The sequence below is a fragment of the Pleurodeles waltl genome, chromosome 5 (genome assembly GCF_031143425.1).
Source record: "Pleurodeles waltl isolate 20211129_DDA chromosome 5, aPleWal1.hap1.20221129, whole genome shotgun sequence".
Lineage (NCBI taxonomy): Eukaryota > Metazoa > Chordata > Amphibia > Caudata > Salamandridae > Pleurodeles > Pleurodeles waltl.
In genome coordinates this window covers 1,184,675,869-1,184,747,957 of record NC_090444.1, presented here as the reverse complement: position 1 = coordinate 1,184,747,957, position 72,089 = coordinate 1,184,675,869, and positions in this window count along the sequence as shown.

Below are 72,089 nucleotides of genomic sequence, written 5' to 3'. Positions count from 1 at the left end.
TCAGAATTGCACTAATCCGACATAATCATAAACGTGTGCTACGATTTGTTTGTTTGAAATGTTTTAGCTTAGCATTACTTTAGCAGAGGCTTTGGCCTAGTTGCCTGGTCTCACGGTTTAGATGCTCGTATTTTTCCACTGTGCTAATAAACGTGTATTTTAGCTTGAAGCTGTACTTTTCCACAGAAACTGTTCACATGCTTATCTTAAAGTTGGTGCCAGCCTGGCATATTTTCTCTTAAATTCAAGGTTGACTTGCAGGTGCGGACAATGGAGGCTCTGAGAGTAAGCTAATTGGACAACAATGTTGCCATTTGCGTACCCATCTCCAAGGATAATGTATGCTTAAGTAAAAGCTTGAGAACTGTCGTGTTTGATTGGTCAATTTGGAGCTAACCTATGAACCCACCAATGGAGACCCTACACGACTTGAACTGTTGTCTATAAAACCCAGGTGCACGAGAGGAAAGCTCTCTCTCCATTTTGGATACCCGCCATTTTGACTTCGTAGCTATTATGGCCCACTTTGCTGCGACGCCATTTTGAGAGACTTTGATTCTTTCTCTAATCGAGAGAAAGAGACTTTAATGATTCTTGCCCTAGAGACTGTAACTTTGATTTGATCCCTTTGCATGAAGCATTAGTCTTACCTTGCCGCCGTGAGGCAATTGCCCCGTCCACCCCTGCCCCTTTGTCCCGTCCCATGCTGGTCAAGAAACGGTACCCATGCTGACCGAAGAACGGTACCTGTGAGACGAAGACTTCATTGTATGCTGATCGTAATTGGTAAATATGAAAGGAAACTGTAAAATTGCATTGTGTTTCTTTTAGATAACCAACTGCTGATTTTGGTAAGAGCCCTAGCTAAGAGTTTTCTAAATTAATGTTGCTAAATTGTTTTTGCATGAAGTCCCACATGCCGATGATAATTTGAGGTTAGACGAGGATTCCATATGTTGCACGATGCAATTGAGATCTTGTTATGCTGACTAAATGTACGCAATTAGTTCATTACAGATTATCGTATTAGTGCTTTGCATTGCCATTATCGAATGCCTTGTGATTCAAATGCTTCATAGATTACACTTGTTTCGACGTTATGGACAGCTATTAATGTTCATATATGTTTATCATTTGGTATTGAGAAACATTTACATTGTGCTAGCTTTGTTAATATAGGGAAATAAATTCACTAACTTTGCAATAAACTGGTGTGGTTATTCCTGACTGAAAGGTCAGGGTCCGCCGAAATGTACTCTGGATTAATTGTTAAGTGTTATGTTGTTCAAGGTGTTGCTTATGTTCGTTATTGATTATTGATTTTTGATGAGATTGATCGATTAAGGGTACAGAGAGTTCCCACTAAGTCAAAAGATTCATTGGCCTAAAGAGCGACCAAACGTAGGTAAATTTGTTACCACGTTCCGCTCTATCACTGTACATCAGGGACGTGTGACATACCATGCCTACACATTCCAGACACAGCATGCACTCACACTCCTTTACTCAGGGGAACATTACACTTTTCTACTCCTTGCATACTGCACCTGTTGGATTTGGTACCTATTTCATACTTGCACGCTCGTATATACAATAAGCATTACCTGCAGGATACCACCAGCAGGACACCGCCAGTGATGCAGGATCACTGTAATGTGAGTACTGGTCCGCAAGCAACAAGTCCACGTTATTGACTAGCACTGCCTGAACTCGTGGTGAACTATTGCTATTTGATTGGGAAATTGCTATGTCTATAATATAATCATGGCGAGTGGAAACATTTGATTTGTCAACAAGGTGTTTTCTGCATAATTATGGATTGACTGCACATGTGCCACATCTCAATATATGCTCCCTTCATTACTGACACATATTTGGAGGCCCTAAACGCTGTCTCTTTACGTTTTGCAAAACCTGAGCTGATTTTAGAAAATCAACAACTCTTTTTCTAATTTCTTGATACAGAGGCATTTTGTCTTCCAAAGTACTAATCCTGTTTTTTTTTTATATTGTGAGCCCTTGTGTCCATACCACCAACCTTCTAATAAATAATCAGGAGCCTGACGTGGATATCTTAAAATGAAGATTTTAATCACTTCATCCAAGATGCATAACATGCCTTGTCTAATGGAGTTGTAGTTAGACGTGGAGTATCATTTTTACGTCTAGTCCAGAGACAGCTTTAGTTGTCATGCACACTCATGTAGTCAAAACGTTAATTGAAAACACATACATATATACCTAGTTAGAGGCACTTTGGTTCAACACTTATTATCTATTGGTCTATCCAACCGTCGCTATCTTTTTGCTTCTGCCCAGCCCAGCACACTGCATGGGCATTGGGTCAACTCACTTCAACCTCATGGCTCTTTTACACTGATAGAGATACTGCATTTTACCTAGTCAAATATGTACATCCGCCTAAAGAGAAGTTCACGTCAATGCCAGGACTGGTGAGCCAATTCCTTTTCCTTTTCATTCTTTAGTTTTTTTCTCCTCTGGTCATCCTTTAAACTATGCCTTTGGGTTTCCATAATTCAAATCTAATAGTTAATAATTGCAAGCACCTGGCTGACATAATTTTTTTGCGTGGCATTTGCTTTAACGAAAAAGTTAAAATGTACCTTCACACCAACTTGTTCAAGACAGACCTTCTGGCTTTGTACACAAGAAACATGTAAACGCCTGTGTCCATCCGAATGGACACTGACAAAAAGGTTAAATCTCACTCTGAATGTTCTGGATGAGTGGGTGATGGGTGATGTTTAAAAAGAGTTATCAAAGCTTTCTTTTTCGCTCTGTTCTCATTTATGACTAATTATAACATAAGTCATGAGCTGTAAAAGTAAGACATACAATAGCCTCCTGTTTGTTCCATTTGTGAATGTCAGTTGCTTGCCATTTTCTTAAAAACATATTCCATTAAATAATTTGGAATGCCAAAAGGCATTCATTACAATACATGGCAACATATTTTTCTTGTTATAAAAGAATTTCCTGTATACACTTCCCTGAAAGATCAAGATGGCAGGGACTATTCTATTGTACATGTGGCCCTAAAATGCTATGCCAGCAACCCCCATGCCCAAAGTGCCCCCTTCCTCAAAGTAATAGCAACACCAGCCCCCCATGAGCTACCCAACATGTCTGTCAATGATCCCTGAGATCTGACCTGCTTCAACAAGATCCACTTGGTATCATAGACAAAAGATGTTCAAGCAGGCCTTAAAGACATGCTGCAGATGGGCAGTGGTTTGGATTGAGATATCTACCGGCCAGCCTCTACACCACAAACCTTCAGACCACTAGTGATAATCAGAGCCTATGCGAGTGATGGTGGGGGAAGTCAGCCTTTGTTTTTCACTGCTGCCAAATCCTGGGTCTCTCTTCCAGTTCGTCTCTGCAGATTGAATCTTGCTTCCCTAAATTTCTCAAGAGACTTAAAATTTGGTGTTTACACATGCTGGTTAAAAGGGATATCAAGTAAACGATCTCAAAAAAGAGCTGAAAACCCCCGCAGACATTATCAAACAAAACAATATTTTAGAATGCTTATTGTTGGTGATTTTTAGTGATGTACGACTGGTAAAAGGGAATAGTATTTTAGTGGCAGTGGATGGCCTCTTTCACACTGGTACAGCAGTAGATGATATCTGCTTTGCCGGCCTCCATATATACAAATCCACAGACACGTGGGTGACAGTCATTCTCAATTTACAAGGTAATTATACCTTTACACACCAGGTCAACATGATACCATAATAAGTCCCTTATTAAACGATCTCACACCACCTGGTCTTTCCCTGTCAGTCCAAACCCTACTCCAAATTAGCAGTTTAAAACTATCAGTGACGGATCATATCTAGACCTCAGGAATGGTCACATTGTTACTTCACCAAACTGGAATTGGATAGATTTGTGTGATTTTTCACGGCCAGACAAGCTCGTAGGAACAGAGTGACAACACACTAATGTAGATTTAGGTCAATGGGATACGGACACTTGCCACACCTCAGTTATTATTGCAATCAGGGTTTCATGTTGTTTCAAATTTATATATATACAAAGAGACCTTTGGCTTAGTTCTCAGCAAAAAACAGAAATGTACTTATGTAGGCCTACTTGAGTACATTCCTGAGAAAATAATTCTCAGTTCATGTTTCCTTATGGAAATCCATGTCTACCACAGATTCCCAGGTGTGCTAAGCTGCATTATAATTTTCCTGCAAATATATTTGTACATTTCCAAAGAACAGACATGGAATGCAAAGATAAGTTCACACTATGGGCCTGATTTTGACCCTGGCGGACGGCGGAGGCCGCCCGCCAAGGTACCGCCGCTGAATGACCGCACCGCGGTCAAAAGACCGCGGCGGCCATTTAGACATTTCCTCTGGGCCGGCGGGCGCTCTCCAAAAGAGCGCCCGCCGGCCCAGAGGAAATGCCCCTGCAACGAGGACGCCGGCTCAGAATTGAGCCGGCGTAGTTGCAGGGGTGCGACGGGTGCAGTTTGCACCCGTCGCGTATTTCAGTGTCTGCTTAGCAGACACTGAAATACTTTGCGGGGCCCTCTTACGGGGGCCCCTGCCGTGCCCATGCCATTGGCATGGGCACGGCAGGGGCCCCCAGGGGCCCCACGGCACCCCCTACCGCCATCCTGTTCCTGGCGGGCGAACCGCCAGGAACAGGATGGCGGTAGGGGGTGTCAGAATCCCCCATGGCGGCGCAGCAAGCTGCGCTGCCATGGGGGATTCTTAGGGCAGCGGTAAACCGGCGGGAGACAGCCGGTTTGCCTCTTCTGACCGCGGCTGAACCGCCGCGGTCAGAATGCCCTGCAGGGCACCGCCGGCTTGTCGGCGGTGCTCCCGCCGACCCTGGCCCCGGCGGTCTTGTACCGCCGGGGTCAGAATCACCCCCTATGTATTTTTGATTGACTGGGACAATATTTTCCTTTATGGAGGGCTCATTTCTCTATAACCCCAACCAAATTTCAGAATATTTCCCCTCCCCTTTCCGACCACAAAAAAAAAACACTTCTGCCATTGTCAGAAGCAAATCTTAAAGAACCTGAGTATGGAATCCTTGCATGCAGCACTTGTGTTTTTGCAGACCTGCCCTGAAGTGTATATCCTCTTTCAGAACTCAATGAGTTAGACTTCCATCTTACACCTGAGAACCCTCCTCACTCATCTGCTGAGTCCCTCAAGAATTGTTGCTCAGCCCAACACTCTTCAACATCTACATGACGCCCCTCGCAGACATCATCAGAGCCCACAGTATCAACATATATCCCAAGCCGATGACACAAAGCTCAACCTCTCCCATACCCACTCAACCAGCACCACCCGAGAAAACTTAGCCAACTACATGAACAACATCGCTGCTTGGATGAAAAACAACTGCCTCCAGCTCAGTACAGACAAAACTGAAGTCCTTATCTTAGGCAACAACCACTCCCCATGGGGCGCCTCTTGGTGGCCGTCAAACTTGGCCCCCTACCGGCCCCTGCAGACCATGCCCAAAAACTTTGGATCATCCTGGACACCAACCTCTCCATGAGCAGACAGATCAACACCTTCACCTCATCATACTTCCACATCCTGCGAATGCTACACAAGATTTTCAAGTGGATCCCACTTACCTGTCAGTCACCCATGCTCCTATCCATAGTTCCTTCTAACATGGGCGCTTGCACGTGCACACAGACACAACCTTTCTCCTGCACTCACATATACTCCCAAAGCTCCCATGTCACCAAGAGAACGTTCATGAGCCGCATACTTAATTATAACACATGCGCGCTCCAAAAAAATGAACCAGTCACTTTCTTGAGGAAGTTAGCACTTTTTGAAGGCTGGCTGGTTCTGCCACAGGCACATGGTCTTAACTGCAGGCCTCTGCATTTAGTCTGTATTTAATCTGATGGCTCTGGGTGAGGCGTTGTGATCTTGTAATTTGAGGGATCCAGAACAGTAAGCTTAGTGGCCGCTAAGGATTATAAATAGCTAACCCAAATTGCATTGTGCACGTACAACTTTCCCTCCTCTCACAGTAAGACTAAGCGGGTAGAGAGGCAGCACGCCCCCATGAAAGGTTTGAGAAAAATGCTGCCAAGCTGTGCGTTTTCAACATCCTGTGAATCTGGACAAATCAGTTATACAAAATGAAGATGTCTTTGTGTAGTATAACAGGTCCTCACTTTTTTTTTTTTAATCTGTTTATTGAGATTATCAAATATTATACAGTGAGCACAACATTCTGTCGGATTTGTGTGGCAGGTTACATCACCTGAGGAATGTATTTCCATTTTTTATCGCGATATATTGTCTTAACCAACATCCTATATTTAAATGATAAACATAACTTATCAGAACCCCGTAAGAAAAAAAAAGAGAGAGGAGAGATAGAGAAGAAGGCATGAAGAAATAGAGAAGATGGGGGGCGCTCGGTGGGATAGCCGAAGACTGCGTGACAGGCGGCCAGGGGAGGAAGGAGGCGCAAGGGGAAACAGGAGCAAGGCCGGCAGGCCGTGGGGCTCCATCGTCAAGTGGGGGGTAACGAGAGAGGGGAAAGAAGTGCCCCAATATCGGCATCTCGATGACCCATACCAGCTCTAAATTTTTGCGTTTGTTACCTGTGATGTATGTGACATGTTGTTCTGGGTGGTCAACCGTCTCCAGTGTATACCGAGTGCGTCGGTCTAGACAGATATTGTGCCAACAGTCTAAGGAGGACGTGTGACGTCTTTTTCCTTCAACTGATCTACAAAGGAGTCCCATGTGTCCGCTCCCTTGACTACCACCTCGATATCGCGTAACGTGTGCAGTACTTGTGCTTCTGCATTGGCCCAATGCAACAGATCTTTTGTCCATCGGTTTATGTCTGGGGCGCTAGGTGACTTCCATTGTGTTGCGATGAGTTGCTTAAGTATAACGAACGCTAGGTCTGCGCATCTGTGTCATTGTTTGTCTTTACTACGCTTGTGGCGTATCCCTAATATGCAGGATTCGGGAGTGGGGGTCAAGGGCAGTCCCGACCATGCTGCAGTCTGTTTTGTGATATCATGCCACACGCGGAGTATCGGTGGGCAGTTCCAGGTCATGTGATAGAAATCTGCTTCTATGCTGCCGCACCTCGGCATTCAGAGTTGGCCTATGGGAACATGCGTTTTATGCGAATATGAGTTAAGTATGTCTGGTGTAGATAATTGAGTTGGGTGTATCTGAAGCGGGCGTTGCGTGATACCTCCTGTGTAGTTGTGAGAGCCATGGACCATGCTTGTGCTGTGAGGGGTGTATGTAGGACCATTTCCCATCTGGTCTTAGCTTGCGATTGTGCTACTTCTGGGCAGGCCTGCAATGCATTATATATCCAGGAGATGCTTGCGTGTGTACCGGCACCTATCAGCAATTCGTGTAGAGTAGGTGATGTACGCGGTTCTGTGCTGCCGTTCCCCCAAGTATTGCGTATTAGACTTTGTAGCGCCCCGTGCATAATAAATCCGCCCTGCCCTATGGTGTATGTTTCCACTAGCGATGCGTAGGAGATAAAGCGGCCCTCTGCGAACAAGTCACCGACTAGTTGTATACCTTTTGTGGTCCATAAATAAGGCCCGGTCTGCCCTGTAGTTTGTCTATTCCTGGTACAGCGAGCAATGGGATCTTGGGTGAATATGGTGGCGTGTGGCCCCCCATTAACACGTAGCGGCACCAGATACGGTCAGCCACTGTTATTAGAACATTACTATGGTGTGACGGTGCCTCGCGTTCGATGAGCCATCCCAGCACGTCTGAGCGAACCAGGTGTGTTCTCACTATGCGGCTCTCTGGGCTTAGGGGATCCTGTAACCAGTATAGGATCCAATGCAATTGTGCTGCTGCATAATAGAGTTCGAATTGTGGTGCGCCCATCCTGCCCTTCTCCACTGGGAGAAAAATCTTAGCCAGGGCCACTCGTCTGCGTCCACTACCCCATATCAGTTCGTCAGTAGTCTGGTCAGCTGTGTGGAGAAGGTTTTTGGTAGCATGAGTGGTAGTGCAGCGAAGTAGTATAGTAGCCGAGGGAGTATAATCATTTTAGCTAAGGCTACTCACCCATGGGTGAGAGAGGTAGCGAGCACCAAAAGGGTATTGAGCCTTTTATTGATCTAATAGCCCGGTCTAGGTTCCCTTCTAGGTTCCCCTCCCTTAAATCTGATGCGCTGTGGTAAATGTGTACTCCCAAGTATTTAAAGGTAGTGTAGTTCCACTGTAAGTCGTGCCCGGTGAGTATGTTGTCACGTGGGTCTTGGAGCGGCTGCATGGGGAATATGCATGATTTAGCCCAGTTGACACGTAGGCCGGATAGGCCTCCATAAAGGTTCAGCAGGTGTAGTAGATTCGGTAGGGATTCGGAATAGTTGCGTAGGTATATTAATGCATTGTCTGCATATAGGGAGACAAAGCAATTTTCCTCGCCATCTGTGATACCCCTCCTTATTGCTTCGTTGCGCAGTCTAGCTGCCAGGGGTTCGATTGCTAATGCAAACAAGAGTGGTGACAGGGGGCAGCCCTGACGTGTACCTCTGCCTATCTCGAATTCCTCTGAGATGATAGCACCAGTCTTGACTCGTGCTTTGGGGCTAGTATATAGTATGGATATCCAGCGCATAAACACTGTACCGAATCCCATTGTCTGCATAGTGGCCATCAGGAAGGGCCATCTCAGCGTGTCGAAAGCTTTCTCGACATCTAGTGAGACCGCCACGTGTGAGTGATCCGTTTCAGGGGTCCCAGCCATTAGACGCAACAGATCCTGATGTTAATAAAGGTATTACGTCCGGGTATAAAACTGGATTGGTCCGGGGGTATCAAGGTGGGCATCAGCGGTAGAAGGCGGTTCGCCAGTACCTTCCCTAATAACTTGCAGTCTAGTGACAAGGGTCGGTAGGAATGGACGTCCAAGGGGTCGCGGACCTTCTTGTGGAGGACCACGATTGTCGCTTCTCGCTGTGAATCCGAGAGGCGTCCTTTTTCATACGCCTCCTGCAGCATTGTTAGATATGGCGTGAGTGTCTGTGACGAGAAAGTCTGGTAATATTCACTTGGTAGCCCATCTACCCCCGGGGCTTTATTGTGGGCCAGCTGCTTCAATGCTTACAGTATCTCCTCCTTTTCTATGGGTTTGTCTAGGTCCACTAGCTGTTCTGCTTGCAGGCGTATTAGCGGGGTGTCCCGGAAGAATTCCACCAATTGTGTCGGGTGTTGGGGTTTCAGCCTTATATAGCGTGCTGTAATATTGCCTAAAGGCATCATTAATGTCTGATTGCGTGTTTACTATCGCACCTGTATCTAGCCGAATGGCATTTATGGGGGTATGCCGCTGCGTCCCTTTTACTAGCCAAGCCAGCATTCTGCTGAAACGGTCTCCCTCAGCATGTAGGCGCGCCGCACAGTGCCGGTAGTCGAATTCTCGCAGACGGGTTTCAATTTCGCCCCATTAGTCTTTAAGATTGATCATGTCATTGCTGGTGTCACTGCTCGAAACCGCTTTACATTCCATATTCCGTAATTTCCCCTCGATGTCGTGTAGTTCTAGGATTAATGTGCGCCGAACCCCTCCCGCCATCGACATGCACATGCCTCTTATTACAACCTTATGTCCGTCCCATTCAATAGCACGTGATGTAGCCGTCTGAGTATTTGTTGCAAAGTAGGACTCTATGGTATCTGCTAGCTTTTCACAGAAGGGGGGGTTCCCGCAGTAGGGTTGTAAGCGCCATGTACGAATGCGTGTGAGCTGTCTACCCCACCTCAGTGTAGCGATTATGGGACAATGTTCCGATAGGGTTTTAGCCATGTAGGAGGCGCTGTGTATTGAATGTGTTATCATGGCCGAGCATAACAGTAAGTCTATCCGTGTATGGAGTTGGTGTACCGGTGAATAGAAGGAGTATTCTTTATCGATGGGGTGTAAACATCTCCAAACATCGTGTAATCTCCACTCTAATATCCAGGCCCCCAGCGTCCGAGATAAACTCCTACTCTGGGTGCTTTCTATTGGGGGATGTGATCTGCCTAATGAAATGTCCGCAACGCTGTTGAAGTCCCCCCCAGATAATGTATGATAGGTATGGACGGATCATGCAAGATCTGCATGGATGTAGCCCGAAAGAACTCCCCCTGCCCCGTGTTCGGTGCAAATATTCCGGCTATGGCTAGCTGCCTGCCTTACAGCTCTCTGACTAGGCAGACATACCTGCCGTTGATATCTATGTGTACGCTTTGGACCGCATATGGGACACCAGAGGCAGTCCAGATTAGTACCCCCTTGGCATACGTTGAAGTTTTAGTGCTGTGTATTGTGCCCGACCAACTTTTGCCGATTTCGCCTAGTTCGTGTGCGGTTGCATGAGTCTCTTGGAGTATGGCGATGTGTATTTTGTGGCGTTTGAGGTAGGCGTGTACTCTGTGTCTTTTAGTGGTGTTGGCTAAGTCTCTTACATTCCAGGTTACTATATTATATGACAACGGTATGTTTTGAGGTTGTACTGTAGTGTGGCCCACATCTCTGGAATAGTCCCGTCTCGCCCGAGCCCCCCCGCCCACCCCCACACCCTCCACCCCAGGAGCGTGAAAGAATATAAAACATACTGAGAGAAAAAAAAGGAAAAAGAATATTACAACTTACAATAATTAAGCTAACTGTGAACTGCCAGGCACACCTGGTGCAAATAGGAACATTGGTCCCAACGAAATCCATTTGGTAACCCATCTGGGTTAGGGGGCACGGTTGATGTGTAGTCCAAGGCAGCTTTAGCCCATTTGAATATAACTATCTCCCTTTCAAGTTCCTGTGTTGCGCCGTCCGGAGCCCTTTCGTGCATGGCGTGGCAAACTATGTGATAGTGTATCCTCTGCTTGTGTTCTGTGGGGGCCTGTGACCATGTGTGAACTACGAGATCTATTCAGTCACCACTATAAACTGGCCAGGCAGGTCGAGGGCATCACTAGCTATTGTTTTGCGTTGCTAGGGACGAGTGAGATTGTGTAGCCGCAGCGAATGTGTACTGTTTTAGAGGTGGTGTGAACACTGGGCCGGAGATTAGAGGCGATGCAGAAGGGCCATGCTGGCTACTCACTGAGTCCGAGTCCGTGATGCTAGTTTCTTGGTTGTGCTGTGGACGTATGCTCGAGAACCTGTTTACCTCCTTTAGGGATTGGGCTTGCTCAACTGCTGCCTGTGACTTAGTTGGACGTGACTCAGCCCTACTCTTCAATCTTTTCTTCCTTCGTGACTGCTGGTTTAACCATTCCTTTTGTTCCGGGGTCTCCTTGGTGGGGTCTGCCAGGCCCTTAGCATGGATCCAGGTCCATGCATCCTCCGAAGTCGGGAAGATATGGGATCTATCACCGTCCACCACGCGTAGCCTGGCCGGAAACATGAGGGAGTGTGAGAAGTTTTTGTCCCGCAGTATCTGTTTAGCTGTGAAGAAGGTGGCACGCTTGCGCTGGACCTCGGCTGTGTAGTCCGGATAGGCTGTAATTTTTGCATTCTCAATGTCTATTGGACCTGATGTACGGAAGCCCTTCAGGACTTGGTCTCTGTCCCGGTAATTTTAGAATCTTGCTATTGAGGGGCGCGGGGGACCTCCCCCGGAATCCGATGAGCTTGCTCCCCCGATAGTAGAGGTGAGACCCCTTGCATTAGTATGATATCTTTCAGCCAGTGCTCCAGGAATGATTCTGCGTTAGGGAGCTCGATCCGCTCCGGGAACCCCAGGAATCTAACATTATTTTGGCGCGAGCAACCTTCTGCCTCGTCCTCCCGCCTTTGCAGCCGCAGTATTTCAGACTCCTGGTGTTGGATTCGGACTTTCATGTCCTCGATATCGGGTTGAGCCGGTTCGAGGGTTGATTCAGCAGCAGTGACTCTGTCTACTAGTTTACGGTGTTCCATGCGAAGGATATTAACCGCCACCACTGCGTCTATCTTTCCCTCTAGAGATGTTCTAGTGTCGAGTACCGCCTGCAGCACTTTATCGATTTGTATGGAGTGAGTGGCCAATGTCTCTGTTACTTTGCGCAAAGCGACGGAGTGTGAGTCTGTGTCCACTTCCAGTGATGGGGTCACGGGTCTAGCTTCGAGTTGACCCCTCGGGGTTTCGGCTTTACCATAATTGCGCACGATTTAGTCTCGTTGTGCATTAATTATGGGTTTGGGTGGACGACCTGTGCTGCTTCATGCACACCATACACCTTCAGCTTTAAGGTACCGAACAAGCGGCCTGGGCCGACTCGGGCATCCCAAGTCGTGTCCTCTCTAGTTACACAAGTTCATACGTGTGATGTCTTTTGTGAGGGCAACTGCGGAGAATCTTCCAAGGGGTCCCGCTCAGGGCAATTGGTTATGAGATGCGAGGCGTATGGTCGCATGAGGGCAGGACTCCACTGGCGCTGTGGATGGAGGCAGGCTGGCGCGGCACACTCTATCTGTGTCCCCAAGGATGTAGTTATTGAGGCGGTTTCATCGGGGTCCCCAGGCCGGATGGCTGTGAGTCGGGTCCACGCGTAAAGGCTCGCGTCTCTGAATCCCATGTGCGGCGGTGAGAGCTGTGCTGCACGGGCCCCTTGTTTGAAGGGAGAAGCGCTGCAGTGCCTCCTGTCGCACCCGGGTGGGCCTGCGCGGGGGGCAGGTCCAAGCGCTGTTGGTGTCTGCTCCCATCCCTTGTTAGTTTATTTGTCGCAGGGGACGCCCACTATGCAGCATCCCCGCAGCTCCAGGCCTCAATACCTTCACTAGGCCCAGCGGCCCGCTCCTGTGTCCTCTCGAGGGCCGGTGCCACCGGACTGCTGCTACGGGTGACCGCTTGCGCCGCCCGCTCTTCGCAGGCTCCTCCGATGCACGATTTCTGCGGCCGCCAGTTCCGACCGCCGGGCTGCACAGGGTCTCGTCGGCTCTGCGCCGTGGTCTCCGCTCCGCCACCAGCCCAGGCCGGGACCAGGCCGCGCCGATGGCGGTGCGCACAACAGTTGGGCCGGCTCACCGGAGCGCACAGAGACTATGGCGCTCCAGACGCGCTATAACCCGTGTTAATGTGTCCTAGGAGCAGATATTTTACAGGATATTTGTGGGCCGTGAGCGGAGCTCTCAGTTAAACGTCCGCACCCGCCGCCATCTTGGCCACGCCCCAAACAGGTCCTCACTTAAAACACTCCAATGCAGTGAGACGCGTGAAAAAAAGGCAAATAATCATTCACTAGCACCAGCAGTATTTGTGGGTACATTGCAGGAATTAATATATTATGTAGAACATTTATTTATTGTAGTGAAACAAGCCTGCCTTTCATACACAGTATGAATAGCTGTTCCCATTATGTGATTGACTGTTTTTCAGTTCATTTTTAAAAACACTCACTATGAATAAATATTTTGATACATCCGCATGTTTAAGAATTAAACTCTTTTAAATTTTGAGGACAAGCTTATCATATTTTAACACAATATTTGTTGAATGATTGACATTATAAATATATTTAAGGCTCGTGCAATGGCTCTAAGAGCCAGAGCCAACTCTTGGTTGGCTCTCCCTGTGAATTTCTTGGCTCACCAATCTCTTTTCACAAAGTGATCCTTCTACTAAATTAGTATATTCTGGGGCCAATACATGGAAAAAAGCACAAAGCAGCATTACAGATCACAGCAGCTGCAGATGTGATAAAAGCATTTTTTAAGCATGTATGAAAATTGGAAGCTGGGCAGAATCACAAATAAGTGTGTGACCCCTTCCAAGTCAGACCCTTTAAGTATGGTGCTGATAGAACTTGGAAAGGTAAAGTAATGAATGGCTTTGCTAGATTGTTATCCTGTAGGTGCTGATCTTAGAACATCATTTACTTTTTTTACGGATTCACCAGGAAACCAACACAGAGACCTCATTGATGTGTGTCTTTCAGTGGTGAAATTAGAAACAATTTACACTGTGAAGACATAAATTGGTGCACCAGGTGGGACATCAGAAAGGGGTGAAGTCAAAAGGCATTGAGTCATGAAAATCAGTCTGGCTGCCAACTTATTTGCTTTTTATTTTTTAAACTCTACTGCAAATATATTGGCAACAAGGACAAACGTGACAGTTAATCTGTAGAGCCTAATTGGTCACAAAGGCTGGATTTTAAAGCTTCTTCTGGGGTTAGGGCACCTTTTGATATTTGTGTGTGCAGCAAATCTCAGAGCATAATATTAATGATAATATAACTCCAGTGGTTAACGCAGTTGCTGGAGGGATCAGAGTTTTGTCTAGTTACAGTTTTGACTCATAATGTTGCATAGATGGTTAGTGCATCTCCTGCAAATCACTTTGTACAACCTGCAGATCACAGATTTTTACATTATATAGATAAGTAAGGTGTGCTTTTGCTTTTGACACAAATCCTTTCCTTCCTTGCAGTTCATAAGTTGCAATTCTGATATATCATGGTGAGCTATGAATTAGCCTCAACAAGCTGCATGCAAATGGCAAGTCATGGTGTAGAACCTTACTATTTTCAGTCTCAATTTTTCATATACGGTTTCTAAAAAGGGTTACTTTCTGTAGTAATGATGTCTCATAACTACAGACAACCTCCAGCACTGTGTGTTAAACCTTGACTTTGTTTCTCACAGCTACGCATTCTCAACAAATAATGTCTATCTTCTTATAGTACATACATATAGCTTATACACAATGGGTGAACAAAGTCAAAAACATGCCTCAAATGTGTCTCTCAAGTACTTGACTTGTAAAGTGATAAATTGTGTTCCTTTGTTTCCCCTCCATTGCATTGGAATCTAGGTATTCGGTTCCAGGTGGCTCCGAGCCAGATCATTCTTGAACAAAAGGAGGGCAGATGGCCTTTCAAATGAGGCTTTTGTTTTGGGCCTAGCTAGAATTGTAAATAAGAAAGCCTCTTCATCTTTTGCATATTCCATCTTGGAACAGAAAGACCACCTGCGGGTGTTGCTCAATGTGTCTCATTGTCAGCAAATTATGATGGGAAAAAATTCAGCATATTTCACTGGGTCCAGCCCAGGTCCTAGTTCCCGCTTAATGATGGTTGCCTCATTCTTCTGACTGCTTGTGTCAATCCTACTGTTCAGTAAAATCTTATAATGGTACACCATTCTGAGTCCTGCTCTTTTTAAAACATGAAGCATAGGTGCCACAAGAGTAAACAATTTATGTTATGAGGGTTTATCCACATTGCAAAACTGTCTCAAGACCCTATTGAACACCTGTTTTCGCTCTTGTTGTAAGCAAGAGTTTGAAGTGGTATTTGCCACAGACAGATTTGTGAGCGCAGCGCTCGCAAGCATGATCAGTGCCTTGGTGCACATAGCCTTGACTGCAGCACAAAGAGATCTTGCAGTGCCGCACACAGAGGAAGAAAAAAATTGGAGGGAATGTTTCTCTTATCACAAGTAGATATGACTATGGAAATGCCCCCTACTGTGGAATCCCAGTCCATATTCTATGCCGACTCCAAAATGCTGCCACCAGACTCATCCTGAACATCCCGTGAAATAACCACATCTCTCTATTCCTCAACAGGCTCATTTGGCTCTCAGTCCAGGAAAGATGTAAATTCAAGCCACTCACCCACACCTTCAAAGCTCTCTACAACAACGGTCCAGAGTACCTTAACCACTACCTCAACTTCTACCAACCCACCAGACAGAGGCATAACAGATGCCCTCACAGGTCCTATGGCGTGGGGGGGCAGGCTTACCCATTCTGGAGGGAGCTCCCTCAGCCTCTCCTGATGTGAGTGTCAGGCCCCTTCAGCATAACTTGCAGGGAGGCCCCCTCACATTTTGTTACATCGCTGCCACCAGACACCTTTGATTTGCATCCCAGAAAAGAGCACACCTCTCTTGCATCAAGAAGACAAGAAGCGGAGGTGACTCCTTCTCATACCTTGCAGCCACGACCTGGAATGACCTTTCACAACACCTCAGAACCTCCCCCTCCCTCATGGACTTCCAAAGGAACCTCAAGACATGGTTCTTTCAGACAAAACAGGCATGATCTCCTCCTCCTACTTCAGGCTTGTTCTACTCAGCTCCCAGATATCCTCACGGATGATTAGCTCTGCTTTAAAAAACCACAAAATATAACATAACACATTTCCATATGCAAACGTTCTTATGCATTTAAGTACGCCTTCTCTGTCGCACATTTTCACAGCTACCATTGACAAGAGTAATTATCTGATATTCTCAGCGACCTCTTGTGAATTGGGCATTAATTAACACCACATTTGTCATTGAGAAATAGCACTGTCACTACCTGAATTCCTGGAATTTCTTTCTGTGACTGATAGTGTAGCTCGTGCAGGTTTCAGTTGAGTAGAAAAAATCTTATCTACATTTTTGAGAGTATAAATTGTAAAACAATTGTGCAAAAATGTCAAACCCCATTTTAATTGAAGTGCTTTGATGTTTCTTTGGGTGTACCCAGATATGTAATTTTATTTCAATATTTTCAGTTATAGTTCTATGGTTCTTTTTTATGTGCAGATGAGAGATAAACTAAGGCAGGTATTGCAGAACTTAGCAGAAATTCTCACGTTCACTCTACCTGCTTTAACTTACTCTAGATCCCAATATCTATGCAAACCTACATGTCTGGAGTACCCACATCCATGACACATATGGAGTCATAATGAAACAGGTATGTAGAATTTGAAACTGTGCCAATTTGCTGTTTCCTACTCTCTACATTCTCTGCATCGTACTAGTTAATTGGGAAGAATTGAGTTGTAATCAATGAAGGAGGGATATTGGTAGATTATAAAATGTAGGTTTCTTAGCTTAGTTGTAAGTTATGGATAAGGCCCCACCAGGAGCAGCATCCTACTGTTCAGCCCTTCTCACTCCAACTGTCCACTCATCAAAGCACAAACACTCTCAACATTCCAACCATACATTTACCTCACTCACTGGCTAAGCAGCAGGGAACAGTAAGTAGATGTGGATTTCATAAGATAGAAAGAGGCCACCACAAATTGCATCTAAAAACAACAACACCCTGGGCACTCCAGCCAATTCTAACGCTGCTTTCATGCAGCATTAGGATTGGCTGCAAGGCAGGCTGGGAGCCTGCTGAGGGGACAAAGGAGTGGTGTGACGTGGTAGGTAAGATTTTAAAAACTATTTTTATTTGTTTTATGTGCTGCCCTGCCCCTTTTCACCTCCGCGAGCCGCGACTGCATAGAAAGAAGAAGTATAGAGGAGAAATAACAATATTTTCCCTCGCTATGCCTCTCCTGGGAGGTATACCTTTTTGGTGAACTCCTAGATTTACCAGGTTTGGTAAATCTGGGAATGCATCAAAAACCAAGGGAGTTGTGTGGGGACACCCACCGCAATGGCCATGGAACGTGCTGGATTTGTGCTGCATTGTATTACTCCAGATTTTTTAAGCCTTTCAAAGCCATGAAAAGTGGTTTTGCGTTGCTTCAAAACTCTGATTTAGAGGTTTGCGTCACACATGTAATACGTTGTGTGGTGCAAGCATGATGCAAAGCTCTAAAAAAATATGCGCCTATGTGCAGTTGCCTAAAGTTATGGTCAGAAGCCTGCTGCCAGTGGTATCAAAGGTCGTGTGTGCCAAATACCAAGGCTGTGTAGTCTTGATTCCAAAAGAAAAACAACGGGTACCCCAAATGAAATGATGAGGAGCAGGACAGGGACAAGCAAATTTTAGAAAAACAAAACGCACCTCCTATATCGGTTCCAACAGAAATCCCAAAAATGATTACGTTGACAATGAGCCAGATAATTAATATCTCAATATACATATAATATAGAAATAATGTCTCTTTATTATAATAACTCACAAATATCTGACATATATAATATATATGGATGAGCGCTCTCAGGACAACCTAGGAAACTCTCTCTCAATCAACATTCATACCCAGATATAGCTCATACAAACATACATAAAAAATAAATAACATAGGCAATAGCTGAAACAATATGTGTGTCAACATTTATTCAGATTCTTATGAATGTTCTGTTCAATGTATCATTATTGCAGGAAATCTATAGTTTATAATTCAATTTCCTAAGCGGGTCAAGATGCACCTCTAATTCAAACAGTTCTTCAAAAGATTTTTATATCATTTCTTCCTTGAATTATCTCCTGATATATTGGTTGTAGACATCTGGTACTTCAAGTTCATTGTCAAGACATTTCTAGACTCTTCGCAATCGCCTAATGTGCCGACGTAGGTTTCGGTGTAATGTGGCCAGAAAGGTCACACACCTTCCTCAGGGCACAATTATACAGTCCAAAGCCAATTAAAATATGTAGAAAAAGAGGTTCCGTCCAACAAGTCAGACTCTAAACTGATAATTAGAAAGAAGATAAAAAGCTCAGTCAAACATTGCAAATGTGTCCATACATCACACACCCAGTGATGAAATACAGCATACCAACATAGTGTGAAAACCCACAAAACTCTCAATGGATGAATAAGGAAAACACACCTAAGTGGTCCAAATAAGAACCCCCTAATTAAAAATAATAAACACCTGGAAAAACTACCACCAATGTTGTTAATACACAGAAAGCTAAACATATGTGTATTGATATATTAATTCTCTGGCTCAATATCAACTTAATAATTTTTTGGATATCTTTTGGAACCGATATAGGAGGTGGGTTTTGTTTTTCAAATAGTCTTGATTCCACTTCATACTCTTTTATTCATCACAGACACTACTTCGTTTTTTTATTCACACCTTTTAGTTTCTCTTTCACCTCTGCGTTCTCCCTTTGTCACTGTTTTTTTTCCAGTTTTATACAGTGCAAACTTGGCCTAAGGTCATGAGAGCGCTTTACATGAGCACCAGTTACATTACACATGGTCACAATCATTTTTTATAGACACAGGACGGTTACGTGATCTGCCCAGAATGTTGAGCCCATACCAGGATTCAAACGTAGTTTCAAAGTCGGCAGTTATGGTTTTTCCATCTTTCTCTTCCTCCTTCTTTCCCTATTTTGAGGTTTTCTCTCTCGCTTTTCAAAGTCTCTTGAGGAAAAATAAATGCTAGTAGCACAAAATGAGTGTGGTGTGCATACCCTGCAAATAAAAATTCAAATTAACCCTGCCTAAATGGAGAAAATATGCCTCATTAACGACAGATGACATACTCCTAACCCACTGATATGCTGTTGTGTAAAAGAAACAGAGCTGAAATGGCAACAATTGAAGTATTATATGCTTTTTGGACAGTTCGTTTGAAAAACCTCCGGCCATCTTTAATTTAAATGTAGTTTAGACATTTAGAGAACAGACAGTTCATCCGCGTCCAGGAACTGATTTGCACAGTGCACTCGGAAGCTGCACATTCATTTTATTCTGAGTGGAGGAATGAGGCGCAGAGGTGTTTTAAGGCCTGGGCAAAGTGGGCTCTGGCCTAGGGCCCCAGCCTTTGATGGGGCCCCTGACAGAGCAACCTCTGTTCTGCAGTCTTGCCCTGATGCACTTTAATAATTCTTATACAGATTGTTTGAAATACCGTTATTCCTTTAATTTATTTTTAATGTGGGTGATGTTTGAGAATCTATTAGAGAATTAATTATAACTATGTTCTACTTTTAATGTTTTTATTGGCTCATGTTCAGTTCAGGAAAATGATTACAAAATATATCTGTTAAATGGAAAAAGAAGACCGATAAAGACGTTTGCCCTGCAAAGGATCAAAAAATCTCATCTGTAACCCAGTATAAGAATAAATAATGACAGTGCCCATCAGAAATTTCAAAATTATTTTTATCAGAAGGGAGAAAGACCTTGAGTGGTAGAAAAGATACAGGGGTTCTGAAAATTCAGAATTCAGCTTCCAGCAGCAGTGGCCTGTCCTTAAAGGTGGAGGGGACACCCCCACCTTTTTCGTGACATAAAGAGTGTCTGTCAGGCTCAGGATAGGTCAGCCAGCCAGTCAGATGGTCTTTTTGTTCAGGTCAGCCAGCCAGGTGTTATACATCTGCTAAATAAACAGGCCCCTGGCTGGCTGAGATGAAGTTTGTGGGCCTGAAGATGTCACATTTCAGGACTTGACCTCCTCAGACTGGCAAAATGCTTGGAGGACCTCCCGCTCATGACAAGGGGGAGCAACATTGATAGCTCAAAACTGAGTGGTTCACTTTTAAGGTCTGAAGTGCCTAGGCCCGAGTGTCTATCACTCACACCTTGTTGGAGAATAGGGTGAGGTCAGCAGCTCTCACTGACCTTATCCCACTCAGTGACAAGGTAGGGACTGCCGCCTCCTCTCCAGAGAGGAGGTGGCACTCCCAACCCTCCTGGAATCTCTAAGCCTTTCTTTCAGAGACGGTGCAGAAGGTAAGTATTCTGTTTTTATTTTGATGTTTGGTGCGTGTGTGTATGTTTTAACGTATGTGTATATGCTAATGTGTGATGTGAATGGGTGTGCATGTGTGCGTGAATGCATGTGTGTGAGTGTGCATGTGTATGTGTGTGTCACCCACATATGCACTAATTAACGGCTGCCAATGGCTTCTAGTACAACTGCATCCAGTTTGCTGGCCCTATGTACTATCAATGAACAAGCCATCTGCACTCCTAATTCCTCTGTAGAAAATGTTAATTATGCTGTTGGAAATGATTCATGGTTTAGCCCTAACAAGTCAGCTACTGCTAATTCTAATTCAGATGATCTATCAACAATTAGGTCCAATTTTTTAATCTTCTTTTTTTAAAGTCCTATAAGCTGCTTCCTGAAGGCACAGAGTCGTCGCTTTCTGTACTGGGAACTGTGTTTCTTCTCCAGAGTTCACTTCAAAGCATTCTTGAAGTGATAATCCAACTGTCCTTGGTGAAGACCCTATGCATAGAAAAAGGGAATTATCCTAAAATGTGTATTAATGAATACTACTTTAAATTAAGCTGCTTCTCAATTAGCTAATAGCAAGGAAAGGAACAAGCAGAAAAGCTCAAATCTGAGTACCAAAGGAAAACTGGAGGCAACACCCTAGCGAACTCAATCACACATATTTGTCTAGTAGAAACTCCAGGGATTCCAATGTCAAATAGGAAAACTTAAGGATGGCACCAAAGTCGAGCACAAAAGCCAAAGGAAAAAAGTCAAAAGAGGTGAAAATCACTAGTCTGGCTGTTGAAAATTGTAAGGACACTTATGCATTGTTCCTCAATTGAGTATCAGGTTGACTGTGAACCTGAGTTAACTAATGGAGGGCAATTACTTAGTCGAGCCATATTATTATTAGTTACCTATTAACTTCTAAGACAGATGGCCTATTGACTCCTCTATGTTACTTTTTTTCGAAGCTGTGAAGGACAAACTACCCAGTCAATAATAGGAAATCTTGTTAGAATTTTTGTTACTGGTAATTTAAACCAAAACACACAAGATGACTAGGTGTGATAGTTACTTATCAAAATACTGCAAGAAATCACCCCAATTCATTAAATGTCAAATTGAAGTAGCCTACAATCGCATCAAGAACTGTCTTGACTGTATGGGTGAAAAATTGAGAAAACTGCATAATAGACCACCAGTAAATTGGCAGCTAGACCAGAACATTTTACACATTGGTCTACACATTCCAACAGCAACCAATTCAATATACACTGTAAACAACCCATTAACGCAGTATTAAAACATTGTTTGACATGAAGAAAGTAAATATGGAAACTAGTTCCCTGGTATACTAAAAATGTGATTGTTAAAAATAACATTTTAAAAGAAATGGATTGGAATATCCGAAACTCCTTTTCTCATTGTGTTCCTTATCTGCGGGTGCTCACAATGGCTCTAAAGACCACCACTGTGTGAAGTTACTGTGCTGGTTAAATCGAGTATTTTTATTACTCCTGAACAGATTAAGACCTGGGGACCTCGAGGAATAAAGAAATGCAGGGGATGGGCTGATTTGAAGAAGAAATGTTAAGATTATAAGAAGAATAAACATTACACAGGAGGTAAAAACGATTGTATTCTCATTCGATGTGAAAAGGAGACTCTGCAAGAGACCACATGCCAAAGCACAGCTGCTGAGAAAGCACCCTGTTTACTCTGACTTCTCCATTATCCAAATCGCCAGGGTTTCCACAGACCTGAACTGTAGTTTTGACTGCAGATGTCTTCAGCACAAAAGTCACAGCAAATGACAGAATTCTGTTTTGTTTTACTCTTCACTCGTATTTTTTTTAATTTCCTATCCTATATGATTGTTTATTTTCTGCCTAGTATAGCATCAGGTTTTCATATGTCTTTTCTGAAGCGTACTAACTGTATTTTTTGTGACATTTTGCCTGCTTTTTCTTTTGTCCTCCTCAGCCTTTCATGAATCTTATTTTATCTGTTGCACGAAAGGCTCAGGCAGCCAGGAATGTTAATAAACTTTAACTTGAACTTATGAGAGGAGAATAACAATATCAAAAGTTCAATAATGTGCTTAGACGCAAGCATCTTTATTCACTGAAATATCCTTTCCACTTAATCAGGATAGCATGGAGGATTGCTTTACACCAACACACAATTGTTTCAGTTTACATAGATCACAATCTAGTTCCAGGCCGATTTACAGAGCTTTTTACTGCCATAAAACAAATGACAGCAATGCAAAAATCCTAAAACATAAATCACATAAGAAAACAGAAGTGCAATTAATATATGCATTAAGAACACATAATATTTTGTCTGAAAATGTTACACACGTAAACAACACATATTTAGGGTATTAACAATGTTTACCCTTATTTATGAATCTATCTTACAAAATCGCGAGAAGGCTCTGCTCAACGTAGGGTTAAGAGAGCACCAGTTAGCACATTATTTGGAACATGTGCTCCGAAAGTATTGCTATACAAGCGAAAAACATTTTCAAAGAAGACATGTTTTTCAAAATTGCACAATTTCTCTGTTAATATTGTTTATCTTAGGTATTATATATTTCGCAAAGAAAAGCTTTGGCAAATCGTTTCGAGTCCCTATTCTATGTGAATACCGGAGAAATGGATGCCAGCGTAGGTCGTGAAGTCTTTATGGCCAAGTCCCATAGATGTGTTTGTGAACTGACAACAAATCATAAACTATGCACATGCATACACATAAACCACATACTATGGGGCCAATTAACAAAAGCATTTTTGAGGACGGGCAGTAGTACTACATGAGTAATCTTTTGCGTAGTCGTGCATGCTTTTGTGAATCGGCAATGAAGTGTCTAACTCCCATTGAGTAAAGTGGCAAGCACTTTCATATTGGACTAACGGTATTTAAATATTCCCTGAAAATTCCCATTGTTTCTCTTATTGTATACGTTTGGCAGTATGCACAGGGAAGGTAAGATTACACTTGAGTGCTACAGGTGTACTACTTCAAATACTCCAAGATGCCTTTGTGAATAGGCGCTTTGTATAGTGTACATAGTATTACCATTAGGGTTGGGTGGTGAACTCAGCTCCGCTTACGGAGTTTGAAGAGTTTTTCCCACTCCATGCTCTGCTTAGAGCACGGAGTTCCGAAAAACTCAGCGTAGCGGAGCAGAGTTTTTTTCCTCATTTGCGCTTGCCAGCGTTAAGTTGGTGAGCGCGAGTGAGGAAAATCTTACTCAGACAACCTCTCGGTGAGATTTCTCAATGCGGGCTGTTGCGGATATTCGCTACCACTCTAGTTGAGAAACATTCCTCTCACGTTGAGGAAGCTGCCGCTAGAGTAGAAAATCTACTCGAGCGGCAGAAAAAAAGCAGCACTCGCATGCACTGTGCGTGGTGTTATATGGGCTAATTTTATAACACAGGACACACATCCAGAGCTAAAAATCCATGCGAATGGCGTGACCTCAACTCACTCTACCACTCGCAGAACTCCAGGTAGCGTTTCATAGTTTATTTGCCACCTACAACTCCGCGAACTTCGCCCAGGCCTAATTACCATACCTTCTTTAGTTGCCTCCATAGCTGTCCTATATGTGGTTACCTCTGTATTTATTTTACTCAGTCTGAGAGAGGTGAACGAGTCCACAATGTTATCTGAATTTTCTGGAACTCATAATGTTAACTTATTGTTTGTAGGCACTGCGTGCAAAACTATAAATAGTGGGGGTCTCAAGAACTCATGGACTGTCAAACCAACACAATCATGGATTTCTCTGACAATGGGAAACACAATAAACTGCTATACTGCAGTTGTGTAAAGAAATGTGAAAACTGTGCAGATCCCTCAATGCAGTTTGGTTGTGCAACAAAACAATGTAGTGATTGTGCTAGCTCTGCCAAATTGAAATGATGCATAGTTTGGGAAGCCATTTGAAGAGACCAAAGGGCTAAATGTTTTTGTATAATCTCATTGCAGAAATAAGAAACATCCTTCACAAGTGGCGTAAACACATCTTTGGTACGGCAAGAGCATTTACTCAAAAACCCTTAAACAAAACAACATAACGGCATAGGTGTGTTTCATTAAATGATAAAAATGTTACATATTACCATATTAATTCACTTAAAACAATATGCCAAGAATTTGTAGATTTCTACTGGTGTGTTGGCAAGAGAATAAATACATACTAAAGTGTAGTGCGGAGGGTTTAAAACTTTGAAAGCATATTTTGGCAATTTAAACAAGCTTGAGGAGTTTGTTAAATTGTTTTGAAATAATTTTCAGGATTTTGAAAGAGACAGCTTATTTGAAAGATTCTAAATTCTGCTGGGTGCCCTGTCCACTTCACTAAATACACCATTACAGTCTGATTTACCAATTCTTTGTTTTTCCTTGCTACCACTCACTCTTTGTCTGGGCCCTCAATGGGTATCTTTATCTGAGAGTGGCTGCAAGAAATTTAATAAACTGCAAACAATAATTACAAAATACAAACTTATTTAGTAGGTTAGTTTTCTAAAGTCAACAGAGAGTTTTAATAGTGTTTAAGTATTTACATTAATGAATTAATATCATTATAGTAACCAAGCATAAAGCTACAGAAACATGCATGAAGGGTGTCCTGAATCTGTCTCTACTCTATTCCTCTCTGTCTAACAGAATATGATAAGTTGGAATAACACTGTCTTGTAGCCTGGGAAAATTAGAAAAGAGCATTCAGTCTTTTAACTTAACTACAGTTCTCACATGTATCTATCTCATGTGCTTACAGTTATCACTCTATTCTGAAACAATTTATCGACTCAGCCTCAATACATTATCTGCAGCGGAATTAATAACTCTGTTGTATCTAATTAACTCTGAAGCTAGGTGGCTCTCACTAGGTTTTCTACACTCAAACCTGCTCTCTTTAGCTAATGTAGTCAGTTTACTGTTGTTTCTCTAAAATATCATCTCTATCTTTCTATAGGTAATGTTCTCTAATCACATGTAGCTCTCAGCACCAACAGCAACAGAAGAAGTAGTGGCCCAAAGCAAAGGTCACTGTGGTCGTCCCTTACGCTCTATCTTCTCATAATCTTTATGGCGCTTTCCCTAGGACACCTTTTATAATTATATTGATTGATACATTGATTAACAAAGTTACACATTCCTTGAGATGTTGCAGAATTAAAAATGCTTCTTTTGACAAGCAGCAGGGATTTGATACGTGTACATTCATTCTCATGCCTTCCTTCACTTCTGTGAGAACAATTTTACATTCATAATTGTAAAACCTGCTTAATTCCCATTATTCATATAATGCTAATGTTTCATTCACTCAAGCAGTTGTTATTTTCTAAATACACATCGGCTCATACTGAAGCAGTTTAGTAGGTGGGTAAGGATGTAAGTAATACTGGTTCTATATATTTAAGACAAGTTTGTAGCATCTTTCAAGTCAAGAAGAGGTTATAGAAGTAATATTTAATAGAAATATGTTCCAGCCTAGCAAGAGCTTCAAATCATTCAACATAGGTTATATAAAGTTCAGAGCATGCTTTTAAATGTAACATGTTTACATGCAAGCACGCACATCCATTCACAACACTCCTCAACATTCAAACATACACTCACGCACCACACATTCAATAAAAAAAACACGCACACACACTTACCTTCAGCTCAGAGGTCCTAGGAGGGTTGGGACTGCTGTCTTCCCTCTCTGGCTGACCTCAGGTCAGCCAATAAAGGAAGGCAGCAGTCCCAACTTCGTCACAGAGTGGGATGGGGTCAGTGAGACTTCTGGCCCCTCCCCACTCTGTGATGAGGTGTCACTGATTGACACTCACCCTGGGCGCTTCAGGGCTTAAACCTGAAGTACCCAGGCCAAAGTCAATCGGTGATGCTTCCCCTCTTAACCGAGGGGAAGGGCCTCGAGGCACCTTTGCTGAGCTGAAAAGGTCACGCCCATAGGAGCTGTGACCTCTTCAACCCAGCAAAGTTCAGCTCAGGCAGCCAGGAGTTTCCGCAAATCGCGCATGTCTTCTCCTGGCTGCCTGATTTGAACATGAAGAGTGTCTGCAGGCTGACCTTTCCTCAGCCTGACAGACACTCTTCATCTTCATGAGGGGCAAAAGGTGGGGGGGGCGTGGCCTGCCACCGTAAAGTACGGGCAGCGGCGGCCTTTGCCTAAATAAGCCAGCACAGCTAATGAACACTGTCGGAAGTGCAATCGCCCTACACAACTCGCTCCTGGAAACCACTTATCATTCACATTATATCCGTCCTCGTTTATTTTTACACTGCAGTGCATCAAAACTATTGTTTGATGCCGACTGCCACTTTATAAAGCACTCAACAAATGAATAAATAAATAAAAATCCTTAGCAGAACAAGCCTTGCATTCAAAACAGCAAGTATGCAGTTCTTGAAGGAGAAGTGCTGCAGAATAATCCAAACTGCAGGGTGTTAAATTAAAGCAACAGTATTTTGATATTTAAAACCAAAAACACACTAAAAGACATTTGAACCAACTACTGTCTTCAAATCCAGGACCTTAGTAACCCTAAACACTTACTCCGCTATGAGTGTTAACAATACTTGTGTGAATTTACACGTCATGGCATTAAAGAAAGTCAGAAGTGCAACCTGCCCAGCTATAACCAAGTTGTGTGTCCTTTCATTTCACATTTTCAAATAAAAGTTCGCAATATATTATATAAGGCAAAATTACGCCCAACCCTAGAAAATGTTATCAGTGCCCCATAAAATATTAGTTAGGGTGACTGTCTCACAGTATTCACCATAGGAAAATAGAACAAGCACGGTGGCCTCTGATGGCATGGCTTTTATCTGATAACTAAATGCAAGATTGATTACACAGTGAACTCTGATTGAATTAGAATACTTACTTTTAGTGTAATTTGAGAAGGTTATCGGAAAAAAGACAACCTGCATACATTTCCTTAGCCAATATGGCAGTGCTTAACCCATGTCTGTGGTTGCTGGTGGTGGCCACAAGCACTCATGCTTTGGCCTGGCACTTATTTTTCCTCAGCAGATCTTGGCCCAAGGCAAGAGGCAAAAGCCAGCAAAGGGAGGAGGAGGAGAAAGTGAAATATAGAAAACAGTGTCAAGGGGAGAGAATAGGGATAAAAGAGAACCTGCAAGAGGATGATAGACAGGAAGTGTGGGTTGGAGACGGGGAAAAAAGACATGAGATGTAATCAAACTTAGACATCCTTAGTATTTGTCAGTCTTGGGCCTCTATTATACATGGTGAGCACTGTGCCAGTTTGCACCACAGCACACCTTTCAAAAAGTGCACCTGGTGCATACTAGTATGTATAGTGCACCGTACTATCATGGATATGACTCCCCCAGGGCAACCACGAACTTGCCTGCCATAAGGGCATCTTTTTCAGTGAAAGACGGAATGGCTGCTTACAAGCCACCTTAACACAACAGGAGAGGAGGGGAGAAAGAGGACACTCATACTGTCTCCCCAAAGTACGCAAACAACTACACAAGGAGTATGGGGTGTTTATGTGGGTGCCAAGTAACGTTAAATTGCCCTGGACCCTCTGCGCATCCCGCACTTCGGGACTTGTTCATGCGCTGTATGTGGTTGTCAGGAGGGGAATTTCTTCTTATGTACTAGGTGGTCTCACACACTAGGTAGTGTCATGCTTCATCATTTGACCACCTAGCCCCATTCAGGTAGGATAGTACCACCTGGACGGACACAACCTTGCTGTTAAAAGAACCTGGAGGGAGTGCAGAGATAAAGATTATCTGGATAATAGTGGGATCCAGTTGTACTACAGAAAAAACATTTATATTGCACCTTTATTCGCGGTGACTGTTGGTGAGATTAAAAAACTGTGGGACGCCTATGGAGGGAATTGACTCGAAGGGTCACCTACTGTTCAACGGCCAACATGTTTCTGCCCACTAACTAGAGCCAAAGGAGGTCTGGGGGCATTTGTCAGGGCCTAGGATCCCTAGATTCATGCACTAACAAGTTGTGTGCAGAAAGAAGAACAAAAGGCCTACCTCAGTAGGAGGTGGCAAAATTAAGGTAATGCGAAGGGCCTACCTGTGGATCACTTAACCACGAGGGCCTACAGATGGAAAAGAACAGATGTTCAAATAAGACATACTGACTACATGTGCTACACAGCAAACCACAGCACACAAAAAAATGAAAGAGCATGCTCAAACAAGCAAATAATCATGCAATATAATTACAATCAGTCACACTGGATGTGGGATATAGTGCCACAGATTGCGGGAGGGAAAAGAAAAGGTTGTCTCTTACCCTGTCAATAAAGAGCACTACGTCCCTGGTCAAGGGGAGGGGGGTGTCCCCTTATAGTCACACGCTGTATATGGGAGAGAGTCGACAGAAACAATGGTGAACACAGATCTAGGAGGCAGACAAAAATATCTGAAATCACAAATGCGGGGAGCGCTGCAAGCGGGCCCTGAGGGAAGTTAAATAAATGCCAGTGCGTCCGCAAAGTCAGGCATATTTTTGTTTAAACCCTCTCTTGATAATGCCTAATAGTGCCTAGTGTAACTAGTAACACGTAAGTGCCAGGTGGATCCGGGTTGTACCGACATGAAACACAGGAGATAGCCTATATGACAAGATCATTATCTGTGGCAGGTACCACTCAAATACGAACTATGCAGACAGTACATAAATTAAAATAAGGAGAATGAATACAAAAGGTAAGGTCTTATCTGTCTGAGGAAGCCGCCCCTGGTCGCCGTGGAGGGTAGGGCTCACTGCTTCAAACGGTGGCGCTCTTTTGTGCACCTAGTCCGACTCCCTCCCCGGCCGTGAATGAACCTCAGTCTGGGAGGCTCGGAAAGTAAGTATCCTGCCGTTCAGCGGCTGTGCCAACATGCAGAAGAGCACAGGATGTGGCAACCATAGTTCTCTCTAAACTGCGCGCCTGTGCGGGCGCGCACACCAAGGTTTTCCTCTGCGCAGACACCTACAATCGACACACACTCCAAAGCACTGCTACATTCATTAAATGCTTCACTGTAGCCTTTGAAGTGACGCTGATGGTGGTGCCACTGCGCTTCCAAATGCATTTTTAAAGACATGTTTTTGTCTTTAGAAATGCTAATGGAGGATGTGTGAATGCCTGCTGGTCAAGCATGAAACAGCTAGAGAGAATTTCCAATGCTTTTCCTACAGCCTGAGTCCAGTCTGCCAAATCCACAGACCTGTGACTTCTCCACTTTTTGTTTCTCTTTCTCTGTCTTTGCACCTTGTGGAGTCACTATTTTTGTTGCGCACACATATGCTTGTCTGAGGTGATACTTTCTAAAGTTTCATTATTTGAATGAATGGATGGATGGATGAATTAGAGTGTATGCAAGTTAAAAAGTGTGTGAGTGGTAAAAGAATAGGAAATAGTGAATGTATGAGTGAATGGGCGAGTGAAAGGATTTGTGGGTTTTTGAATGAGCATATGACTGTCAAAGCGAGTAAGGGAATAAACAAGTGAGTAGATAAGTGAAACAGTGATTGAATGGGTTAATGAATGAGGAGTGAGTGTCCAAGTAATTTAGCAAGTGAGTTAGTGAGCAACAGAATGTGGGAATGAGTATGTAAATGAAGCAGTAAGGGATTTATCACAAGTGTGCAAATTAGTAAGTGAATGAGCAAACAAAAAATCAATTAAAGGGTAAGCAGCAAGTCCGTGAGCGGGAAAGCATATAAAAGAGAATGGATGTCAGTAAGTGAGTGTAAGGTAATGTAATTATGCATGTAAGTGAGGTGAGTGAAGGAGTGAGCAAATGAGTAAGTGAGTGAGCACATGAGTGAATTGATGAGTGTGAGTTTACAAACGAGTGAATAAGCAAGTGAGTGAGTGAAGCATGAAGTGAATGAGTGAACAAAGGACAACCAAGACTTTGAAGCGGTGACTGAGAAAATGAAGGTGTCAGTGAACAAATGAGAGAATAGGAAGCTAAGTGAATTAGTGCAGAAGTGTTTGAGTGATTAATTAAATCAGTGAGTGAAAATAAAGCTTTCTACAGTGGGGGTCTTAGGCAGTGTAACACAGTGAATCCATTAGCCAGACGGCCTCTACCTCTCCCCAAAACATAAAGTGTGACTCAGCATATTTTTCAGAGAGGAACGCCTTCCTGGGGCAGAGTAACACAAGCAGCTATTTGTGCTGCCTTGCATTACTCCAGATTTACCAAGCCATGCAGGGCCATGCAAGATGGACTTGCGTGGCTTGATCAATCTGACATTAGTGCTGCGTTGCCCTTGCGCCCCCTTATATGGTGCAAAGGGAAGCAACACTATGATAAATATGGATCATTGTACAATGCCATTGCAGGGTGTCCACAGCTATGTACAATGCCGTTGCAAAATGTCCACCTGCTGCTTTGTTTAATTTTGTTAATGTAAGCATGTCTACTATTTTTAGGGAATAGCATTTTTATTTTTTCTAAATTTATTATTTCAATGCATATTCCATATGTGGCTGAACTTGTGTATGTGTTGTTTTGTGGTTGTGTACGTTGGTGAATGCAAGATAAATAAGTTATTTATGGATGCACAAGTGCAAGGATGAGTGACAGGGTGCATGTGTGATGACGTATTCAGTGCCTAAACTACGCGGTGACTAAGAAGCAACTTTAAATTAAAAGTAATACTTGTTATGTATCTTTAAGTGGTAGCTGGTTGGCTTGCCTTGTTGCACATCGTATCACTCAGTTGCGCACACAAGCAAGAAAAGTGCACCCGCCAACATTCTATTGCCGCACATGAGAAAGAAAAATTAGAGGGAACATTGGTGGCAATACCCGGTCTGATGGAGCATGGGAACTGTGGTCCCATGACTGCCAGCACTATCAACCTATGGAAGAGCGCGGGGGGCAACGCCCAGCCCAAGGGAGCATGGGAACAGTGGTCCCATGACTTCCAATGTTATCGAAGGACTCCGTAAGGGCCGGAAAACACCGCGCAGAGGTGAGGGTTGGATAGGGAATGTGAAAAAAAGGGAAGGGGTTGGTGAAAAATAAAAGGAAAAGAGGAGAAAGAAAGGGGGGAGGAAAAGAAGAAAAATTGAAAGGGGGGGAGATTAAAGAAAGGGGTTTGTAAAGACGAAGAGGGGAAAAAAAGAGGAAGGTGGGGGAAGAAATAATGATATAAGGGAATGGAAGGGTGGGGGGGTGTTTGGGGATGGGGAAGGTAGGACACCGGCAGGGGTAAGAAAGGATGTTCAAGGAAGAAGGGGAAGGAAAGAACGGGAGGAGGGGGACAAGGGAACAGGCACTGGGAAAGAGAGAGGGGGACCATATTAGGACAAGAGAGAAAGGAGAGTGTCATTGAGCCCTCTCATTTGTTTAATGAGGACCATGTGTAAGGAAATGGCTCCCTGTTGCAGTTACCCCCCACTTTTTGCCTGATACTGACTTGAGTGAGCAGTGTGCTGGGACCCTGCTAACCAGGCCCCAGCACCAGTGTTCTTTCACCAAAAATGCTCCATTGTTTCCACAATTGGCACACCCCTGGCACACAGATAAGTCCCTTGTAAAAAGTACCAGTGGTACCAAAGGCCCTGTGACCAGGGAAGGTCCCTAAGGGCTGCAGCATATGTTGTGCCACCCTAAGGGACCCCTCACCTAACACATGCACACTGCCATTGCAGATTGTGTGTGTTGGTGGAGAGAAAAAGGCAAAGTCGACATGGCATCCCCCTCAGGATGCCATGCACACAAAATACTGCCTGTGGCATAGGTAAATCACCCCTCTAGCAGGGCTTACAGCCCTAAGGCAGGGTGCACTATACCACAGGTGAGGGCATAGCTGCATGAGCAATATGCCCCTACAGTGTCTAAGTCTATTCTTAGACATTGTAAGTACAGTTGTGGCCATATTAAGTATATGGTCTGGGAGTTTGTCAAAAACGAACTCCACAGCTCCATAATGGCTACATTGAATACTGGTAAGTTTGGTATCAAACTTCCCAGAATAATAAACCCACACTGATGCCAGTGTTGGACTTATTAAAACATGCACACAGAGGGCATCTTAGAGATGCCCCCTGTATTTAACCCAATTGTTCAGTGCAGGATTGACTGGTCTGTGCCAGCCTGCTGCTGAGAGACGAGTTTCTGATCCCATGTGGTGAGGGCCTTTGTGCTCTCTGAGGACAGAAACAAAAGCCTGCTCTGGGTGGAGGTGCTTCACACCTCCCCCTGCAGGAACTGTAACACCTAGCAGTGAGCCTCAAAGGCTCAGGCTTCGCTAGTGGAGACGCCCACCCCCTGGACACAGCCCCCACTTTTGGCGGCAAGTCCAGGGGAGATAATGAGAAAAACAAGGAGGAGTCACCCACCAGTCAGGACTGCCCCTAAGGTGTCCTGAGCTGAGGTAACCCCTGCCTTTAGAAATCCTCCATCTTGATTTTGGAGGATTCCCCCCAATAGGAATAGAGATATGCCCCCTCCCCTCAGGGAGGAGGCACAAAGAGGGTGTCGCCACCCTCAAGGACAGTAGCCATTGGCTACTGCCCTTCCAGACCTAAACACACCCCTAAATTCAGTATTTAGGGGCTCCCCAGAACCTAGGAAACTAGATTCCTGCAACCTGAAGACAAAGAAGGACTGCTGACCTGAAGCCCTGCAGAGAAGACAGAGACAACAACTGCTTTGGCCCCAGCCCTACCGGCCTGTCTCCCCACTTCGACAAAAAACTGCAACAGCGACGCATCCCCCAGGGTCCAACGACCTCTGAAGCCTCAGAGGACTATCAAGCATCTAAAAGGACCAAGAAGCTCCCGAGAACAGCGGCCCTGTTCAACAAACCTGCAACTTTGCAACAAAGAAGCAACTTTTAAATACCACACGTTTCCCGCCGGAAGCGTGAGACTTTCCACTCTGCACCCGACGCCCCCGGCTCGACCTGCGGAAAACTAATACTACAGGGAGGACCCCCCGTGACTGTGAGCTCGTGAGCAACCAAGAGTTGACCCCCCTGACTCCCCACAGCGATGCCTGCAGAGGAAATCCAGAGGCTCCCCCTGACCGCGACTGCCTGCTTCAAGGAACCCGACGCCTGGAAACCACACTGCACCCGCAGCACCCAGGACCTGAAGGAACCGAACTACAGTGCAGGAGCAACCCCCAGGTGACCCTCTGCCTAGCCCAAGTGGTGGCTACCCAGAGGAGCCCCCCCTGTGCCTGCCTGCATCGTTGAAGAGACCCCCGGGTCTCCCCATTGATTTCTATTGAAAACCCGACGCCTGTTTGCACTCTGCACCCAGCCGCCCCTGTGCCACTGAGGGTGTACTTTCTGTGCCTGCTTGTGTCCCCCCTGGTGCCCTACAAAACCCCCCTGGTCTGCCCTCCGAAGACGCGGGTACTTACCTGCTGGCAGACCGGAACCAGGGCACCCCTATTTCCATTGAAGCCTATGTGTTTTGGGCACCACTTTGACCTCTTCACCTGACCGGCCCTGAGCTGCTGGTGTGGTAACTTTGGGGTTGCCTTGAACCCCCAATGGTGGGATACCTTGGACCCAACTTTGAACCCTATAAGTGTTTTACTTACCTGTGAACTTAACATTTACTTACCTCCCCTAGGAACTGTTGATTTTTGCAGTGTCCCTTTTAAAATAGCTTATTGCCATTTTTGACAAAACTGTACATGCTATTGTGATTATTCAAAGTTCCTAGAATACCTGAGTGAAATACCTTTCATTTAAAGTATTGTTTGTAAATCTTGAACCTATGGTTCTTAAAATAAACTAAGAAAATATATTTTTCTATATCAAAACCTATTGGCCTGGAATTGTCTTTGAGTGTGTGTTCCTCATTTATTGCCTGTGTGTATACAACAAATGCTTAACACCACCCTCTGATAAGCCTACTGCTCGACCACACTACCACAAAATCGAGCATTAGAATTATCTCTTTTTGCCACTATCTTACCTCTAAGGGGAACCCTTGGACTCTGTGCATGCTATTTCTTACTTTGAAATAGTACATACAGAGCCAACTTCCTACACTATGGTATTTCGTTATTAAATCCTGTGGTATCTGTTTGCAGTCTCCAAACCCATTTCCATTCGTAGTATAGAAGCTTTTGGTTCATGTTGTTTGTCATAGGATTAAGTTTGTCTAGTACTAATTCATCCGGGGAGTGGTTGCTCCTGACGGAGTGGTTGATAAGTTTTGTAGCTTCACGATTGCAGCGGATGGTGTTTCTGTGTTTGCATATGCAGGTTCCCACTGTCCTCGTTGTCATCCCAATGTACTTTAGTCAACAGGGACATTGGATCATGTAAATCACGTTTTTGCTGTTGCAATTTGTGAGGGATTTCAAGTCCCAAGGGGTTTTCACACCTAGGTCCAGAGTAGTTGACATTACATTACAAAAACTCAAAAACTACCCTGTAGTGAATATTTCGGGGCATATTTATACTCTGTTTGCGCCGGAATTGCGTCGTTTTTTTGACGCAATTTCGACGCAAAACGAACTCCATATTTATACTTTGGCGTTAGACGCGTCTAGCGCCAAAGTCCATGGAGTTTGCGTCATTTTTTAGCGTGGACACCTACTTTGCGTTAATGAGATGCAAGGTAGGCGTTCACGTCTAAAAAATCGACTCCGAGGCATGTGCGTCGGATTTATACTCCCGGGCAAAATTCACGCCCGGGAGTGGGCGGGTCAAATAAAATGACGTACGGCCGCTTTTGCGCCGTTTTTTAGCGCCTGCAAAAGGCAGGCGTTAAGGGACCTGTGGGCTCTGAAGGAGCCCAGAGGTGCCCTCCCATGCCCCCAGGGACACCCCCTGTCACCCTTGCCCACCCCAGGAGGACACCCAAGGCTGGAGGGACCCATCCCAGGGACATTAAGGTAAGTTCAGGTAAGTGTTTTTTTTTTTTTTGTGGCATAGGGGGGCCTGATTTGTGCCCCCCTACATGCCACTATGCCCAATGACCATGCCCAGGGGACAGAAGTCCCCTGGGCCTGGCCATTGGGCAAGGGGGCATGACTCCTGTCTTTGCTAAGACAGGAGTCATTTCTATGGGGGTTGGGAGTGAAAAAAAATGGCGCAAATCGGGTTGAGGCGAAAAAATTGCCTCAACCTGACTTGCCCCATTTCTTGACGCCCAAGCTCCATTTTCCCCTACGCCGGCGCTGCCTGGTGTACGTCGTTTTTTTTAACGCACACCAGACGGCGCCGGCGGCTAACGCCGGCTAACGTCATTCAATAAATACGGCGCCTGCATGGCGCTTCAGAATGGCGTTAGCCGGCGCTAATTTTTTTGACGCAAAACTGCATTAGCGCAGTTTTGCGTCAAAAAGTATAAATATGGGCCTTCATATCTAAAACCACTTACAACCGTGCATGGGGATTATTGTGGCATTTTGCCTGCATTTTTCTGTATTTGGTTATTAATGTAATATGTACACCTTTTTAGAGACTTCCTAGTTTCCTTTTGTATTGTTGTAACGAAAAATGACCATTTGTTTGAATAAACATAGAAAATAAAACACTTTTTTTTTTTTTTTTAAGTGTCTTCATCCTATAAACTATAATCTTGCTCCATCTAACTTCAAAGTAACGTGTAACCAAATGTGCTTCCAAGGATGGTGGCCGAAATTTTGCAAACTTAATTCAGAAATGTCAAAACTTTAAACAAAAATGGGTTCTGATATTTATATGGCATGCATAACAGGTAACTGTATAATATTGTTTACTATTCCCATTGAGGTACTTTGGTGACATCATAAATCACTAAACTGAAGGAAGAGTAGTTTGTAAATGTCACTGTAACACAGAGATGGCAATACAGGACCATAATATACATGAAAGTGATAAAAATACATTTTTTAAAACGGTTTTATATTTTTTAAATCACATGTTTATTTTGAGTAATAAACTCGTAAAAGCTGTTTTCTTCAAAGTGCAGCTAACAATGGATTGTGGGGGATTAGAATGTTTACTTTTTGTTAACATTTCTTTAATGAATTGTTAATGACACCATCAGCAATGGTGATCGTCAGTGGATTTAGGCGATTCTATGGCTGCAGCATTTAGACCTAATTATGATTTACTGCGTTTGCCAAAATTTGCAGATTTCGCCAAGAATGCTGTTTCTCAATTGGATCAACATAATAATGTGAAAGAAAGTGCCACATAATTTGCATTTTTGCTGCATAATCTACATTAATTTGCAGCATGATTTCTTCCAACATTCCACTTAGTCCTAGATGCCATGATAGTATTAATGCTCTGCAGAGTGATTTGGGAAATGCCATGATGATGATGAAATCCATATTTCACAGGCAACTGTGAAATATTTTCCATACGCTACGGGTCTCTGTGAATTATGGTATATAGTGTATGCAATACAAGCATCAAGTCATACATATGAACACACACACACACACTACTCTCTCTCTACTTCTGTGTGTGTATATACATATATATATATATATATATATATATATATATATATATATATATTTATTTATTTCTTCATTGGAAAATCAGTTTAAAGAGTGAGTTATGGTTCTGACTCAAATGCAGAAAACCGGTGCAATTTGCTACGTATGGTTACCAATGCTTACAACGTACACCATAACTTGTGCCACCCATCATGCTGTAGCCCTTTTTTTGTCTCTGTTCTTTCGGGAAATAGGGCCCAGATTTAAGAGGTCCTAGCACCTCCTTGTGCCATATTAGCGTCATTTTTTTTACGATAATGTGGCCCAACGAAGCCAAAATCACTGCACCATATTTACAAAGTGATGCAATACAGGCATTGCACCGCTTTGTAACCTCTTGCGCCACATTATGCCTGCGCCAGGCATAATGTATGCAAGGGGGACGTTCCCCCATTATAAGGGCCGTAAAAATGGCAATTTTTTGGGGCATTTTTAACGCCTACTCAGCGCCAACATTTTGGTGCTAACCCTGAACAGTACATCAATAGCATCAAAACTGTTGATACTGTTGCCCCCTACCCTGCACCATGATGTGCCATATTTTAAATACGGTGCACGCATGGTGCGGTAGGTGGCGCTAAGGGGCGCAAGAAAAGTGCAGCGCCACTTTTTTTTCAATCTGCCCCTAAGTGTTTTGAGCATGACAAGTGTTGTGAGTCTTGGCTTTTGTTGTGTGAGTTGACAACCTTAACTTGTATTTTTCTGTTGTTTTCTGCAAGCTATAGCCATAGCTTAGTTTTTTCCTGTGTTTTTTTCAGTGAACAGGTGCATAGAAAGCGAGGATAAATAATGTAAAAGTTTACACTATTGTATTATGCAGTGGTATGTAAAGTAGTTACAGGGATTATTGCACCACATTTATAAACTGCAATGCTTTGAAAAGGGCGACAGCTTCAATATTTTTTTTTAAAAACATGATAAGTTGTTAAGGGGGCATATTTGGCATCAGACACTTTTCAGCTGCTGCACGACCAAAAGTATGCTGCAGGAAAACTACATCTTAAAGTTGTGGAAGCGCAGCGGGTGAAGCGAAATATGCAGTACGTAGGCTAGTGGTTACTGTGTTAAAATGTCAAAAGTGAGCCGGTGTCAGCACCAGAATATCAGATCTCTGAAATACTTTGTTGTTTTTGACCACTGCCTATTCATCTTCGTGGCCCACCCATCCCTTTCATGGTCCACACAGTGAAAGAACCTTAATAGATCTGGGCCTGATACAGCCCCTGGGATTCAGACCTATTTTAGGTGGGGGCTCCTAAAAAAAATGGGGACCCCTGCACTTGTATTTATTTAATTTTATTTTTTACAAACAAAGCACCGCGCATTCATAACACAAATGATATCAATGATTATATTAAAAATACCACCGCTAGTAGTTTCATTGAAGCACACTTTATCTTCCTCAAACAGACTTAAGGCCCAGCCAGAAAACAAGACTCACTGTGTAAACCATCCTTAATTGAGAGTTATTTTGTGTACCTAGTGTTAAATCTTCTTGACAGGTCCAATCCTTTTAACAGATTGTTACTTTTCTGAGTCAAGAATTAAACAAAAGTATTTCAAGAAACGCCAAATCGTCTCTGTCTTTTAATGTGCTTTTCCTGTCCCGTGTTAGCCTAACCTAGTCCATCCAGTATAAGTAAAAAAGACACGGAAGCCCTAAAATAAATGTGTGATGACGTCTTGGAGCGGACCATTATTTGGAAGTAATGAGAAAAGCAATCTGTGCTATTACTGAAGAAGGTAGTAAGGCCCGTTCCAAAGTCCGCTGCTGCTTTGCTGTTTCCTCGTAATCTTTGTGTTTGTGTTAACGCTAGATCAATGGGCAGACGCAAGCTTTTCTCTCCCAACAGTTTACATTTGTGTAAAGTGAAACTAATATGGCTGGCAGCAAACAAGCGTCCTTGTAAATGGCCGCCTTGGGGTTCCGTAGTTCTGGAGCCAGTGCTGCTAGTACAGTTAATGACTCACATACTGGTGGAGAAATTAGACAAAACTAAAGCTAAACATGTGCGGACATGGGGATGGGCTGGTTTCACTTTTAGAATGTACTTTGACTTCATACTGTGAAAAGATGCCAAACCCCGCGGAGGGCGTGTATACCAGTGATGACACACCGGAGGAATGCTGCCCACACGCCCACTATAAAAAAAATAACTACTTGGTTTGTAGTGGGGTCCGACGGGCACTGTCTGTACTTACAAACATTCAACAATTAACACGAGTTGAAAGAGCGGCATTTTAGTGAGGGACAGCCAAGGCCATCTCTATGGTAAGACTAAGTGGCCACCCAGGGTGCCACCAGAGGAGAACATCACCATCCTGCCCTGCATAGAGCAAAAGGTCAACACAGGCCCCTGCTACCCCTGAGGGGCGGGAGTGTTGGAGGCACCCATTTACGAGGCCCCTAATCCTTCAGGGGGACCCTAATCAGGCCAAGGTCACTGAATATCGGTGTGATACAGAGACTTAGGGGCCCTTCATACATTCTGCTGTGGGACCCCACCATTTCCTCATTTTGCGCTACACCACTGTACACTATGCCCTTCGCTTGTGGATGGGGAAAAATGCTGCATACATCAAAAGCAAACACACTTGAGCTGCCCAGCAACGCATGGCAAGGATTCGATTCTCCAGTTCAACACATTTAAAGGTAATTCGTTTACAAGAAACGTACGGGCGAAAAAACACAAATTAAAAATGCACTCTAACTTCCAAAAGACTTGTACTTTCTCAAATAAGGGACAAAATGCGTGCTGGAAAAATTAAGAAATTGAGCAACAGCTGTTCTTGTTTTTGCGCAAACAAAGTCCCTCTCTGACTTGCCTCGTCGGGCTATTTTTCTACATGTCCAAATGGAGTGAGTTGTAACATGAACTATGAAAGTGGCCTGGTTGCTGGTCAAGACAATCAAATCAAAAGTGGCCTTTGGCATTGATTGGGAACATTGGGTGGAAAGATCCTCAGACTAGCCAAACATCGAAGGCTGGTCTATGCTGCTCTAATTAACACACCTAAGCCCCATTCGCTTGCATTGCCCATGAGAAATGATAATAAAGTGTTGTTGCACGCAATTGAAGGCAGAGAGAAGACTTAGGACATCTTTTTTGATAAGAAGTTGTGCCTTTCCCCTGTCTCAAAAGTCGGTTACTTTTGAATATGCTGGCCTGATTTCACAGAATGTTCCGTGAGTAGTTGTGTCTTACTCCATTCTGAGATGTAGCTTACTAATGAAATTCCAGGAGTGAGAGAAAAAAAAGTTCAGTGATCTATAAAGCATGACACAGAAACTCCATTGTTTCTCAAAATTCCAAAACACCATGGGGGTCATTATGACTTTGGTGGTCTTCAATGAAGTGCGCCAAAGCCTCAGGCTCCAGAGGACTGCCAGTACTGGCAGACTTCTGCACACCATATCCTGGTTGCTGCTGGGATTCTGCCACACTTTGGGCAGAAATCCAGCAGTAGTTGTGCTGACGGGGGGAGGCGCTTGGGCGGTTCCACCACCAGCCCTGCCCCCGCCATTAGGGCACCGCCTGCCATATTATGAGAAATAATAAGGCCTGGCGGTGTCCTCATGGCGGGACGCTGCTGGCGGTGGAAGCACCCCTTCACGTTCCCTGCCGGACGACCTCTTCCCCGGAACAGGTAAGTTGATCGTCCAACAGGGGAGGGGGAGGGAGGGTGGGGAGTGTTGGGTTCGCATGTGTGAGTGTGTGGTGTCTGCATGTGCGCATGAATGTGTGTATCCGTGGTTGTATGTGTATCTGAATGTAGAAGTGAGTGCATGTATGCATGTAAGTGTGTATACGTGCATGTGTGCGAGTATGAGTGTTGTGGTGAATGCGTGTTTGTCTGCGTGTTTGTCTGCGTGTTTGGATGGGTGTGAGTAAGCGTGGTTGAATGCGTATATGAGTGCTGAGGTAAATGCGACTATGGATTCGTGTGAGTGAATGCGTGTATGTAGGTGTTGGTGATTGAGTGTATGCGTGGTGCGTGTGGGTATCTATATGTGTGTGCATGTATGTGGTGAGGGTGCGCTGTGTCTGGAGGGGGGAGGGGTTAGGGGTGGAGGAAGGGGGGTCCTATGTCTGGAGGGGAAATGGGGTGGAGGGTGGGGGGAGGGTGGCACTGTATCTGGAGGGGGTGGGGATGTTGGGATTGCTGGGGGGGGAGTCATCTTCCGGTGACAGGGAAGAAATTCCCTGTCACCAGTATCCTTTCCGCCGGGGTTTTCGTGGCGGTGCTACCACAGTGAAAAACCCTGGTGGAAAGGTGGCTCCTAATACCGTCAGCAGTCTTCTGTGGACCACTCCGTCAGAGATACTCATCTCCGGCCCGGCGGCTCCGACCGCCCTGGCGACATAAGTGGAGATGTGGTGAGTTGGCAGAGGCCAACCCGCCACACTCATAATGTGGCGGTCTTTACCGCCAGCCTGTTGGCAGTGAAACCACCACCTTTACCCTGGCGGTCGGAAGACCGCCAGGGCCATAATGACCCCCCATGTGTTTTGTTCCTTTTACCCCATTTAAAGCAGAAGTCAACATTTAAATCAATAATAATGGCAAAATAGGGATCTGAACTTAAGGTGTAAAATGCTCAAATGTTCGACAGACATTTTCTCTCTTGTCAGAGAACTGCCACCCACTAATTAAGGGCCAGATTTAAGAAAAGTGGCGCCACATGACACGTAGCACCACTTTTCTTGCGGCCCTTGCGCCTCCCCTACCACCAGCATGTGTGCGCTGTATTTAAAATATGGTGCACCATGGCACAGGGTAGGGACAATAGAGTCAGAATTTCTGATGCTATTGATGGACTGTTCAGGGTTAGCGCCAACATTTTGGCGCTAACCCTGAACAGTACCTAGGGGACCATTGAAAACAATGGCATGCCTACTTTAAACGGCTGCTCTGAGCAGGCGTTAAAAATGCCAAAAAAAATGGCACAAATAAATCTTTTAGATTTCTTTGTGCCATTTTTTTGCTCCCCATAACAGGGGAACTCCCCCCTTGCATACATTATGCCTGGTGCATGCATAATGTGACGCAAGGGGTTAAAAAGTGGCGCAATGCATGCAGAGTGCCACTTTGTAAATTTGGTGCAACGATTTTGGCCTCTTTGGGTTACATTAGTGTAAAAAAAATGATGCCAGTGTGGCACAAGGAGGCTCTCTTAAATATGCCCCTAAGAGAGGGTACCACTTCTCCTGCAGGGTTATAAAAAACATGGCCAAAAGGCCATGCTTTCCCCCATCCCACTTGTCATATACCATGTCAATTTCGAGTTCTGATTAAATGTCGGCTTACTCCACAGATCCACATCCTGAAGCTGCACACACATTTGAATACAACTCCAGTGCACAAAATGTTTGTAACACTACGTTACAGTTATCGTAGTGTGGGTTGAGTGTTGTACAGAGGTGCACGAGTTATAGTAATTTGTAGGTGGTGTGTGAATTATAAATTTAAGGTATAGCTATAACTTTAGAATTTCTAATGTGTGTGTAGTTTAAGATTGGTTTGTATGGAAAGAATAACGTTATAGTAATTTGAAAATGGTGTGTAAATAATAATTTTGAGGTATAACTATAACTTTAGAATTTCTGTTATTTTAGTTAAAGTTTGGTTTGCATAGAAAGAATAAATTATGTTTCCCTAACTACAACTAATATATAACATATATTTTTTCATTGAATTTCAATGTTTTTTTTATTTTTTAATCAAAAAGTGTTTCAAACTGTAGAGTGGAGTGTTGTCCAGTGGAGTGTCATTAAGTGGCCTGTGATAGATTATAGTGGAATAGAGTGTCACAGAGTGTAGTGTCTTACAGTGTAGTGACGTAGAATGGAATAGAGTGGAACGGAGTAGAGTGAGTTTCCATAGACTGTAGTGGCAAACAGTGGAATAGGGTGCAGTGGAATGGCATAGAGTGGAGTGATGTAGAGTGAAATACTGTAGAGTGACATGGCCTAGAGGAATGTATAGTTGAGTGGTGTAGAGTTGAATAGCCTAGAGTGGGGTGGTCTAGAGTGGAGTGGCATAGAGTGAGTGGCATACAGTAGAGTGACATGCAGTGGAGTGGCATACCTTAGAGTGACATTGAGTGGAGTGGCGTATAGTTGAATAGCGTAGAGTTGAGTGGTGTAGCATAAAGTGGCATAGAGTGGAATGGCATAAAGTGAAGCAGCATGGAGTTTAGTGGTGCAGAGTGGAATAGTGTACAGTGGAGTGGTGTAAAGTGGAGTGGGGTACAGTAGAGTGGAGTAGAGTGGAGTGGCATAGAGTGGAACAATGTAGAGCAGAGTAACATAGAGTCGCGTGGCATAGAGTGGAATAGCATATAGTGGAATACTGTAGATTGGAGTGGCGTAGAGTGCAGTGGTGTAAAGTGGAGTGGCGTATAGTGAAGTTGCATAGACTTGAATAAAAAAGGGTGGTGTGGCATAGAAGGGATTAATGTAGAGTGGAGTGGTGTTGTGTGCAAAGGTAAGAGTGGTGTGGCATAGTGTGGAGTGGCATACAGTACAGTGGTTTAGAATGGAGTGCTGTAGAGCAATGCTTTAAAGAGGCCGCTACTGTCCAGTACTGAGTACCGGCACTTTTTTTATTTTGAGAGAGAGAGTACCTGCACTTCTTGGGAAAAAAATAATACTTTTAATTAGAGAGTACTAGCACTTCTCAGAAACAAGCAGTACAGAGTACCTGCACTTCTATTTTTCCATTTCAAGCACTGCGATAGAGTTGAGTAGCTTAGAGTGGCATGGAGTGGGGTGGCATAGAGTCAAATAGGGTAGAATGGAGTGGCATAGAGTACAGTGGCGGAGAGTGGAGAGGCAGAGAGTAGAAAAGCAGAGAGTGAAATGGCAGAGAGTGGGGTAGAGTGGAGTGGCATTGAGTGAAATAGTGTAGAGTGGAGCAGCATTGAGTGGAGTTGTGTAGAGTGAAATAGTGTAGAGTGGAATAGTGTTGAGTGGAGTGGCATAGAGTGAATAATGTAGAGTGGAGTGACATAGAGTGCAATACCGAAGGGTGATGTGGCGAAAAGTGCCATAGATCGGGTGGCGTAGAGTGAAATAGAGTAGCATAGAGTGGTGTAGAATGGAGTGGTATACAATGGAGTGGCACACAGTACATGGTGTACAGGGGAGTGGCATAGATTCCAATAGCATATATTGGAGTGGCATAGAGTGGAGTGGTGCAGAGTGGAGTAGTGTAGAGTGGAATAGCAAACAGTGGACTGGCATAGAGTGGCATAGAGTGGAATAGTACAGAGTAGAGTGGGGTGGAGTGGCACACATTATAGTGGGTAGATTGGACTGGCAATCTAGAGGAATAGCATAAAGTGGAGTGGTGTCAAGTGGAGAGGCATAGAGTATTTTAGAGTTGAGTGGAATAGTGTAGAGTGCACTGGCATACAGTGGAGTGACATACAGTAGAGTCATGTAGAGTCGAGTGGCATAGAGTTGAATAGTGTAGAGTGGAATACCATAGAGAGGAGTGGCATAGAATAGAATGGCACGGAGTGGAGTGTCATAGAGTAGCAGAGTTGAGTGATGTAGAGTGGACTAACGTAGAGTAGAGTGGTGTAGCGTGGAGTAGTGTACAGTAGAGCAGCACTGAGTGGAGAGGCTTTGAGTGGAATAGCGTAGTGTGAAGTGGTGTACAGTGGAGTGGCGTAAAGTGGAGTGGCATAGATTGGGGTGGTGTAGAGTAGAGTGGTGTAAAGTGAAGTGATGTAGAGTGGACTAGCATACTGTGGAACGGCATAGAGGGGAGTGGTGTAGAGTGGAGTGACATAATGTGGAGTGGCATAGAGTGTAGTGGTGTACAGTGGAATAGCGTTCAGTGGAGGGGTTTAGAGTGGAGTGGCATAGAGTAGAGTAAAGTGCAATAGCGTAGAGTGGAGTGGCATAGAGTGGAACACTATAGAGTGGAGTGGTGTAGAGTGGAGTGGCATACAGTAAAGTGGTGTAGAAAGGTGTGGCGTAGAGTGGAATAGCATAGAGTGTAGTTTCGTAGAGTGTCGCAGAGTGGCATAGAGTTGAGTAGTGTAGAGTGGAATAGCCTAGAGTGGAGGATCGTAGAGTGTAGTGGTGTAGCATGGAGTGCTGTATAGTAGAATGATGTAGAGTGGAGTGGAGTGGCATGGAGTAGAATAGCACAGAGTAGAGTGGTAGAATAGCACAGAGTAGAGTGGTGTACGGTGGAGTGACAAATAGTGGAATAGCATTCAGTGGAACAGCATAGAGTATAGTGGCGTAGAGTGGAGTGGAGTAAAGTGAAGTGGCATAGAGTGGAGTGGTTTACACTAGAGTGGTACACAGTGGAGTGGCATACAGTGGAGTAATGTACAGTGGAGTGGGGTAGGGCAGAGTGGTGTAGCGTGGAATACTATAGAGTGGAGTGGCATAGAATGGTGTAGAGTGGAATAGCATACCGTGGAGTAGCTTAAATTGGATTAGTGTAGGGTGGTGTGGCATACAGTAGAGTGGCAATGAGTGGAGTGGCGTAGAGTCAAATATAGTACAGTGGAGTGGCGTAGCGTAGTGTGGGATGACATAGAGTGTAATACCATAGGGTGGAGTGGCATAGAGTGGAATGACATAGAGTGGAGTGGCTTAGAGTGGAGTGGTGTAGAGTGGGGTGGGGTACTGTACAGTGGCATTGGGTGGAGTGGCGTTAAGTTGAATATCGTAGAGTGAAGTAGTGTAGAGTGGAATGGAGTGTGGTGGGAGTGGCACAAATTAGAATAGCATAGAGAGGAGTGGCAGAGAGTGCAGTGCATTGAGTGTAGTGGCATATAGTGGAATAGCATAGACGTGAGTGGTGTTGAGTGGAGTACATTGGATTAGTGAAGTGGTGTAGAGTGGAATAGCATAGAATGGAGTGGTGTAAAATTGCATACAGTGTAGTGATGTAGAGTGGAAAAGAGTAGAGTGGATTGGCATAGAGTGAAATAGCATAGAGTGGAGTGGCGTAAAGTGGAATATAATAGACAGGAGTGGCGTATAGTCAAGTAGCGTAGAGTGGTGTAAAGTGGAGAGTGACATGGAGTGGAGTGCCTTACAGTATAGTGGCGTATAGTGGCGTGGCATAGAGTGTGTGGCATACAGTAGAATACTGTATAGTAGAGTAGCGTAGAGTGTCTGAGAGTGGCTCATAGAGTGGAAAAGCATACAGTGAAGTGGCGTAAAGTGGAATGACATACAGTGGAATGGTGTAGAGTGGAGTGGAGTAGAGTTGAGTTTGGTACAGTGAAGTGGCATAGAGTGGAATAGTGTAGAGTGGAGTGGTGTAGAGTGGTGTACAGTGGAGTGGCGTATACTGTAATAGTGTACAGCGGAGTGGCATACAGTAGAGTGGCATACAGTTGAGGGGTGCAAAGTTGAATGGAGTAGAGTGGAGTGCCATAGAGTGGAGTGGCATATAGCTGAATATCGTAGAATGGAGCGGCAAAAAGTGGAATGGTGTAGAGTGGAGTGGCATAGATTAGCGGAGAGTCAAGTGTGTAGAGTGGAATAGTGTAGAGTTGAATGCCGTAGAGTAGAGTGACATACAGTAGAGTACTGTAGTGTGGAGTGGGATAGAGTGGTATACAGTAGAGTGGAATAGTGTGGGGTGGTGTATAGTAGAGTGCCATAAAGTGGAGTAGCTTGGAGTGAAACAGTGTAGGGTGGAGTGGTGTACAGTGGACTGGCATAGGGTGGACTAGCCTAGAGTGTAGTGGCATTGAGTAGATTGATTTAGAAGTGGAATAGCATGGAATTTAGTGGTGTAGAGTTGTGTAGAGTGTAGTGACCGAGTGGAATAGTGTAAAGTGGAGTGGCATGGAGTGGAATAGCATAGTGCAGAGTGGTGTACAGTGGAGTAGAATGGAGTGGTGTAGAGTGCCAGACAGTACCGTGGTGTAGAGTGGAGTGCCATAGAGTGGAACAGCATAGAGTGCAGTGGCAGGTGTACAGAGTAATAGTGCACAGTAAGACATAGAGTGGCCTAGAGTAGAGTGGCATTGAGTGGAAATTGTACAGTGGAGTGGTCATAAGTGGAATGGTGTAAGGTGGAGTGAAGTAGAGTGGAGTATACTGAAGCAGTGTAGAGTCAAATAGCTTAGAGTGAAGTGTCCCTGCAGTGGAGTAGAGTAAAGTGAATATCACAGAGTGAAATGGCGTACAGTAGAGTGGTATACAGTGGAATGGTATAGAGTCAGATGGTGTAGAATGGAGTGGTGGAGGGATGAAAAGAGGGTGGCATAAAGTGGAGTGGCATATAGTGGAATATTGTAGCGTGGAGTGTCATAGAGTGGAGTGGATTAGAGTAGAATGACATAGAGTGGTGTAAAGCCGAGAGGAGTAGAGTGGAAAAGTGTGGAGTGGTGTGAAGTGGAGTGGCATACAGTAGAGTGCCATAGAACGGAATGGGATAGAGTGGAATAGCGTAGAGTAGAGCGGTGTACAGTGGAGTGGCGTAGAGTGGAGTTGTGTAGAATGAAGTGGAGTAGAGTGGAGTAGTGTAGAGTTGTGTGACGAAAAGTGGCATGTCATAGAGTGTAGCGGCATACAGTGGAATAGCACACAGTGGTGTGGCGTAGAGTGGAATTCTGTGCAATGGAGGGGCATAGAGTGACATATAGTGGAATGACATAGAGTGGAGTAGCATATCCTACAGTGGAGTGGCATGTGGCAAAGTGGAGTGGCATGACGTAGAATGAAGTGGCATGTCATTGAGTGGAGTGGCATAGAGTTGTCATTGAGTGAAGTGGCATTTCATCAAGTGGAGTGGCGTTTGATAGACTGCAGTGATGTGTCACAGAGTGAAATGTTGTGGCATGAAATGAAGTGGTGTGGAGTGTCATAGAGTGGAGTGGATTGTTTTAGAGTGAAGTGGGTGTCGTAGAGTGGAGAGGCATGTAATACAGTGGAGTGGCGTGTCGTACAGTGAAGTTGTTGTGTCGTAGAGTATTGTTGAAACAGGCGTAGAGTGAAAATGGCTGAACGGATGTAGATTAAATGTATCAGAAATATAGATTGTGGGGTGTAAATGGTCCCTTTAGGTAGTTGATCTAAATTGGTTCAGTAGTTTTAAAGGTATGGGACCTCATTCCCAAAGGTAAACTTACATTTTTGTATACATTTAGAATTGTTTGCTATGCACAAAGGTATTTTATGAGCAGTATCTTTATGACTGCATAGTCGCCGCACATAAAAAAGATAGGGCAGCCCCATCTTTTTATGTGCAGAGACCCCAAAGTCATAAAGATAGTACAAGTAAAATGCCTGTGTTAATAGCACACACTCATAAATTCACACAAAAGAGTAAGTTATCATTGTGAAGCAGGCACATAAGGAACAAAAACTTAGGGCCTGATTTAGAACTCAGAGAACGGGTTACTCCATTACAGTGGTGATGGATCGCCCGTCCACCAAAATCTAAATTCCAAAGGCTAGAATGGGATTTAGATTGGCGGACGGGATATCCATCACTGTTGTGACAGAGTAACCCATCCGCCGAGTTCTACATCAGACCCTTAGTGATATATTGGGCTGCGGCATACAATGCTAATATTGCTGTATACTGCGGTACATACCAATGACTAAGCAGTATATGACTGTCCTTACAAAAGTAAAAGGTTGACATATTGTTTAGGCCACACTTTGGCTGTGCTCTGGCATTTAAGTGTAAATATAATGTCTTACTGTTTTATAAGTGTATAGGAAGGGATAGGTCAGTTTATATAAGTGTGTAAAGGTAAGTAAAACTTGTTTTATTACTTATATATGTTAGAAAACATTTGTGGAGTACAGTGGTAGTACTATATTGTTAAGACTGCACTTAGTATGCATTCTGGATTTGAATGGTAAATGTAGTGTAGTAGATTTTTTGTTTTTATTTGTTACAGATTTAATTTTTGTAGCACCAGAACCTGTCTGCTCATCAAGACTAATCTGCCCGCGAGGGAGAAGAGCATGTTGGAGGGAGCGAGTTTCAGAGGGGAGCCCAGATGTGTGGGACTGCTAAGCGAGGTGTGAGAGCAGTTCTGCACCAATTGGACCGTGGCCCATGGGCAACATTGTGGGTTTGGTGACCCCTTATACCAGAAGGGGCCACCATGCACCAAAGACAAGAGCTGTGTACAGTGGAGTGGCGTAAAGTGGAGTGGCATAGATTGGGGTGGTGTAGAGTAGAGTGGTGTAAAGTGAAGTGATGTAGAGTGGACTAGCATACTGTGGAACGGCATAGAGGGGAGTGGTGTAGAGTGGAGTGACATAATGTGGAGTGGCATAGAGTGTAGTGGTGTACAGTGGAATAGCGTTCAGTGGAGGGGTTTAGAGTGGAGTGGCATAGAGTAGAGTAGAGTGCAATAGCGTAGAGTGGAGTGGCATAGAGTGGAACACTATAGAGTGGAGTGGTGTAGAGTGGAGTGGCATACAGTAAAGTGGTGTAGAAAGGTGTGGCGTAGAGTGGAATAGCATAGAGTGTAGTTTCGTAGAGTGTCGCAGAGTGGCATAGAGTTGAGTAGTGTAGAGTGGAATAGCCTAGAGTGGAGGATCGTAGAGTGTAGTGGTGTAGCATGGAGTGCTGTATAGTAGAATGATGTAGAGTGGAGTGGCATGGAGTAGAATAGCACAGAGTAGAGTGGTAGAATAGCACAGAGTAGAGTGGTTTACGGTGGAGTGACAAATAGTGGAATAGCATTCAGTGGAACAGCATAGAGTATAGTGGCGTAGAGTGGAGTGGAGTAAAGTGAAGTGGCATAGAGTGGAGTGGTTTACACTAGAGTGGTACACAGTGGAGTGGCATACAGTGGAGTAATGTACAGTGGAGTGGGGTAGGGCAGAGTGGTGTAGCGTGGAATACTATAGAGTGGAGTGGCATAGAATGGTGTAGAGTGGAATAGCATACAGTGGAGTAGCTTAAATTGGATTAGTGTAGGGTGGTGTGGCATACAGTAGAGTGGCAATGAGTGGAGTGGCGTAGAGTCAAATATAGTACAGTGGAGTGGCGTAGCGTAGTGTGGGATGACATAGAGTGTAATACCATAGGGTGGAGTGGCATAGAGTGGAATGACATAGAGTGGAGTGGCTTAGAGTGGAGTGGTGTAGAGTGGGGTGGGGTACTGTACAGTGGCATTGGGTGGAGTGGCGTTAAGTTGAATATCGTAGAGTGAAGTAGTGTAGAGTGGAATGGAGTGTGGTGGGAGTGGCACAAATTAGAATAGCATAGAGAGGAGTGGCAGAGAGTGCAGTGCATTGAGTGTAGTGGCATATAGTGGAATAGCATAGACGTGAGTGGTGTTGAGTGGAGTACATTGGATTAGTGAAGTGGTGTAGAGTGGAATAGCATAGAATGGAGTGGTGTAAAATTGCATACAGTGTAGTGATGTAGAGTGGAAAAGAGTAGAGTGGATTGGCATAGAGTGAAATAGCATAGAGTGGAGTGGCGTAAAGAGGAATATAATAGACAGGAGTGGCGTATAGTCAAGTAGCGTAGAGTGGTGTAAAGTGGAGAGTGACATGGAGTGGAGTGCCTTACAGTATAGTGGCGTATAGTGGCGTGGCATAGAGTGTGTGGCATACAGTAGAATACTGTATAGTAGAGTAGCGTAGAGTGTCTGAGAGTGGCTCATAGAGTGGAAAAGCATACAGTGAAGTGGCGTAAAGTGGAATGACATACAGTGGAATGGTGTAGAGTGGAGTGGAGTAGAGTTGAGTTTGGTACAGTGGAGTGGCATAGAGTGGAATAGTGTAGAGTGGAGTGGTGTAGAGTGGTGTACAGTGGAGTGGCGTATACTGTAATAGTGTACAGTGGAGTGGCATACAGTAGAGTGGCATACAGTTGAGGGGTGCAAAGTTGAATGGAGTAGAGTGGAGTGCCATAGAGTGGAGTGGCATATAGCTGAATATCGTAGAATGGAGCGGCAAAAAGTGGAATGGTGTAGAGTGGAGTGGCATAGATTAGCGGAGAGTCAAGTGTGTAGAGTGGAATAGTGTAGAGTTGAATGCCGTAGAGTAGAGTGTCATACAGTAGAGTACTGTAGTGTGGAGTGGGATAGAGTGGTATACAGTAGAGTGGAATAGTGTGGGGTGGTGTATAGTAGAGTGCCATAAAGTGGAGTAGCTTGGAGTGAAACAGTGTAGGGTGGAGTGGTGTACAGTGGACTGGCATAGGGTGGACTAGCCTAGAGTGTAGTGGCATTGAGTAGATTGATTTAGAAGTGGAATAGCATGGAATTTAGTGGTGTAGAGTTGTGTAGAGTGTAGTGACCGAGTGGAATAGTGTAAAGTGGAGTGGCATGGAGTGGAATAGCATAGTGCAGAGTGGTGTACAGTGGAGTAGAATGGAGTGGTGTAGAGTGCCAGACAGTACCGTGGTGTAGAGTGGAGTGCCATAGAGTGGAACAGCATAGAGTGCAGTGGCAGGTGTACAGAGTAATAGTGCACAGTAAGACATAGAGTGGCCTAGAGTAGAGTGGCATTGAGTGGAAATTGTACAGTGGAGTGGTCATAAGTGGAATGGTGTAAGGTGGAGTGAAGTAGAGTGGAGTATACTGAAGCAGTGTAGAGTCAAATAGCTTAGAGTGAAGTGTCCCTGCAGTGGAGTAGAGTAAAGTGAATATCACAGAGTGAAATGGCGTACAGTAGAGTGGTATACAGTGGAATGGTATAGAGTCAGATGGTGTAGAATGGAGTGGTGGAGGGATGAAAAGAGGGTGGCATAAAGTGGAGTGGCATATAGTGGAATATTGTAGCGTGGAGTGTCATAGAGTGGAGTGGATTAGAGTAGAATGACATAGAGTGGTGTAAAGCCGAGAGGAGTAGAGTGGAAAAGTGTGGATTGGTGTGAAGTGGAGTGGCATACAGTAGAGTGCCATAGAACGGAATGGGATAGAGTGGAATAGCGTAGAGTAGAGCGGTGTACAGTGGAGTGGCGTAGAGTGGAGTTGTGTAGAATGAAGTGGAGTAGAGTGGAGTAGTGTAGAGTTGTGTGACGAAAAGTGGCATGTCATAGAGTGTAGCGGCATACAGTGGAATAGCACACAGTGGTGTGGCGTAGAGTGGAATTCTGTGCAATGGAGGGGCATAGAGTGACATATAGTGGAATGACATAGAGTGGAGTAGCATATCCTACAGTGGAGTGGCATGTGGCAAAGTGGAGTGGCATGACGTAGAATGAAGTGGCATGTCATTGAGTGGAGTGGCATAGAGTTGTCATTGAGTGAAGTGGCATTTCATCAAGTGGAGTGGCGTTTGATAGACTGCAGTGATGTGTCACAGAGTGAAATGTTGTGGCATGAAATGAAGTGGTGTGGAGTGTCATAGAGTGGAGTGGATTGTTTTAGAGTGAAGTGGGTGTCGTAGAGTGGAGAGGCATGTAATACAGTGGAGTGGCGTGTCGTACAGTGAAGTTGTTGTGTCGTAGAGTATTGTTGAAACAGGCGTAGAGTGAAAATGGCTGAACGGATGTAGATTAAATGTATCAGAAATATAGATTGTGGGGTGTAAATGGTCCCTTTAGGTAGTTGATCTAAATTGGTTCAGTAGTTTTAAAGGTATGGGACCTCATTCCCAAAGGTAAACTTACATTTTTGTATACATTTAGAATTGTTTGCTATGCACAAAGGTATTTTATGAGCAGTATCTTTATGACTGCATAGTCGCCGCACATAAAAAAGATAGGGCAGCCCCATCTTTTTATGTGCAGAGACCCCAAAGTCATAAAGATAGTACAAGTAAAATGCCTGTGTTAATAGCACACACTCATAAATTCACACAAAAGAGTAAGTTATCATTGTGAAGCAGGCACATAAGGAACAAAAACTTAGGGCCTGATTTAGAACTCAGAGAACGGGTTACTCCATTACAGTGGTGATGGATCGCCCGTCCACCAAAATCTAAATTCCAAAGGCTAGAATGGGATTTAGATTGGCGGACGGGATATCCATCACTGTTGTGACAGAGTAACCCATCCGCCGAGTTCTACATCAGACCCTTAGTGATATATTGGGCTGCGGCATACAATGCTAATATTGCTGTATACTGCGGTACATACCAATGACTAAGCAGTATATCACTGTCCTTACAAAAGTAAAAGGTTGACATATTGTTTAGGCCACACTTTGGCTGTGCTCTGGCATTTAAGTGTAAATATAATGTCTTACTGTTTTATAAGTGTATAGGAAGGGATAGGTCAGTTTATATAAGTGTGTAAAGGTAAGTAAAACTTGTTTTATTACTTATATATGTTAGAAAACATTTGTGGAGTACAGTGGTAGTACTATATTGTTAAGACTGCACTTAGTATGCATTCTGGATTTGAATGGTAAATGTAGTGTAGTAGATTTTTTGTTTTTATTTGTTACAGATTTAATTTTTGTAGCACCAGAACCTGTCTGCTCATCAAGACTAATCTGCCCGTGAGGGAGAAGAGCATGTTGGAGGGAGCGAGTTTCAGAGGGGAGCCCAGATGTGTGGGACTGCTAAGCGAGGTGTGAGAGCAGTTCTGCACCAATTGGACCGTGGCCCATGGGCAACATTGTGGGTTTGGTGACCCCTTATACCAGAAGGGGCCACCATGCACCAAAGACAAGAGCCAGATCGATCGGGCCATCACCCATGTGCAGCTTTGTGAGTCTGGTGACCCCAGATGCTGAAAGGGCCGCCATGCACCAAAGACAAGTGGTGCATAAATCGGGCCATTGCCCATGTGCAACGTTGTAGAATTTGTGACCCTCTATGCCAAGAGGGGCCACTCTGTGCCAAGAAACTGTGTTGCATTGACCTGGCCATTGCCTATGTGCAGGAGTTTGCTATAACCCTGTGTGCCAGGACAGGCCACAGAAGAAGCAACATGAGGCAAGACTGACCCCACAGTGTGGTTCATCCGAGCGACCCTGTGTGCCAGGAGGGGCCGCTTGGAATATTGAGGCTGGAGGTCTGGGTCATTGCCCGTGGCCCGAAGGTGCTGCTGAGACCAAGACATGGGGAGTTTTATGTCCAAGGAGGGCATAGACCAGAGGAGACACCGTTGGAGCCCTGTCTGCGCATGAATATTTCACCCATCCCACAGTAAAGAGAGAAACGACTTACTGCCTGTGGCTGGTGCTGGAGCAACTCCAATTGTCAGACCCTGGTGAGCACGGCTCAGGAGAGAGAGCCAGAGCCTTCCGGAAGCTGTGCATGGGAACGCGTGCAGCCCAACTTCGCTGATCTGGGCCAGGACTGCACTGCACCACTGCCAGGTCTCATACCACTGGAGTGGACAAGTTGAGAACTGGACCTACCAGGCCCACGGGGATGTATCACCTTTGGTTTTTGCAACCCTACTTGTCTCTAAGTGACTACAGCTTATTGACTGAGTCTAAGAGGGGCATACCCCATGACAGGGCCTAGTAGTTTACGCTCATTGGATGTCACCATATGTAAATGGGGAATAACCACACTCATTTCATGGGCACAATGTAGCCGGAGACTGGCCTGACAACTACGAGAGTGTCTACCTCACAAGGTGAACTTTGCTATTACTTTATGAATGTTGTTTACCTTTTGCCTGCGTAGAATTAGAATTTAAATACTTCTTTTTATACATAAACAAGTATTTGGCTGGGCATTGATTTATAGCATGTGCTGCTTGCACACTGAGATATGAGTCAAGTTCACCGACCTGTATTTACACCGCCCTCCGAGGGAGCCTTGACTGCTCATGTCATGCTATTAACTGAGAGTCAGGTGCAGAAGGGGGTGCTTGACCTTGTTGAGTGGGATCCATAGTAGGGTGGTTCCCGGGACATCAGGAATAGAATGCTTCAACCAGCTCGGTTAGGGTCAGTAACCCTGCATGCCCCGTGGCCCTGACACCCGTTCATACTCTTCATATTTCTTTTTTATCTTATTTTCTTTTGCTCATATCCACACACTTCACAATTCCACCTTTCAGCCCATTCTGTACAATACAGCACTGCACATAACTGCAGGGAAATGAAGGATCTGGGGCCAGATGTATCATTTTTTCTAATAGCAATTACCTAATTGCAATTTTCTGCAAATCACAATTAGGTAATCGCTATTTGAATGTATGATACTCCAGGAGTTTCATTTAGCGATTCCCAATGGCTCACAAATCAACCTACCTCATTAATATTCATAAGGTAGGTCGCGATTTGCTACCCATTGTGAATGGCTACAATCACAGGGATGATGGCCTGCTGGGCTCAGCAGACCACCATGTCTGTGATTGTTTTTAAATAAAGCAATCTTTTTTTTTTAAATGCAGCCCGTTTTCCTTAAAGGAAAATGGGATGTGTTTAAAAAAGAAAAATGAAAAGTTTTCTTTTCATTTTTTAAGAGTAGGCAGTGGTCCGTGAAATGTTTTCGCATGCATTCACAAAGTGGAAGAGGTCCCTTGCGGACCCCTTCCCGCCTTTGAATGGGTTACCACGTACTTGAAGTAAGTGGTAAAATGTGAATGTTTTGCGACTGCATTTCGGCCCCAAAACATTCCTACACGCCTCTGTGATTCGGTATTAGGAAGGGGCGCCCTTGACACGCCCCTTCCTAATACCGTATCGGTATGTAGTCACAATTCAAATTTGCGATTCAGTAACAAGTCACAAATTGGGATTCATAAATATCAAAATGCATCGGGCCGTTTGTGATCACAAAAATGCAATAATACATCTGGCCCCTGGTTTCTGCATGTCCATATGTGGCCTCGCCAGGGGTGAGTCACCTCATTGTATACATTATTTGCCCTATCAGCCATAGATTAGACTGAGTGCAGACCAATGGTTTATCACTATTCATGGTGTAGTTTGGACAATCCAGGAAGTTGGTGACTCAAGGCAATGTTTGCATTGTAAGGATTTTCTGTTCTTTTTCTGGTTAACCACAATAGCAGCTGATTGTTATCAACAAAGAAGTGATTATTTGATCCTCCTGTTGGGCTTTCCCAGTGTTACAATAATGTGGTATTCTGCCTGATTCTGTACACCCCGGAAAAGAAGTAAAAGTGAACTCTGAAGGATATTTCAGAAGTTGTATTTCTGCAGTTGGTGATAAAATGTTTCAGGTTGTCACATTTCAAACATGTATGTTTTATTTTCTGGAGCAGGCATACTCCAGAGCAAACATTCCTTTCACAGTTTTGCTTAGAAATTGTGAAATATAGAAGTTCCTTTAACGCGTATGTTGCCATCTGTCCGTCATTTGCCAGGCAGTTGTCTCTTCTGACCACTGTCAAAGTGTGCAGACAAATCTACTTACAAAGGCACTTCTGTTTCTGGAAGACAGGTTTTTGAACTCCCAGGGTATGGGTTTTAATGCTTTTTTTTAGGTTGCAGATAACCAGACAGCAGAGCTACATACATCTTGGGGACAGTCAGAAAGTTGACCTAGGAATGCATTCTGCCAATTGCTTGTCATTGGCTTTGTGGTTTCTAACTCACATTTTCTTGCTTTCTATTTGCTGGCTTTATTTGTTTTTATGATGGCCAGCTCGTTTTCGGTCCTTTCCTTGCCACAACCATATTCAAAGAATCATTCCAAGTGCTCTCTTTTTGTAAATAGGCCTGTAAATCTTGTTCTTATCACGTCACATTTGCTGTGCATTCAAAGAACGAGGGCAAATGCTAAGCACTGACTTCCAGGGTGCTTGTTTACTTTGCTTTCTTTGGTGTCAAAGTGAGAGGATTTATGTGGCAATCTTTCTGGATAGTGGGGATAAGGATTTTCCTAGCACACACCAACATTAAAATGAACTGTGCAAGTATTTCAGAATATATCAGAATTATAAACGCACAAATAAAGCACACTTTTTGTTATTTCTGAAGGGTGTTTGGAAACGAATACTTTAATATGATCAAAACGAATCATTAAACATATTGACATCTCTGCACTGTACAGTTTTATTAGTAAAACTGTATTTCTGTGCAAATATAATGGTCATTTCGTTTGAAAAGGTGTTGTCTTCATGGCAGTGTGTTCTCAACCCATGAATACTCCACTCTACGTCACTCTACTCTTCTCTGCACTACTCCACACCACTGCACTCTACTCTGCACCACTCCATGCTACTGCACTCTGCACCACTCCACTCTACGCCACTGCACTCTACACCACTTCATGCTACTCCTCTGTACACCACCCTGTACTACTCTACTCTACACCATTGCATGTTTGGCCAATGCACTCTACAGCATTCCAGTCCAGGTAACACAAATCTACTCTGCACAACTCCTATCTACTCTGCTGTACTCTACAACACTGCAACACTGCACTCTATGCCAATACACTCAACTCTATGCCCCTGCACTCTACGCCAATCCACTGTATGGCACTCTAATCTACTCTTCACCACTGCACTCTATACCACTGAACTCTACACCACTTTATACTCTACACCACTAGGCTTTAAACAACTGCACTCTACCCTGCACCACTTAACTCTACGCCACTTCACTCTACTCTGAAACAATCTACTCTACACCTCTACACTCTAGGTCACTCTACTCCACTCTGTACCACTCGACTCAACGTCGCTATGCTCTACAACACTCTACACCAGTCCACTATACTCTTTGCCACACCTGTCTATGCCACTCTACACTGCTCTACACTGACACTCCAGTACACAATACTCTCTGCCACTCCACTCTACTCCACTCTTCGCCATTCCACTCTACAACACTCAACAGCACTTTTCTCTATGCCATTAGCTTTTAGCCATGCTGAACAGAGGCCACACTGGTGTACAATATGCCTAAAAACATTGTCAAAGTCAATAGCTTTTGCATATGCGAGCCCTATTGGCTTTGCCCTTGCTTTTTAACAAATGCATCTTCATAAATATTGTTATAGTCAAATTGAGTTTCTGTTTTGCCATGTTTTTGCAGACACAGATGGGCACCAGAACACACTTCTGGGTATCTGCACACTTCATAAATTACCCAAATTAATAAAGTGATTATTTGCTAAAGTGGAAAAATGTATCTACAAAAATAAAGGTATTTTATTATGGTTACACAAATACTAGAATTCTAATAGGCAATCCCCCCAACTGGAGGTAAGTAAACACACTAATTATATACACATTAGCCATCAGTAAGGAGCATAAAAAAACAAGCATTGGCCAAAGTATTAGAAAATAGTGAGGGCCCTGAGGGAGGGCCAAACCATATACTAAATAGGTGAAATTAGAGCTACAGTCCCCCACCCAAGGATGTGGAATCATTAGTGGGGTGCTGGAGGAACTAGGAACCCCAAGAGGTGAGTACCAGAGCGGCCCCCAACAACCAGGGCAGCAGAGGTAAGTACCTCCTTCTCTCCAAAACTCACAGGAGGACTTGTGAAAAGGATTGTGCAAGACCCAGACCAGGCTGCAAGAACCCAAAGGTAGATTCTGACAGTAGAGGACCTGCAAAAGAAGGGGACCAAGTCCAGTTTGTGATGGAGTGTCCGGTGGTTCCCCCCTTCTGTGGATGCAGGACCAGGTTGACGGGGGATGGAGAAGACCAGCTGTGCAGCACTGAAGATGAAGAGAAGTTCCTGAAGCAATGCAGACTATGGGCCTCATTATGACCCTGGCGGGCGGCGGAGGCCGCCCGCCAGGATGCCGCCCTCCAAAATACCGCGCCGCGGTCAAAAGACCGTGGCGGGTATTACAAGTTTTCCCCTGGGCTGGCGGGCGGTTGCTGAAAAACCGCCCGCCAGCCCAGGGGAAAACGACCTTCCCACGAGGATGCCGGCTCGTAATCGAGCCGGCGGAGTGGGAAGGTGCGACGGGTGCAGTGGCACCCGTCGCTTATTTCAGTGTCTGCAAGGCAGACACTGAAATACTTTGCGGGGCCCTCTTACGGGGGCCCCTGCCGTGCCCATGCCATTGGCATGGGCACGGCAGGGGCCCCCAGGGGCCCCACGACCCCCCCTACCGCCATCCTGTTCATGGCGGCTTTCCCGCCATGAACAGGATGGCGGTAGGGGGGGTCAGAATCCTCATGTCTGCGGAGCGCGCTCCGCAGCCATGGAGGATTCACACGAGCAGCGGAAAGTCAGCGGGAGACCGCTGACTTTCCGCTTCTGACCGCGGCTGAACCGCCGCGGTCAGAATGCTCGTTGGAGCACCGCCAGCCTGTTGGCGGTGCTCCCGTGGTCGGTGGCCCTGGCGGCCACCGGCCGCCAGGGTCAGAATGACCCTCTATGTCCCTTGTCAGCTCTCAGGTTGCAGTGGGTCAGTGGTGTTGAAGAACCACCAACAAGCCTTGGCAAATGCAAATGAAGAAAAGGATGAGTTGCAAGGCTGAAGAGCACCAGCAAGGTCCAGTGGATGTGACCCAAGAAGGGGAGTCAGAGGGGACCCTCGGCAATCAAGAGGGCCCACAGAAGCAGTTACAGCCCCCACAGACAACCTTCTGGCAGCAGGCCCAGCATGTCGCAGTGAGGCCCAGTCAGCACTCTTGAAGGGGAGTCCCACATCGCTGAAGCAGCAGATAGGAGACTGTGTTTGGCATGAAGAACTGCTGGGGTGGGGCTACATGAAGCCTAAAGAGCCTTTGGAGCAGAAGTAAACAAGCCTTAGTAGCTGCAAGAGTTGTGGTGTACAGGGGTACTGTCCTGCAAGGACAGGCAAGGGCTTACTGTCTCTCAAGTTAGAGAGCGGCAGAGAGGACCAGAGGGGACCACTCCAGACTAACACCTGTGATGCAGGATCTACGCAGTTCCGGAGGAGTGCAGATCCATGCAGCCAGTCGTTGTTGCCGTTGGTGCTTTCAGATTCCGGGGAGTGACTCCTTCTCTCCAAGGGAGATTCCTTCTTGGTGCAGGCTAAAGTCTCGCCAACCTCAGAGGATGCACAGCTGGCCAAATGTTGCAGTTGCTGGAAGGAGCCGGGGAAACAATGTTGCACAGCGGAGTTGTTGCTGAAGTTGACGATTGTTGGTTCTTGAAGAGTCCACTTGCGGTTTCAGTGGCCAGAAGATGAAGTAAACAATACAGAGGACTACTGGTGGAATCTTGCATGTCAAATCTGAGGACCCACCCAAAAGGGAGCCCCTAAATTGCCTATGAAGGGGGTTTGGTCACATAGCAGGGTGTCCACCCATCAGGAGGGGGCTGTGATGTCACCTACCTGACCTGGCCAATAAGATGCTACCAAGGGTCTCTGCACATCTTGGTTTCAAGATGGCAGAATCCAACGGCCACCTCGAGGAGCTCTGGGTGCCACCCTTAGGGTGATGATGGATAGGGGAGTTGTCACACACCTCTCCTTTGTTTAGTTCTGCACCAGAGCAGGGACTGGGGTACTTGGGCTGGTGCTAACCGGTTCATGTAAGATGAAATGTACCCTTCAAAGCAAATCGGTCGCTTGGGGAGGCTACCCCTCCCAAGCCTTGTAACACATATTTCCAAGGGAGAGGGTGTTGCCTTCATCTCCCACAGGAAATCATTTTTTCTGCCTTCCTCTGCCTGAACTGGTCAACCAGCAGGAGGGCAGAACCCTGCCTGAGAGGTGGCAGAAGCGCGGGCTTCCCAGAAAACCCCAGAAGACTGGTAGGAGCAATGCTAAGGGGTCCTCTAAGGAACCCCCAGAGTGCAAGCAATCATACAACCAATACTGGCAACAGTATTGAAGAATGATTCTGACATGTTTGATACAAACATGCCCAGATTTGGAGTTACCATTATGTAGCCGGATCTCTGTCCAAAACACGGGTAAAATGGCTTCCCCGCACTTACGAAGTCCAGTGCAAAGGAGCTGAGTTCCTATGGGCACCTCTGCTCATGCAGTGGTGCCCTCACACACAGGAACCTTCACCGTGCTTTTTGCTTACAGAGACCTAGTGCAGTGACCTGTTGTGAAAGGGTACATGCAGCTTTTCATGCAGGCTGCAATGGCAGGCCTGCAGACACATTTTGCATGGACTCCCATGGGTGGAAGAATACATGCTGCAGCCCATGGGGATCCCCTGGTGCCCTAATGCCCTGGGTACCTAAGTACCATATTCTAGGGACTTATAAGGGGGCACCAGCATGCCAATTGTGGGGTGTGCGAAGTCCTAGGCAGCCAAATTTACAGGGAGAGAGCACAATCACTGGGGTCCTGGTTAGCAGGATCCCATTGAAAACAGCCAAAGCATACTGTCAGGAGGCAAAAAGTGATGGTAACTAGGCCAAGAAGAGGGTACCTTCCTACACAACCCCCCCCCCCCCAAGCGAAGGACAATAAGACTAACCTTGTCCAGTTGACTCTTCATTGTCTAAGTGGAAATATCAGGAGAGTCCATCTGCATTGGAGTGGTTACTCCCGGGTCTATGTTCCACGTATAGTCCATTCCCTGTAGGGATAAGGACCACTTCAACAATTTGGGGTTCTCACCGTTCATTTGCTTGAGCCATAAGAGGGGCTTGTGGTCTGTTTGAACAAGGAAGTGTGTGCCAAACAAGTATGGCCTCAGCTTCTTCAAGGTCCAGACCACAACAAAGGCTTCCCTCTCTATAGCTGACCAATGCTTTTCCTTGGGGGTCAACCTTCTGATTATGAAAGCTACAGGTTTTTCATGGCCCTCCTCATTCAGTTGAGATAACACTACCCCTATCCCCACCTTAGAAGCATCTGTCCAGACAATAAATTGTTTAGAGAAATCAGAGCTTCTTACTGTAGGAGCAGAACACATGGCCTGTTTCAGGTCATCAAAAGCTTTTTGGCAGCTAGCTGTCCATAAAACTTTCTTTGGCATTCTTTTGGATGTGAGGTCATTTAAGTGGGCTACAATGGAGCCATAGTTCTTAATGAACCTCCTGTAGTACCCTGTCAGGCCTAGGAAGGCTCTGACTTGGGTCTGAGTTGTGGGGGTAGTCCAATCCAGGATGGTTTGATTTTGCCAAGGAGTGGTTGAATCTGGCCTCCATCTTGACCCAAATAAACCACCTTTCCCTGCCCTATATGGCATTTGGATGCCTTGATAGTGAGGACTGCCTTTTACAGAGCCTCCAGTACACTCCCACGGTAGACCAGGTAATCCTCCCACTGGAGCTAAAGATAGGTATATCATCAAGATAAGCTGCACTGAAGCTTTCCAGGTCTTGGGGAACTTTGTTCACCACCCTTTGGAATGTTGCAGGGGCATTTCTGAGCCCACTGTAAAGTGATAATGCCCACTAGGAGTGGAGAGTGCTATTTTTTGTTTGGCATCCTCTAACTTAGTTGGCCAGGAGCCAGCAGTCAGATCAAAGGTGCTTAGATACTTGGCAGAAGCCAGCGTATCTATTAGCTCATCTGTCCCAGGGATAGGATGAGCATCTGTTTTAGTTCCAGTATTGAGGCATCTGTAGTCTACACAAAAGCTCATCTCTCTTTTGCCATTTTGAGAGTGGGGCTTTGGGACAAGCACTACAGGACTAGCCCAGGGGTGGTCTGAAGGCTCAATAGCTCCCAGATCTAACACATTTTGCACCTCGGTCTTGAGGCACTCCCTGACATGATCAGGCAGCCTGTATATTTTACTTTTGACATGCAGGCTGTCACTTGTGTCAATGGTGTGTTCACACTATGTAGTTTGACCAAGGATCAGAGAAAACAGTTCATAGAACTGGCCTATGAGATGTCTTCAGTCTTCCTTTTGCTGCTCAGAGAGGCAGTCTGCAAGTATAACCCCATCAAATGAGCCATCCACAGTATTGTGAGAGAAGAGGTCAGGGAGAGGGTCACTCTCTTCTTCCTGACCATCATCAGTTGCCATGAGCAGAGTCATGTCAAATCTGTCATAGTAGGGTTTCAGGCGGTTCACATGAAACACCCCGTGGGGGCTTCTAGGAGTGTCTAGGTCAACCAGATACGTGACCTCCCCTTTCCTCTCTACAATAGAGTGTGGGCCACTCTACTTATATTGAAGTGCCCTCGGAGCCACAGGCTCCAAGACCGCACCTTCTGTCCTGGCTGGTAAATAGTCAGTGCAGCCTTCTGGTCATGCCACAGCTTCTGCAGTTCTTGCTGGCCTGAAAATGTTTGGATGCCCTCTTCATGTTTTCGGCAATTCTAGATCTCAGGCCCAATACATAGTCCACAATGTCCTGTTTTGGAGGTTTGAGAGGTTGCTCCCAGCCTTCTTTCACAAGAGCAAGGGGACCCCCTAACAGGGTGTCCAAACAAAAGTTCAAAGGTGCTTACTCCCTTTTGAGGAACCTCCCTATAGACAAAGAGGAGGCAAGGTAACAGTACATCTCACCTCCCTCTGAGTTACTTTGAGAGTCCCATTATCATGCCTTTGAGGGTTTTGTTAAACCTCTCAACTAATTCATTGGTTTGAGGACGGTAAGGAGTGGTGAATTTATACGTGACAACACACTCCTTCCACATGGCTTTAAGGTAAGCAGACATGAAGTTTGCATCTCTGTCTGATACCACTCTTTAGGAAAACCGACCCTGGAGAAGATTCTCAGGGAGGGCCTTAGCCACTGCAGGAGCTGTAGCGGTCCGAAGAGGAATGGCCTCTGGATACAGGGTGGCATGGTCCACCACCACCACCGGTATGAATCTGTTTCCAGAGGCTGTGGGGAGATCCAGACGACCAACAATATCCACACTAACCCTCTGAAAGGGTACCCAAATCAACCCAAAACCTCATCTCTCTTTTGCCATTTTGAGAGTTTAAGGGGGCCTTTGGAGTACCACATGTCTTGCCACTGGCCTGACAGGTGACACAGGAGCGACAAAACTCCTTGGTGTCTTCAGACATGTGGGGCCAGAGAAAGTGAGGGACAAGAGTGTCCGAAGTTTGGATTTGCCCCAAGTGGCCTGCAAGGGGTATGTCATGTGCAAGGGTTAACAGGAACTCCCTAAACTTCAAAGGGATGACTAGTGTCCTGGTGGCACCAGATTTAGGGTCCCTTCCTTCTGAGTAAAGGAGGTTGTTATCCCAGTATACCCTATGGGCACCACTGACATCCCCTGCCTCTTGTGCTGCAGCTTGCTGCCTTACGTTCTCCAGTCTAGGACAGGTTTGCTGTTCCAGACTGAGTTCCTCCCTGGTGGGTCCCCCTGCACCCCAGAGCTCAGCTGTGTCAGCTTTGGGCTCCCCTGATGTAGGTTCTACCCAAGGAATAGATTAATCTCCCTCAGGAGTAGAATCTTCACTGGAGGCTTGAGCAGGGGGTAAAGTTTTACCCCTCCTACCTTTCTTTTTAGGAGCCTTTGGGCCATTGTTCACTACTGCAGGGCTTCCTGTTCCCTTTTCTTTTTGATCTGTGCTCTGGTCGGGGCAAAGATATACCCAGGGATGCCCATCATTGCTGCATGTGCCTCCAGTTCCTCCTCAGCCCAAGCTGAAGTCTCCAAGTCATTATCCAGCAGACACTCCACAGGTAGGTCAGGGGACACTACAGTCTTTTTAGGGGCAGTCACCACCTCCTAGCTAAAGTCAATAACTGCCATGGGGTGGCACACAGTCTTATTATGAGCACCAGTCACTTGGTATGTGTGACCAAGTAGGTGTTGTTCAGCTGACAGCAGTTTTTCAGTCACCATAGTGACACTGGCACCTGTGTCCCTGTAGGCCTCTGCCTCAACACCATTGATTAAGGGATGCTGCCTGTACTTATCCATTTTAAGGGGACAGGCAGCTAGGGTGACAATATCAATGCCACCATCAGAGACCAACACAGCATCAGTGGTCTCCCTGACTAGCCCAGCGCCCACTACAGTCCCCAAGGTGAGCCCATCTACACTTTAGGACTGACTACTAATATTACCAATACTATTGATAGAGTCACTATGGGTAGGAGTGTTAGTAGTAGTGGTAGGGGGTTTGGTGCCTTTCTTAGGACGGGTGCTGTCACCTGTCCTGAGGCCTTTGTGCTTAAAAATGTAGCACCAAGGTTTCTTATAGGAATAGGAAGAGGACTTAGATCCACCCCCAGAAGAGTTTTGAGGGCCTGTTGAAGACTTTTTTGTTTTGTCCCCACCTTTGTCCTTATGCTTACCTGCTTCCTTCTTCTTGTCACCACCCCTGTGTGGACCAATTTGCCTGCCTTCTTTCCCAATTCTTGGGGAGAGGTCAGATCAGAGTCCACCAGGTACTGATACAGCTGATCAGAAATTCATTTATTCAAAATGTGCTCTCTCAGAATTAGTTTATACAAGCCCTAGTAGTCACTTACTTTGCTCCCATGCAACCAGCCTTCCAGAGCTTTAACTGAGCAGTCCACAAAATCTATCTAATCCTGGAAGGACTCCTTTTTGGTCTCCCCAAACTTATTCCTATATTGTTTACGTGGTTAGGCCAAATCCATCTAAGAGTGCATTTTTGAGTGCTGTATAATCATCTGCATCTTCTTCTCTGACAGTGAGGTGTTTGTCTATGCCTTTGTCAGAGAAGGATAGCCACATGATTACTGCCCACTATCTCTGAGGGACCCTTTGTACTTTGCAAGGCCCTATCCAATGCAGTGAACCTTTTAGTAAATATCATCTGTCCCCTTGTAAGGTGGGACTATCTTCTTAGGTTCCTAGAATCATAGGAGTCCTCCCTGATCCTGCTGTCCCTAGAGCTAAGATTGCTGCCACCATGTGGAACTAACCCCATGCTCTGTTTCTCCCTTTCCACTGCTAAGGCCTCCCTATTTAAGGCTAGTTGCTGCAGTCTTACCCTGGCCTTCTCCAATCTCAGCCTCCTAAGTTCCCTGTATAAGGAATCTTTGCCTGAGTTGTAGCAGTGGGTCCCCTCAGATACTGAGGAGGCACAAGTGTTGACAGAGGAGGACCTATCCCTCCTTCTAGGGACTCTCTGAACCAACCCTCTAGGAGTAAAAGTGGGCCTACTCGAATGACCCCCCTTTTCACTACCTGCGGTGCTCCTAGCAGGGCTGTGGTGTACCCCAGATTCTTCTTGACCCTCTCTGGTATAGCTTACATCTACCCTGTCTAAGATGGAAGGGTGATCCTCTACTTCTTCCTCCCCCTGGTAACCTATGTTTTCCTGGTCAGCCTGAAGCAGTAACCCCAGAAGTAGACTTTTATTGGGATTTCTCCCTGTCTTCATCTTCCTGGAAGCACACATCTCCCTCAACCATTGGACAGCGCAACTCTCATATTGAGAGTCTGGGGCCTGAGAGGTATTTTCCACTGAAGGCATCTTACTAGAGTGGTGTGGGCGCACCTGGCTACTCTAACAACTAGACTCCCTAGGAAAGTTTGGAGAAAGGGCAATGCTACACTAACTTACCCAATCTAGGAGACTAGTAACCCAAGTTATCACTAGGTGCAGTGTGTACCTAACAACTTGTAATGGTCTTTCCTGTGGAAAGTGACTAGGGACAAAGTGGTAAGGAAATTGCAGGTGTCTTATCCCACCACTGCACCACCAATGTAGGAAGCTGGCCTGGTGTGTGGTGCGCACCTATGGTGTTATCACCTTTTACCTGGTCCAGGTATCCCCTATCAGTGAAGTGAAGGCAGTGTCTATGAAGCCAGGGCTCTCTAGAGGTAGCTGTGGATGAGCAGCCAAGACTTATCTAGGAGACATGCAAAGCTTATACCACTAATATCACACAGCACTGTCACACATGAAAGAACCGCAGAGTGTTACAAAAATAAAGGTACTTATAGTAACACAAATACTACAATACTAACAGGTAATCTCCCCCCCCCCCAAATGGAGATGAGTAAACACACTAATAATATACACATTAGCAATCAGTAAGGAGCTTAAAAACAACAAACATTGGCAAATGTATTAGAAAATAGTGAGGGCCAAACCATATACTAAATAGGTGAAATGTGAGATACAGTCCCCCACCCAAGGATGTGGAATTGTTAGAGGGACACCAGAGGAACTAGGAACCCCAAGAGGTGAGTACCAGAGCAACCCACAGCGACCAGGAAAGCGGAGGTAAATACCTGCCTTTCCCCCAAACTCACAGGAGGACTTAGGAAAAGGATTGTGGCAGACCCAAACCAGGCTGCAAGTACCCAAATGTGGATTCTGACAGAAGAGGAGCTGCAAAGCAGTTGCAGCCCCCAGTAGGCAATCTACTGGCAGCAAGCACAGCAATCCACGGTGAGGCCCAGTCAGCACACCTCACTGGAGCAGCAAATAGGAGACTGTGCTTGGCAGGAAGAAGTGCTGGGGGCTGAGGGCTACACAAAGCCTGAAGATCCTTTAAAACAGGAATAAACAAGCCTTGGTAGCTGCAAGAGTTGCGTTGCACAGGGGAACTGTCCTGCAAGGAGAGGCAAGGGCTTACCATATCCAAAGTTTGAACCGGGCAGAGAGGACCAAGAGGACCACTCCAGACCACCACCAGGTGCAGGATCCATGCAGTTCCGGAGGAGTGCAGACCAACGCAGCCCATCATCGTTGCAGTTGCTGCCTGCAGATGCAGGGGAGTGACTCCTTCACTCCAATGGAGATTCCTTCTTGCTTCTCTGTGCAGGCTGAAGTCTCACTGACCTCAGAGGATGCACGGCTGGGGAAATGTTGCAGTTGCTGGAAGGAGCCAGGGAAACAATGTTGCACATCAGAGGTGTCGCTGAAGTTGCAGATTGTTGGTTCCTGAAGAGTCCATTTGCAGTTCCAGAGACCAGAAGAGAAAGTAAATGATGTAGAGGAGTCCTGGTGAAATCTTGCACATTGAATTTGAAGACCCACCCTAGAGGGAGACCCTAAATAGCCCAGGAATGGGGTTTGGTCACCTACCAGGGTGACTACCTATCAGGAGGGGGCTGTGATGTCACCTACCTGACCTGGCCACTCAGATGCTCCCATGGGCTTCTGCACATCTTGGTTTCAAGATGGCAGAATCCAGCAGCCACCTCAAGGAGCTCTGAGCACAACCCTTGTGGTGGTGATGGATAGGGGAGTGATCACTTCCCTTTCCTTTGTCCAGTTTCACACGAGAGGGCTGGTGCAAACCGGTTTATGAAAGGAGGGCACCAAATGTGCCCTTCAAAGCAAACTGGTGTCTTTCAGAGGCTGTCCTTCCCAAGCCTTGTAAGTCCTATTTCCAGGGGAGAGGGTGTTACCTCCCTCCCCCACAGGAAATCCTTTGTTCTGCCTTCCTCTGCCTGGGCTGGTCAAGCAGCAGGAGGGCAGAACTCTGTCTGAGAGAGGCAGCAGCGCAGGCTGCTCGGAAAACCCCAGAAGACTGATAGAAGCAATTATGGGGGTCCTCTAAGGAGCCTCCAGAGTGCATGTAATCATACAACCAATATAAGCAATCGTATTGGGGTATGATTCTGACATGTTTGATACCAAACATGCACAGGTTCAAAGTTACCATTATGTACATGGACACAGGTTGTGACCTGTGTCCAGTACACAGGTAAAATGGCTTTTCCTCACTTACAAAGTCCAGAGCAATGGATCTGGAGTTTGTAGAGGCACCTATGCTCGTGCAGGGGTGCCCTCACACACAGGAACCTGCACCCTCCCCTCTGGACTAGGAGGGCCTATCATAGGGGTGACTTACAGTGACCTGGTGCAATGACCTGTTATGAAAGGGTGCATACGCCTTTTCACACAAGCTACAATGGTAGGCCTGCAGACACATTTTGCATGGGTCCCCATGGGTGGCAGAATACATGCTGCAGCCCATGGGGATCCCCTGTTGGTCAATGCCCTGGGTACCTAAGTACCATATACTAGAGACTTATAAGGGAGCATGCCAATTGTGTGGTGTGCGAAGTCCTAGGCAACCAAATTTTGAGGGAGAAAGCACAATCACTAGGGTCCTGGTTAGCAGGATCCCAGTGAAAACAGTCAAAGCATATGGACAGTAGGCAAAAAGTGGGGGTAATAAGGCCAAAAGAGGGTACCTTCCTACACCAGCTACCACCAGTGCTAAACGTCGAATATTAAAGTATAGAAAACATGAGAAGCACAGAACGAACACGCTAAACCCAATATTAGGCTAACATTGTAGCAATCTGTTTCAAAAACAATAACTGAATTTCTGATTCACGGTCTTACCACAGATATAACAAATTTCTGTAAATCATGGCGCCAGTAGAGCCAAAATATTTTGAAGTAGGCCAGCCAGACTAGGCTCAGATAAAAAGCCATCACCTCTCTCACATGAGACTATCTCCTTGTTTACCATTAATATGTGAGGGACCTTCACTGTTCTTCTCCTCACAGACAAATGAATCCACGAAAAAGTCCCCAAACGTGAAATTGACAATGTCAAGAAAAATACAACAAGCCAACACCAGGCAGCTTTTCCTTCCAAAGGATTAACGTCTTCATCTGCTCTTGTAGGATTACAGCATGCGACCTTCTAGTTACATACAGATGTGACCATCATTTAAAGCCACTGTACGGAGAGCTAGTCAGAAGCCAGAGGATCCGTTTGTTACTGTGGATGCTGTGACTCAGGAAGGCACGGAGCAATTAAATACAATGGAATGGCTTCTATGGCAAAGGCACATGACCCAGGCTCACAAGCAAGACACAAAACAGAAGCACTGTATGAAGGAGAACTAACGTTGATCCAGTCATGCTGCAAATCTTTCAAAGGCCAATGAGTGGGGTTGGGAGACCTTTTAGGAGCCAGTGGCCATAATTAAGTGTTACATTTGAAACATCCCACGCCCATTCATCTAACTTCAAAATGCTTACAGCACAATAGAAACAATGATTCACGTGAGGTATCAGAGGAAAGAAAACCTCCCTCCATCTCCTCCATCCGTATTGAAACCATCTCTGCTCCGTCCATTCACATCTGTGGTGTTGGCGCTTTATTTCACATCTCTTCTATCTGGTCAGAAAGGGCATGCTTAAATTCCTCTGCCCTTAGTAAAAGACTGCAGTTGTGGCTTATTTCCTTCTCGCCTCTCTGCACGGAAGATCGTTTCTGCTTTCTACACTGTCTGCATTAACACGAGTCGAGCAACAGATATAGGAGGGAATAAAAGGACAGTGACCATGAGCCATACCTCCGAGCTGGAGTCTCTGAGAACGAGGGCATGATGTTGAACCAATCTGGAAGATGGTGCCTATTTTTCTACAAGCATGCTGATATGTTAGGGATACTGTTGTCATCTGCAAGAGGCACTGTCATTCTCTGCCGGAGATGCATCTATCGTTTGGCATGGTGCAGCCATTATATGCATATCAGCTAATGCCTTTATATACCAGGGTATTACCGTCTGATGCTAGGCACTAGATACTGCAAAAACAAGACGAGCACATCCATTATGTATTATACATTTATTTATTTTACCAATCTATGAAACCCTCCAGATGAACCTAATTTTTGCTAGGAGCTAAACAAAATAGCAGGGTATGAGAGATGCAAAATTGTAACGGAGTCAAAAGTTGGGCAAAGGTTTTTGGGGCCTTGACCAATGAATGCAAAGGTATCATGATTCTGCATCCACAGGGTAATAAAAGAGAATCATTGGCCATTGTAACTCTTTGAATGTGGATGTAGGGCTAACGATTCAAGTACACTGGCACACTAGACTGAGACAAGAGGCGTTCATGGATATATACGTTTTCATGTGGTAGGAACCGGAACAGCCATCATAGTTCACCTAATGCAAGGCTTGAAATTATTGGTGGGCCCTGCAGGTAGTTGTTGACCTCCAGCATGAGCTGCTTGACATCGGCATGCCACCTTGCTGCCTCTTCCCTGGAAGATGACTTCCTTCAGAACATGGATTAACATCCGCATCCTTAGTTTTGTGCCTGGGTCCTTACAATCTTGAACTCTACCTACCCAGGGAAGCAAATGACTGACAATGAGGTGTCATGTCAGCTGGCATCCTGCATGCTGACAATAGTCTACTCATACTCAATGTGCAATGTGTTCCTGGCGGAACAATATTTTTTCCCGTTAGTGCAGGCCATGTGGATTGAAGGGCATTATTGTCAGGCACATCGTCTCCACCTGATGTGATGGAAGAAAAGCATGTCTTACACCTTTGCTTTTTGTGGGTGCAGAGAAGGAGAAACAAAAAAAACAGTACTACAGAACGTCACTTTGAAGGTACACATGACGGATCGACATAGACAGATCCAACAGGGAAACCCTGACAAGACTTAAAGATTTACAGAGAAGGTTCACAGGTCTCCAAATGTTCATATTTTATCACATCACAACTGCCAAATGACAGATAACTGATGCATTTAATTTTTTTTGCTTTGAATATGGGACTTACTGGCAAGCCCTCTTGCACCACCCTCGCGTAATTTTTTTTTACGCTAAAGAGGCATGAAGGAGGACTTTCTCCCACACCGTATTTAGAAAGTGGTGTAATGCTCACATTGCATCACTTTGTAAACCCCAGCACCACATTATGCCTGCGCCAGACATAATGTATGCGGGGGGAGGTTTCGATGCAGGGAGCCCAAAAAAATGGTGCAGTGTAATTTACAATATTTCACTGCACCATTTTTTCCATCATTTTTAATGCCATCTCAGAGAAGGCATTAAAATGATGCACCCATTTTAATCAATGGGCCTACCTGTGTTTTGCTGAACTAGCATCAACATTTTTTACGCTAGTGCAGCAAAGCACCACAATAGCATCAAAACTTTTGACGCTATTGTCCTAATGACCACCATGGTGCGCGGTATTGTAACTATGATGCAACCATGGTGTCATTAGGAGGGCAGGAGCGACACTAGAAAAGTGGCGCATCGGGTTTGATGCACCACTTTCTTGTAAATATGCCCCTATGTTTTTAACAAAATATCATTAATGTGTCTGTACCTCTTAGGTAAGTGCACTACTATTTTCTAAGTAGTTTCCCTCTTTTAAGAAAAATATAATTCTTGCTTTGCTTATATTTGAACATTTTAATTTATCTTTTAGAGACAATGGCTGAGATCTGCAAGCTTGAAATAATCCCTGTACAACCTTAATTTTTACTATCCCCAGGGCTTAATTTGAGCCGGTGGTTTCCGGTGCTCAGCGCTCACACTTTACTCTCAACATCAGGTCTTAGGAAAGCCTGCCACATTGTGTTGTTGTCTATTTTTACGAGGAGCACACCAACCGTTGTTTAATAATTAAATATACCACAATTTCACTAATTACTGCCACACAGAATTAGAAGAATAGCTTGGATGGCATTTATTAGTCATTTTTATGTATATTAAAAGTCTTAATTGTTACCCTTCTATGAGTGTGATGGTTAGTTGTGCTGTCATTGGCAGTACTAGTGGGGGCTATGGGTAGTGCAAGCTGCAGTGGCCTCCTGATAAGGGCCCTGGCACTTATTT